Here is a 72,089-nt window from a genome sequence, read left to right as displayed (position 1 = left end):
TTAGGTATTCAGGGCAGCTTCACTTCCAATGACCCTTCTCATGACGATAAAAACATATAGACTCTTTGGGAATGGTACACGAGATTATCACAGACTTAGCCTTTCCCTTTGCCTTTTGGTCAACAGGGTCGACCAAGGCCGATCCCTTTCTATTGGGAAGAAAAGGCTTTTCTGGACTTCCAATGTTACCATTGTCCATGTCCATGGAAGTTTGAGAAATAGACCTTCCACCCATATTTGCTTGACCATTGCGCCACATCATTTCTGACTCAGCAGCAACAAGCAAATAAGATAGATCTATTAGGGTCATGTCGTGATTTATCACATAGTAGTTCTGAATGAACTCACTATATGACTCTGGAAGTGACTGAAGAACCCAGTCAATAGCCAACTTCCTTGGGACAACGACACCCAACATTCTCAACCTGTCAAAGTGTGACTTCATTCCTAAGACATGAGTGCACACAGGTCTTCCATCTTTATGTTTCATTGCTAGTAGGGCTTGAGTGACCTTGAATTTTTCAAGTCTTCGAGCTTGTGGGTCAGGGAGAATAAATGGAGGAGGTGGAGGTAGAGAAGTATGATTTCCATGAGATTTGGGAAGATCACAGTTGTCTAAACCAGACATCTACAATGGGAGATATTCAAGTTAGTTGATTTTAAGTCCTTAATATAACACCCAATATGAAATATTAAGGCTAGGACCCAACACAATATTTTATAACTTGGAAGAGGGATGTCGTAATCCAAGCTATAAAATATTTGAAGGTAGGTGAATGACGATTCACCAATTTCCACCATGAAAAACGAAATAAATTATTAAGTTTTAATTGGATTTGAAATTCCTAGATTCTTTTGAGATTCATTGAACTTTTCAATGGCATGTTTCAATCTCGATTGTGCCCTTCAAGTTTTGTGACTGGGATGCCGAGGATCACAAAACAAGGTGTGAATAACCATGCAAACTCACTTGGTACCGTTAATATTATCACCTAATCGATGTGCCGGTTAACCACACACGCTCCACCGATCTATGATAAACATTAAGTCACCCTTCGTGATCCTTACTAGTCCAAGTTAGTGTGTCGGTTAACCACACATGCGCCACCAACGACTTGGTAAGGTACAAAGTGTGAATTTCATGGGTTAGAACCATATTCACATTTTCCTAAAGTAACTAAGATTGGGAATTTATAAAAGGTTTAGTTACTTTATAATATTCATTATACTTTTAATGAGAATTTAAAGTCATTGTCCTACCCGTTCGGCTAACGACCCTCCACCGATCAAGGAAGCGGTGGGTGAGAATGGACACCCATTAAGTTGCCATTTTATAGGCAACAACCTTATACCCCCCTTATAGACCGGCTTCGTGAATGAGGCCTACTAACGGTAAAACGACTTGATCTTATACATATATATATAATAATTAACCATTAATGTTATAAATAGTATAAGGGTTGAATTTTAACTTTTAAAACTCTAAGGGTTGGAATTAAAGTATATTAAAGTGTGTGTAACTTTACAAATTCCAAAACTTGAGGGCAAGTTTTGAAACTTTTCAAAACTTTTCATTTCATAACTTATGAGTTAATGGTTCATAAAAATGAAGACTCTTCATTTTTATGTAACTTATGTGTTTAAATGTGTGTTTAAAAGAAAGTGGCCTTTGGATATCCATAACTTGAGGACAAATTATGGACTCCATTAAAACACATAAATGATCAAGAATTAATGATAAACAATTCAGCAAATAATTCCTATCATTTTTCTAAACTCATAAGAACATGAACATGATCATCAAGATTTCAAGAATTATATGAGCACATAAAATCATGGAATTTTGATATAAGCCATTTTAAATGGATTAGCATAAACATTACACCATCTAAAACAGGTTATAAAACACCAAAACAGTTTAGGGTAATGTTTGTAGTCCATTTCCAGCAACAAAAGTCGAAAATCTGTTGTCAGTTCATTCTACTCGTCGAGTGCACGAACCTACTCAACGAGTAGGATGAATTTTCACTTGGACTCGTCGAGTCCCCCCATGGACTCGGCGAGTCCACTGTTCAGACAGCAAACAATTTCGATTTTTAACACAATTTTGCATCAAGTATCAACAAACAAGCCTAGTCTCTGATACCACTATTGGGTTTTGAGCATTCTAACACTTCCTAAGTGTACATGCAACCCTAATAAACCTTGGATCTATGTTTGTCTAAAATACATGCAAAATTTATTTTCCAAGGTTTATAACTTATCTAGCATGGCATGGGGAACTTTTAAACATAAAAGAACTAGATGAATTACATACCTTTGATTGTGAATTGATTCCTTAGGAGTTTGAGAGCCAAGCACCAATAGTGTGAATGCCTCAAATGGAAATCACAAATCACCACAAACTTGGAAAACTTATGAGAGAGTATATCTATGCTCTAGAAATCGGCCACCTTTCTTCACACACACTAGGGTTCATTTCATGCATCACAAGCTTGTTTATATAGTGCACATGATTAGGTTAAACCCTAATAACCCATGTCTTTTCCTTTCCAAGGATCCATGGGTTAAGATCTCCATGGATCATCCATGGACTCCCATATAAGCTTAGCCCATTACCATAATGAGTGTTAGCCCACACTATATAAATATAATAGCCCATGTTTAATTAGTCACCATTTGATCACCAAATTAATTCATAATTAATTTAAGACGAATACTAATTAAATAATACAATTTCATATTAATATATTATAACTTATAATATATTAATAAGCCGCAAATATACTCTTCTCATAATGTTATCCATATAAATAGTTCGGGTGAAGTGCAACCCAAATGGACCATGCCGGGTCGGGTCAAGTACATCTCAAATATTGTTATGGACTTAGACACCTTATCCAACAGTCTCCCACTTGGATGAGTCTAATAACATATTTGCAGATATGACTTCAGGAACCAACCGACAATCGTAGCTCTCGAAAACTCTGTTAAACTATGAAGCGCCATTTTAGATAAGTGATCATATAATCCTCTGCTCTCATGATATCAGCCGGACAAATACATGGAACAATGTCTTACTTATTGTCCAGCAGTTTGTTTCCCGATTTCCGATTTGTTTGACAAAGAACTTAATCGAACACATCAATTTAGTTCTGACCGGGCCCGGTACATAGGTCAAAACAAAATCATCGAGGGGCCCAGATATCGCTTCTAATCCTCCAAGGACTAGAAGGAACAGATAAACTTCGACTCATATACTTGTTTCTACTTCTTGTTGAATTATACACAAAGGCACGTTTTATAACATCAAGTTACTGATGCGTTTTCGTGCAATCAATGTACAACCAACTCATAGGTAACAACTCATATCTCTAGGTTTGAAGACTTATATGATATTACCGTCTCACGATCACTCGAGATAAATTCCATGAAGTGATGCAAGTGAGCTTGGGTTGAATCCAATACTCATAACTTATGAGCACTCATGAGTGTTGTAGCCATGTCCAACATCTTAGACCTCTACAACCAACTCATGACAGTCTTGATTCATATCTACTTCCAACATATGACCGACTGTGGATGGTTTGAATAACTTAATCATTCGTAAAGAATAACCTAGTTATTATGGAAGTCAAAACATGCAAAGTGAAACACAAGAATAATTGAATCCAATATGGTCTCAGCACTTATGAATATAAATAAAACACCTTTTATTCATCACCATATTGATTCCACATTATTCTGTTTCGATTTATCAACTTAACACTTGAATTAAAACAATAGTTGTCCCATGCTCCAAGTATGTACACTATGTTTTCTAAACAATAGTCATGACATACACCAAGTATGCACACTATGTTTGTCTATGATCTTTTTACTTTGTGAAGTAGATCAATTGAACATGATTCCAATGATGCTCATTTCACAGTCCCAAATCCTTACCGTAAATGTAAGAATACCAAATTCTTGTCATTTACTGTAATCTGTTAGATTCCAAACTTATATGCATTGATCCTCTTGCAATGACTATGCACAAAAGTCACAAAACTTGTCAACAGTCATTACAGAGTATTCCAAAGGAGATCAATTCCATGGAAACAAAGTCTCATATTCAAAGTACATTGCTTTGAACATCCTTCTTGCATAAAAGTTTCTAACTTTCTCATAGATTCTTAATATCCAACTCCCAATATGGAAAATTTCCATATTCTCATTTTGATTATCATATCTGAACAAGAGCTACCTCCTTTCAGAATATATCTATATGGCCCTTCCAAAATTTAACACTATACTTCCAACTGTCCCTGAGCAACCAATCTTTGGTGAACCTTAGATTGTCCTCGACAATTGCTTAATCATTTTAGTCTTATCCAATTCTAGACTTTTTCCCTTCTTAATGCTCTAAGCATTTTGAAAAATTTAGAACGGATAAATATTATAGCACATGTGCCCGATCCTATACCCGAAGCATATGGGACACGATTCACAATGTCTCACATAAAGACCTGATACTAGATCAGTCTTTTGCTACAATATTTTTATTTGCCATGTTTTCAAAAATCGACTATGAAGAGGGATGCTGTAATCATAATCGAATTTGAGAACACAATATATATAGAATTTCCTTATGTTGAACCATTCCAACATAAAAACTCATATATATATATCCTTGACTAAAGATGATTGAAATCTCAATCTAAACTTTTAGGATTGAAATGAAGTATATCTTCTCTCCCTTAATTATAGCAAAACAACCTTTTCCAAGTGAAATTCTTGTTTTCTATAATTAACAATACTCATCATAATTGATTATGCTCCCACTAGCATAATAATTATTTAGCACAACAATTATGCTCCCACTAGCTTTGACATGTACTCAGAAATCGACTTCTATAAATCAATACTTTATTGACTTTCATCACAAAAGTTCAGACTTCTGATACGAGATGCTTCGACAAAACTTTATCTAAGCTTCTCAGACTCATACATCTTTCCTTAGATAGCTCACATGTATGTCTAAACAATTATGAAGAGGGATGCCGTAATCATAATGTTTAGACATGTTTGCCATTTCTCACAAGTCCATGTTAGTGTGCCGGTTAACCACACAAGCTCCACTAACGACTTTGAGAATGCAAACAACACAATTGCTATCTACTTAAAATCTACTTAGTGAAAGCGTTTCCTCACCATCATTTTCATGAATCGGAAAGAAACCTTATGACACTTAGATTTTATGATGTATGTGTTCCTATCCATGTGAATTTGTCAAAACCTTAATCACAAGACAAGGTTAGTGACAAACTCAAAATCATATGGATTGAACTTGTTCAATCTTGATTTCTTGCTTCTTGGTAGCCCAAGGGCCCACCATTGCTTCCAAGTTGTTATGTACACAATTGAGAACTCACAAAACTCACATACATAGTCAACTTTTACCTGAATAGGCACAGAAACAAGAATTATGTCAACACGATAGGTTACAAACCTCAAGTCGTGTGCTAGTGATAAACTATAGGTTTTATCCTTGATTAGCTCTTGAAACTTTGAAGACCTTTAAGACTCCCATTGTCCTCTTGACATATAAGTTTCTCTTTTTCAAGAACCATTCCTTGACAACCAAACAAATATTCAAGAGTCAGTGCGGATCCTTATCAAGATAAACACTTCACACAATTGGTGTCAATTGGTCTTTGTTTTATCCAAAACATCACAACTTACCAATTTCAAATGTGCAAGAGTAGAAAACATTTTACTCTTACATTTGACAAGTGTTATAAACCTTATTCAAGATGTGTCACTCAAGTTACAATCTTGGAGTATGACTCTAAGACTTGTTTTTTGAACAAAGTATGATTCATCTTCTTGATTTTAATCATTCCAGCAATTCATGAATCCTCTTCTTAGCCATAAAATTCACTAAGATGTCCTTAGAGGATGAATTGTGACATGGTTTCTTAATCATTAAGATGATCATAAAACAAGATACTAAAGTACTCTCCCATCTTTTCAGATTTGAGAAACTTTTATCTTTCTGCCCAATTTGATTCTTCCCATTCGTCCTGCCATACATTGAAACTTTTCCAATGTTTTAGAATTGTACTTCAACTTGTAGGTACAACCATATTTACTAAACTTTAGTAAATCATGACGAATAGTCTTATCGATCTTTGTGGTGGACTTTGACCTGCACACACCCAGTGTACCCGATCCTTTAGTCCTTCACCTGTCTCACATATACATGTGGTCAGGGAATTAGTCTTAACTTTCCAAAAATGAAAATTCTCATTCATTATGCAATACAACCTGCATGATTCCAAGTTTCATTCCAATTGAAACCTTGGGTGATGAGAATCTTTCCTTATTTGATAAATTTAGACACTACCACTAATGAAAGAATCAAATGCACATTTCCAATATTGCTAGAACCATACAAACATCAATTTTTCATAAAATGCCATTGCAAGGAGATATAATAAAATAAAACAAAATTTTATTTATTTATAAATGTGGAAAAACCTTTCCTTACAATGCAACTTTAAATGAAAACTATGCTATTACATATCTTCTAGAAATCTATCATAACTCTTATGTAACAGCTCAAGAATCCGATCTTCGAACCATCCATATTCGCTATCAGATTCAGCATACTCCTTTTATTAAGTGTCCTTTCCTTTGCTTGATTCTGCCAAACACCAAAATGCAACCAAGTCACATTTTGTATTAAGAATCATCAATAAGGAACTTAACAGAGTCAGATAGTGGACTTACCTGAAGCAGAGTCAAACCTTTTGTTTCTACTTGTTTTCAGATCTTTTAGGTATTCAGGGCAGCTTCACTTCCAATGACCCTTCTCATGACGATAAAAACATATAGACTCTTTGGGAATGGTACACGAGATTATCACAGACTTAGCCTTTCCCTTTGCCTTTTGGTCAACAGGGTCGACCAAGGCCGATCCCTTTCTATTGGGAAGAAAAGGCTTTTCTGGACTTCCAATGTTACCATTGTCCATGTCCATGGAAGTTTGAGAAATAGACCTTCCACCCATATTTGCTTGACCATTGCGCCACATCATTTCTGACTCAGCAGCAACAAGCAAATAAGATAGATCTATTAGGGTCATGTCGTGATTTATCACATAGTAGTTCTGAATGAACTCACTATATGACTCTGGAAGTGACTGAAGAACCCAGTCAATAGCCAACTTCCTTGGGACAACGACACCCAACATTCTCAACCTGTCAAAGTGTGACTTCATTCCTAAGACATGAGTGCACACAGGTCTTCCATCTTTATGTTTCATTGCTAGTAGGGCTTGAGTGACCTTGAATTTTTCAAGTCTTCGAGCTTGTGGGTCAGGGAGAATAAATGGAGGAGGTGGAGGTAGAGAAGTATGATTTCCATGAGATTTGGGAAGATCACAGTTGTCTAAACCAGACATCTACAATGGGAGATATTCAAGTTAGTTGATTTTAAGTCCTTAATATAACACCCAATATGAAATATTAAGGCTAGGACCCAACACAATATTTTATAACTTGGAAGAGGGATGTCGTAATCCAAGCTATAAAATATTTGAAGGTAGGTGAATGACGATTCACCAATTTCCACCATGAAAAACGAAATAAATTATTAAGTTTTAATTGGATTTGAAATTCCTAGATTCTTTTGAGATTCATTGAACTTTTCAATGGCATGTTTCAATCTCGATTGTGCCCTTCAAGTTTTGTGACTGGGATGCCGAGGATCACAAAACAAGGTGTGAATAACCATGCAAACTCACTTGGTACCGTTAATATTATCACCTAATCGATGTGCCGGTTAACCACACACGCTCCACCGATCTATGATAAACATTAAGTCACCCTTCGTGATCCTTACTAGTCCAAGTTAGTGTGTCGGTTAACCACACATGCGCCACCAACGACTTGGTAAGGTACAAAGTGTGAATTTCATGGGTTAGAACCATATTCACATTTTCCTAAAGTAACTAAGATTGGGAATTTATAAAAGGTTTAGTTACTTTATAATATTCATTATACTTTTAATGAGAATTTAAAGTCATTGTCCTACCCGTTCGGCTAACGACCCTCCACCGATCAAGGAAGCGGTGGGTGAGAATGGACACCCATTAAGTTGCCATTTTATAGGCAACAACCTTATACCCCCCTTATAGATCGGCTTCGTGAATGAGGCCTACTAACGGTAAAACGACTTGATCTTATACATATATATATAATAATTAACCATTAATGTTATAAATAGTATAAGGGTTGAATTTTAACTTTTAAAACTCTAAGGGTTGGAATTAAAGTATATTAAAGTGTGTGTAACTTTACAAATTCCAAAACTTGAGGGCAAGTTTTGAAACTTTTCAAAACTTTTCATTTCATAACTTATGAGTTAATGGTTCATAAAAATGAAGACTCTTCATTTTTATGTAACTTATGTGTTTAAATGTGTGTTTAAAAGAAAGTGGCCTTTGGATATCCATAACTTGAGGACAAATTATGGACTCCATTAAAACACATAAATGATCAAGAATTAATGATAAACAATTCAGCAAATAATTCCTATCATTTTTCTAAACTCATAAGAACATGAACATGATCATCAAGATTTCAAGAATTATATGAGCACATAAAATCATGGAATTTTGATATAAGCCATTTTAAATGGATTAGCATAAACATTACACCATCTAAAACAGGTTTTAAAACACCAAAACAGTTTAGGGTAATGTTTGTAGTCCATTTCCAGCAACAAAATTCGAAAATCTGTTGTCAGTTCATTCTACTCGTCGAGTGCACGAACCTACTCAACGAGTAGGATGAATTTTCACTTGGACTCGTCGAGTCCCCCCATGGACTCGGCGAGTCCACTGTTCAGACAGCAAACAATTTCGATTTTTAACACAATTTTGCATCAAGTATCAACAAACAAGCCTAGTCTCTGATACCACTATTGGGTTTTGAGCATTCTAACACTTCCTAAGTGTACATGCAACCCTAATAAACCTTGGATCTATGTTTGTCTAAAATACATGCAAAATTTATTTTCCAAGGTTTATAACTTATCTAGCATGGCATGGGGAACTTTTAAACATAAAAGAATTAGATGAATTACATACCTTTGATTGTGAATTGATTCCTTAGGAGTTTGAGAGCCAAGCACCAATAGTGTGAATGCCTCAAATGGAAATCACAAATCACCACAAACTTGGAAAACTTATGAGAGAGTATATCTATGCTCTAGAAATCGGCCACCTTTCTTCATACACACTAGGGTTCATTTCATGCATCACAAGCTTGTTTATATAGTGCACATGATTAGGGTAAACCCTAATAACCCATGTCTTTTCCTTTCCAAGGATCCATGGGTTAAGAGCTCCATGGATCATCCATGGACTCCCATATAAGCTTAGCCCATTACCATAATGAGTGTTAGCCCACACTATATAAATATAATAGCCCATGTTTAATTAGTCACCATTTGATCACTAAATTAATTCATAATTAATTTAAGACGAATACTAATTAAATAATACAATTTCATATTAATATATTATAACTTATAATATATTAATAAGCCGCAAATATACTCTTCTCATAATGTTATCCATATAAATAGTTCGGGTGAAGTGCAACCCAAATGGACCATGCCGGGTCGGGTCAAGTACATCTCAAATATTGTTATGGACTTAGACACCTTATCCAACATATACTTCCAATTGTCCCTGAGCAACCAATCTTTGGTAAACCATAGATTGACCTCGACAATTGCTTAATCAAATTAGTCATATCTAGTTCTTAGTAATTTTTCCCTCTTAATGCTCTAGGCATTTGGAAAAATTTAGAATAGATGAATATTATAGCACATGCAATCGATCCTATATCCGAAGCATATGGGACACGATTCATGATGTCTCACATAAAGACATGATACTAGACCAGTCTTTTGCTATAATATTTCTACTTCTATTTGCCATGTTCTCACAATTCAGATTATGAAAAGGGACGCCGTAATCATAATCGAATTTTAGAACGCAAATAATGTTCACATATATAGAATTTCCTTATGTTGAACCATTCCAACATAACATTCATATATATACTTGACTAAATTTGATTAAAATCTCATGATCTAAGCTTTTAGATTTGAAATGAAGTACAATTTCCTCTCCCTTAATTATAGCAAAACAACTTTTCCCAATTGAAACCTTTTGTTTTCTATAATTAACATTGCTAACTTGCAACACTTATTATAATTATCATGCTCCCACTAACATGAAAATTATTAGCATAACACTTATGCTCCCACTTGCTTTGACATGTACTCAGAAATCAGTTGGACTTCTAGAAACCAATACTTTATTGACTTTCTTACCAAAGTTCAAATTTCTGATACGAGGTGCTTTGATAAAACTTTATCAAAATCATACACCTTTCCTTAGATAGCACACATGTGTGTCTAAACAATTGCAGAACTATGAAAAGGGATGTCGTAATCATACTCTCAATTGTTTAGACCTTTGCCATTCCTCACATGTCCATGTTAGTGTGTCGGTTAACCACACACACTCCAATAATGACTTTGAGAATGCAAATATCACAATTGCTATCTACTTAAAACCTACTTAGTGAAAGTGGTTCCTCACCATCATTTTCATGAATCGGAGAGAAACCTTATGACACTTAGATTCTATGGTGTATGTGTTCCTATCCATGTGAATTTGTCAAAACCATAATCTGAAGACAAGGTTAGTGACAAATCTAAGCTCATATGGATTGAACTTGTGCAGTCTTAACTTCTTACCACCTGGCAGCACAAGGGCCTGCCATTGCTTCCAAGTTGTTATGCAACCAATTCAGAACTCTAAGAACTCATATGGAAAGCCAACTTTAACTGGAATGGGCACAGAAATAGGAATATGTCAACAAGATAGGTTATAAACCTCAAGTCGTGTGCTAGTGATAAACTACATGTTTTTACTCTTGATTAGATCTTGAAGCTTTTTCAAGATCTTTAAGACTCCCACTATCCTCTTGACATATAAGACTCACTTGCCAAATATTCAAGAGATAGTGCGGATTCTTTATCAAGACAAACACTTCACACAATTGGCCTTAGTTGGTCTTTGTTTTATCCAAAACATCACAACTTACCAATTTCAATTGTACAAGAGTAGGACACTTTTACTCTTACATTTGACAAGTGTTATAAACCTTTCTTTAAGATATGTCACTCAAGTTACAATCTTGGAGTATGACTCTAAGAATTGTTTTCGAACGAAGTATGACTCACCTTCTTGATTTAACCATTTCAGCAATTCTTGATTCCTCTTCTTAGCCATAGGAATGCACTAAGATGTCCTTAGAGAACCAATTGCGATATGGTTTCTTAATCTTTGAGATGATCACAAAACATGATACTAAAGTACTCTCCCATCTTTTCAGATTTGAGAAACTTTTATTCTTCTGCCTAATTTGATTCTTCTCATTTTTTCTGCCATACATCGAAACTTTTCCAATGTTTCAGAATTATATTTAAATTGGTAAGTATAACCATATTTACTAAACTTTTGTAAATCATGACGAATAGTCTTATCGATCTTTTGTGGTGGATTTGACCAGTGCACAAGAATGTGTACTCAATCCCTTAGTCCTTTACTTGACTCACATATAAATGTGAACAAGGAATTAGTCTTAATTTTCCAAAGATGAAAATTCTCATTCATCATACTATACAATTTGTATGATTCCAAGTTTTTATCCACCTAAAAACTTGGGTGATGAGAATCTTTCCTTATTTGGTAAATTTAGACACTACCACAAATGAAAGAATCAAATTCATATTTCCATTATTGCTAGAAATATACAAACATCAATTTTCCATAAGTGCCATGGCAAGGACATATAAAATAAAACAAAATTTTATTTATTTATCAAATGCGGAAAAAAAAAACTTTCCTTACAATGCAACTTTAAATGGAAACTATGCTATTACATATTTCCTAGCAATCTATCATAACTCTCTAAGTAGTAGCTCAAGAATCCGATATTCGAACCATGCGATTGAAATCCATCTTCGCGATCAGATTGAGCATACTCTTTCTCTAAGTTCCCTTCCCTTTGCTTGATCTTGCCATACATCAAAATGTATTAAGAATCTTTAAATAGGAACTTAAGAGAGTTAGATAGTGGACTTACCGGAAGCAGAGTCAAACTTTTGACTAGACCTTCTTTCAGATCTTTCATGTAGTTAGGGCAGCTTTGCAACCAATGCCCCTTCCTTTGGCAATAGACACATATGGACCCTTTGGGAACGGTACATGGGACTATCTCAGACTTAGCCATTCTCTTTACCATTTGGTCAACCGAGTTGACTATGGCCGATCCCTTACCATTGGGAAGAGAAAGCTTTTCTGGATATTCAATGCTACCATTGTCAATGTCCATGGAAGTCTGGGAAGTAGATATTCTTAATCAAATTTGCTCTACCAGTGCTCCAAATCATTGTTGATTTAGCAGCACCAATCAAATAGATAAGATCATTAAGGGTCATGTCATAGTCTTTTAGATATTAGTCCTTACAGAACTCATTATGTGACTTAGGAAGTGATTGAACATCAAACTTCCTCAAGACTTTGACACCCAACTCTCCCAGCTTGTCAATATGTGACTTCATCTCCAAGATGTGAGCACACATAGACCTTGCTTGCCAATAGGGCTTGAGTGACCTTGAACTTGTGGGTTAGGGAGAATAATTGGAGGAGGTGGAGGGAGTGAAGAATGATTTTCGGGATATCATCTTCATTAGGAAAGTTTGTTCCAATAGTTTTTGGGAAGATCATAGATGTCTGAACCAGACATCTTTTGGGAGATATTCAAGATAGTTGATTTAAAGTCCTTAATATAACACCCAATATGAAATATTAAGTCTAGGACCCAACACAATATTTTATAACTTGGAAGAGGGATGCCGTAATCCAAGCTATAGAATATTTGAAGGTAGGCGAATGACGATTCACCAATTTCCACCATGAAAAACAAAATAATTTATTAGGTTTTAATTGGATTTGAAACTCCTAGATATTTTGAGATTCATTGAACTTTTCAATGGCATGTTTCAATCTCTATTGTGCCCTCTCAAATTTTGTGACTGGGATGCCGAGGATCACAAAACAAGGTGTGAATAACCATGCAAATATAGTTGGTACCCTTAATATTTACCCCTCAATCGATGTGCCGGTTAACCACACGCGCTCCATCGATACTATGATAAACATTAAGTTACCCTTTGCCTACCTTGTTAAATCCAGGTTAGTGTGCCGGTTAACCACACGCGCTCCACTAACGACTTAAGCAAAGTGCAAAGTGTAATTTCATGGGTTAGCACCAAATTCACATTTTCCTAAGTAACTAAGATTGGGAATTTATAAAAGGTTTAGTTACTTAGTATTTATCATTAATACTTTTAATGAAGGGAGAATTATAGTCCTTGTCCTACCCGTTCGGCTAAGGACCCTCCACCAGTCAAGGAAGCGGTGGGCGAGAGTGGACACTCATTAAACTGCCATTTTGTAGGCAGTAACCTTATACCCCTCTTATAGACCGGCTTCGTGAATGAGGCCTACTAACGGTAAGACTGACTTGCTCTTATACATATATATATTATTAACTTATAATACTATAAAGTATAAGGGTTGAGTTTTAACTTTTAAAATTCTAAGGGTTAACTTGGAATTAAAGTATTCATGGGGAAACTTTACAAATTCCAAAACTTGAGGGAAAGTTTTGAACACTACAAAACTTTTCAATTCCATAACTTATGTGTTTAAAGTAGTTTTAATGAAAAAACTCTTCAAGTTCCATAACTTGAGGACAAGTTATGTAAGTCTTTAAAACAATTAAAAATGAGACTCTTCACTTTCATAACTTATGGAAATCTTATGAGTGTTTAAAAAAACATAAATGTGACTTTTCATATAACTTGAGGACAGTTACAAAAACACATATTATGAACAACTTTTAGATTAATTCGGATTGAAAACATATTATCACATAACTTTTCTATTAATCTAAATCAACTCATTAGAACAAGATAATTCAAATCAAACAATTTTCATGTAATTAGCCTAATCATTAAACTAATACAAAACATGAATCTATTGACAATTATCTATGAAATTGGATTAGCATGAACATTACGACATCAAAAACAGGTTTACAAGTTCAAAAACAGCTTAGGGTAATGTTCCTAGTCCAATTCCAGCCAAAAATCTCGAAAATATGCTGTCAGGGGCTCCTACTCGTCGAGTGCATGAACCTACTCGACGAGTAGGATGAATTTCTTCATGGACTCGGCAAGTCCATCAGTGAAGTCGGCGAGTCCAGTGCCCAGACATCCAAAAAATCGATTTTTTCATCTTTTTCAGCAATTTGCATCAAGTATAATTGAAAACAAGCCTTGGCTCTGATACCACTGAAGGGGTTTTGAGCATTCTAACACTCCTAAGGTGTACATGCAACCCTAAATACCTTGAATCTATGTTTTATCTATTATACATGCAAATATCAATTTTTCCAAGGTATTGTTCTAATTAGCATAATATGAAGAACATATAATATAAATTCTAGTAGAATTACATACCTCTTTGTTGTAGCTTGATTCCATGGAGCTTAAGAGCCTAGTGCCTCAAGTGTGACACCTTAAATGGTTCACACAACATCACCAACATCTTGGAATAACTTGAGAGAAAAGGTTCCTATGCTCAAATTGGCTAACCCTCATGTGTACACACACTAGTGCCAATTTCTTGAGCCATGGGGTCCTTATATATGGTGGCTACTAGGGTTACACCATGTAACTCATGTCTTTCCATATTCTTCATGCTCCATGGGTTAAAACCTCCATGGAGTATCCATGGGTTACTCCATGAGTTTAGCCCAACATGAAGAACTATGGATCATAAGCCCACATATATAAGAATGAATGATTTACACAATCAATCCCCATATATTTAATTAGTCTCCTTTTGATCACAAAATTAATTCCAAATTAATTCTTGATCAATACTAATTAAATAATATGATTTCATATTAATATATTAGAACTTATAATATATTAACAAATCATAACTATCCTTTTCTCACAAAAGTCTATCCAAATTGTTCCGATGCCATGCAACCCAAATGGACCATGCCAATCAGGTCAAGTACATACCAATTATAGTTATGGACTTAGACATTAATCCAACAGACCTGTGTTAAAGAAATGGCATGTAGGCCGTAAGTAGACATAGACCCATGTTGAGGAAATGGCATGAAGGCCGTAAGTACACGTAGACCCATGTTGAGGACAAAATGGTTGGGCCGCAAGTCTAAAATATACATATTATTTGCAGATCATGAACCATTGTTTGTATGCATGTATATGTATTGTGGTATATGGTATTTTTGGGAACTCGGTAAGATTTGTACTTACCCAGTTGATTATAAATTTTTTTCAGGTGCTTGATTGATTCGTGAGAAGGACAAGATTCAACTTTACACGCATGCATTCGCAACATGTTTCTGCATCATCTAACTATACTCTGATATATATTTGAATAAATAAAAATGAAAATTTTGAGTTTGAAAATTGGGACGTTACAAGTTGGTATCAGAGCCCTGGTTTGAGAGAACTGGATGAACACTCATGTGAGTCCAGACTCAAAATAAGGATCAGAATAATTAATAAATCTTTTTATAAAAAGAATAATACAAGGAATGTGATGCATACAGTCAGTCAGAGCTTAGAAAGGAAAGTGATTCCAAAAATATCCATAATTGTTATGATTAATGATATAAGAAATGTTAGAAATGCATGCTCGTATTTAGATTCGCTATCTTTTTTAGAATTTACAGTTAGGATTGTGTGATGCTTAAGATGTCCTGCCTCCTCGAGAATTACTTGTCATTTGTTGCTTAGAACCTATATGGAAATTAATTAGTTATTTGACAAATACATTAGGTTGCATGCTCCCAAAATTAAATAGCTTAGATTGATTGATTTGGCGCTATTGTGCAGCTCTCGTCCGAGTCTAACCATTGTAGTGTTGGATCTTTCAGTTAACATGTGGTTTGATTTTAAAGGCATGTAATCATATTTGTCAGATAAATAGTTAACGTTTGTAGAATTCTTCCTCGACAAATAGTACAATGAAGTGGAAGGAATGCTAAAAAGAGAGTCTAGGAAGTTTAGTATATGCATAAAAGGGCATATATTCGTGAGGTAGGGCATCGGTAGAGACGCAAGATCCTAATGAAGTCTAGGAAAGTAATAATTAGGTCCTTGTAACATTGTGTATGAAAGGAACTATCAATACCAGAGTGTAGTGACTGGGAAACCTTGGGGAAATTCTTGGATCTGGTATGGATAGGTGTGGAAGGTAGTATGGGCCCGTACTACTGGAAACACAAGATCCATACATGAATCAAGAAAGGACACAAAGTTGCTAAGGAACTTGAGAGGATTCGAATATCATTTTGGAGTTAGTTCGATTTGTATTAACATATTCCCATTACACCTTCAGCATGGTGATGATCACAAGAGAAAGCGAGACGAGTTCTAGATTTGAAGGTTCAAGACCAAGCGAGACTAATACGCGATTGGGTGGAGGCGGTGGTATCGGCGGCTGTAATAGAGACGATTCCATAAATGTTCGGAACTATTATGACTAAATTGATAGCCCAGTTTCATGAACGGTACATTGTCGTTGTTGCAACCCCGTTAGGAGAAAAGGAAATGCCTTATCGAGAGTTCAATAACACCAAACCTCCTGAGTTTGATGGTGTTAGGATCCAATTGTTGCCATGAGGTGGATCTTGTATGTGGAAGGATGCTTTTACACTTGTGCTTGTTCGGCAAACCTGAAGTTCTGATATGTGCAAAATCTTCTATGATTAGGAGCAAAGGACTGGTGCAACTTTGTCACTAAGATGTATTCACTTACTGAGAAGAGCGCGGTAACTTGTGAACAGTTTTTCAAAAATTTCAAGGCAGAGTATGTTTCACTGGTAGAGAGGGAGCGAATTGCACAAGAATATCTATCACTCAAACAAATCACTGAATTCAGTGACATAGATCACTAAGATGTTCACCGAGAGGGACCTATTTTGACCAGAATATGCCTCATCAGAGCAAGTGCAGATGTCTCGATACTTGAGTATGCTCATGACTGATATAATGGAGTTCATATCGAACAATTGATACAAAACCTTAGCAGAGATGCACGAGCATGCCAGAAGAAGAGAAATTGAGTTGGAGACTCAACAAAAGGAAAAAAGGCAGAGTCCAACTCCATCTCAACTAATATCCAAGAGATACAAGCACGACGAATCAAGGTCTGGAGGACAGAAGGGTCCTCGGTGTAACAAGTGTAGGAAGTCCTACGAAGGAGTTTGTTGTGATTTAATATGCTACAGGTGCGGAAAGGAGAGGCATTACAGCGGAAACTGTAAGCAGGGAATACAAGGAATGCGCATTTGTTTCCACTGCAACCAAATGGGTCGCATCAGGGCCGAATGTCCTCTTTTGAACCCAACAGGCGCACTACAAGCTCCAGTACCTACGACTTTGAGGATAACTGATGGACAACAAGGCAAAGCTGAAGCTCCAAGGTCCAAGGAGTGAGCCTTTTACCTCATGGAAGAGGAAGCCAAGGAGACACCGAATGTTGTCACAACTGGGAAATTTTAAACCCAACAAAGTCTAAACCCTAACCTAGTACAAGTGAAACCACATTGCAATCCTTGTTGCATTGTATCCTCTATTGCCTAAAGGGCATGCTTAAGCTAATAACTAAGTATAGTTTGAAACCTAAGTTGATTTATGTTAGTATAATTTAATTTGAGGCTAAAGTTTAAAGTTTAAACCATAAAATAACCCCCATATATGAGTTCTCGGTCCAAAGATCCAAGAGTCTCTTAGTTTTCGGTCCAAAAGACTAAAGCAAATGGGTTTACGGTTTGGGAATCTTACCAATGTAGAGTTTTCGGCCATTTGTTTCAAAGAGAAAAGGGTTTTCGGTCTTATGTGACCGAAAACACAACCAAAAGTCCATTAAGGGACAGAAAACCCAAAGCCATGGCCCATTATGAACCGTAAACACTTTCCTATATATATCTTCTCAACCACAAACATCCCTCATTTCTCATTTTGTGCACATAAATCCTCTCAAATTTGCTCTCAAAACTCATCTGTAAACAACATATATTCATAATATTCTTGCCCAAATCTTCTTATTTTCACCAAGAACACCAAGAACACCAAGACCGATCTTCAAATCTTCAAGCTTTCACCCAAGCACACCGAAAACGCCTAGAACTATTCCAAATAATTCCTAAGGCTTTTGTAAGTGTTTCTTACATAATTAAAGTGTTGTCTAACACTTTAATTATTATTTAAACCATTACTTAATTTATTATTTAAATTAATATCTTATTAATTTAAATACGACGTCGGGTATAATTATTTTTAGGATATGACTATTCGCACGAGTTCTAACCCGAGGATCATCACTGCCACTTCGTATCCAAACGAAAACGTGCATTCGAGGTGATTTCATTCCCCCATATTTTTCCAAGCCTTTTCAATGTTTTTAAGGGGGGGGGGGAATACAAGTAAAACACAAGAAATCTTGTGTTAAGATTTTTAATTATTTCAAACTGCTTCAAACTATTTCAAGCTATTTAAAATTATTTACGTTCTTGTTTATCTTAAAACTATATATATATATATATATATATATATATATATATATATATATATATATATATATATATATATATATATATATATATATATAAATTAAGATTCAACACGCTTAGGACTGGTGTTTCCGCCTTAACTCGTGTTCCTTGTCTGGTTGTGGGCTTAGGGAAGAATCACTTGTCTGACTGCCTTTTTAATCTAAATTATATATATATATATATATATATATATATATATATATATATATATATATATATATATATATATATATATATAAGTATAAAACTTATTTAAATAAAACTGTAGCCCTTTTGTAACTTGCCGAGCAAAAAGGGTATCTTTCTTATATATTTTATTGTTGTCATATAAACTATAATAGGTATAGTTTAGGGTACTTATATACTATTTTTACTAAGTCTGATAACAATACCAAAACAAAATATAAATTATAATAGGTATAATTTATGAGTCTTTTCACAATATTTGTCATCATAGACCTTTCTAAGGAAAAGTTGCATGTTATTTACTAAAAGGTTTTTCACTTTATTACTAGTAAACTCGATGAAGCAATTTGTAAGACGTCTTCACGTACGTACCTAAGTACCCATTAAAGTCCTGACTTATAACCAGAGTCTCTTGTAGGGAGAGCGAGATATTTGTGTATAGATCTATTTGGGACTGACAATCGCACACCTTAACTATTAGCTACAGTTAGGCCGGCAGGCCTGGGGTGACAAATGTCGTTAACATTCTGACGCCTGAAGAACATCGCGATCAGGACGACTGGGTCAGTATGGTTATAAGAACTCACATGGAGAAAACAACGACACATTTACGTAGTAATATACTTTTTAAACAGTCTCAAGGGGTATTAACTCTATGATTACTTAGTATATACATTAGGGTTATATATAAACAATATCTGATAGGCATCAGAATGTGTGATTTCCGCCTTACTTCCTGTTCCTTGTTTGGTTGTGGGCTTAGGGCAGGATCACCCATTCGATTGTCTGTTCGATATCGATTATATACAACTCGTATGTACTAAGTAATAATAGGAGGGTATTAACATCATATCTAGTTTACAAGGCAAACACATCTTCAGCTAGTTTTACTTATGAATAAAACTAGGTATCATCAAATCAAGTATGGCAATTATACTTGTACTTTTCAGTCTTGGAACGTTTAAGTCTATCATTCGGTTTTATGGAAAATATAGGATTTTCCAGGATAAACATCATTATTTTACAAGTAAACAGTTTACAAATCCACTATCCGGAAGCAAATACGATTACTTATATAAATTCAAAGTGTCGTATTTTATTCTTTAAGCATAAGAAACATATATATTTTGGTCTTAAGGCCTAAGACTACATTCCATTATACTAAGAAAATATAGGATTTTCTGGAGGAACACCCGAACAATTTCGAAGAACAAAGAATATACTTTCTATAACAAAAATGATTATGAACTCACCAACTTTAATGTTGACACTTTTAAAACCACTTGTATTCTCAGGAAACCAGTAGACAGGTACACCCGCAGGTTTTGTGAAGACGGAGCATAGTAGCTTCAAGTCTTTGTTTTTGCTATATACTTTTGATGTTATCTAGCTATGATTCGAATATAATGTAAACACTTTAATATTAATAAAATGGTTGTTGTTTCTTTGATTACTATTATTCAATTGTTGTGATACTGTACATGACGTCATCCACCCCCGAACGTTTCCAGTGTTCCGGTTTGGGGTGTGACAAATGTCGTAGCTAGTTGTTCTTCTGATCGAGGAAAAGCTCTATCAGGAATATGCTCGCATCGAAGGAAATTAATAGTGCTTTCAGACTATCACTAAAGTCCTCTGGTATATGTAATAAATGTGTGATGACAATAATATAATAAAAATGGAGTGTTGACCTTATGTTGTGACTAGTATCAAGAGAGTAATATCCCCATACCCAATTTAGTTATATGTATGTATTTGTACATTTTAATAAAACAATGTGTGCTTGTCACAACCTTATCCTGTTTTGGTCATACTATATAAGAGGATCACTCACAATGATACAGGTAGTAGTACTCAGATAGATTATTGAAGGTCATTGGATATGACAAACATGAGTTTATTCAAAGTAAAAATAAAATATTGAAAGCATAAACAAAGCCAGCTTAGGCTTTGATCAACGACAAGTAGCAACAGATAATAGGTCGAACCCAAGTGGGGGAGAACCGACCCATAAGACGAAAGTGCAAAGAGAAATTTGACTTTTGGTCTCTACGTTGAGGACCAGGAGGGTACAATGCAAGCAGATAAAAGTTGTTTGTTTAGGTTTGGTTGTTCAGGGTAAAAGAAGAAGGAATTCTTCTGCTAAGATTACCCATACGCTATGAGTTTCTTGCTTCTCAAGGAAAGGTTGGCCTTTCCTCCCAAACATCTAATAGGATTTAGAAATTGACCGGATTCGTGGGTGCGACTCAGATAGCCAAGAGAACCTGATAGGTTCGCACCCCCAAGGTTGTTAAAATATCCTTGCAACGTAGTTCGCAAATAGAAAGCGTCAAGCATGAAAAAATCAGCTTTGGAGACACTTTGTCAATTTAAAAGATTATATAGCCTCAAAAGTTTAAGTAGCAGAGATCTATTGCGATCAAGGAAGGATGGTGACAGGAGAGATCAAGCATAAAAACTTCAATAGTTGGCAGGTATTGCGACATGTCATGAGTAGGTATAGAAACAAATTACTCGAGCAATAGTCATACCTTGATACATGTAAAGTAGATAAAACCTTGTGAGAAGGCTATTGGTGGCCAAGTATTCATTATAATCTTGCAAGTTGAAAAAGGAGCAATCCTTATAATGAGTTCGTCACCAATATTAGAGTATTGGTTCTGGTGTTTTCAAGCCAGTAAACATGTTATAGTACTTTTGGTTAAAATTCAGGGTGTTGGAACACTTGAACTAGATTGGAATACTGTTTGTGATTTAAATTCATGTGTGTTTTAAGGGTCTTCCGTAAGACATTTTAGAGCAATGTTCCGGACAGTAGATTTTGTTAGGATGTCATAGATAAATTTCCCCAATTAATCGCTTTATAACGATTCGACAATGTTCCTGGTCAAAAGAACAAATCGGTATTTCACGTCTGAATGTGATCATTCTTCGTAAGGAATAAATTATGGAAGTGCAGACTGACGATTTCCCAGTTAATGAAGACTTCACGAGGAGTTTGGGAGTACGAATATGATACAAAATGAAATTCTACGGCGAATGTTAATGCAGAAACTTTATCTAGATCACAAGTTGACCTCGATAATCTCCAATAAGTCGACATCTAAGAGAATTAGGATCAAGATTTTGAGGATGAAATCTTTGTAAGTGGGGAGAGTTGTAACACCCCGCTTTCACATTCCAATATAATTTGATATAAACACTTGTTTATAAAATGTGAAATAGAAATATATATTACTTTTTAGCCAAAGTAATCATTATAAACACATAGAAAACGTCAATACGATTTCCATAGATATATAGAACACATGAATCTGACTTCGTATGAGGAAGTTATGAATTTTAGAAGTTTCAGCGCAATAATAGGCGACACAAAAATCAAAATAGAAATCGATTGATTGTTAGCCAAAACAATAGAAACGAGAGTTAAAGATCTCATGAATAGGAATATGTCGATATAAAGACAGTCCAGAATGGATGTCATATGAAAACGTTATGATTTTTATACGGACTTTAATAGTCTAAGCCTGTTAAAAATATAACTTTAAAAATATAGTGAAAATTATCCGACAGAGTCTAAATGCAAGTTGTAGATATCAGCGATAGCTACGCGTGGATATAAAGAACGTCAAAAACGTAGGTTGTATGAAGAAGATATGGTTTTTTGAAAAATTAGAAATTTGCAAGCATGTGCGCGTGGCACAGTGCGCTTGCCTTTCTAGAAAATGAGATACAGCCGACCCTTGTGCTGACATGTGGCTCCAGCTAACAGCGAACACCAAGCACGTGGCGTGCCTCTGTGGTGTACGTGACGTGCCTTCCAACTATAAATAAGGATCTTGGGGTTCACTTATTCCTCACTCAAATTTCTCACATATCTCTCTCTAGGTTTGATTTACCTTGGTATTCTCGGGGTTCTAAAGAATTCTGATTTAACAAAGCTCTGGAATAGCAGATAGCTAGGAAGAAAGAAGTGCTATGTATCGGGGTCCTGTTCGTGACTTTTTCCAGTTTCCATTAGAAATCCCAGTAAGTTAATCTGCACTTACTACACTTTAAGCGTAGCTTATATTTATATTCAAAGTCATTGTTATGAATGTATAAATAAGATTTATCAGTAATTCCAGTTATAATAATGATTGATCTACTTCCGGTAGATGTGTCTAGAGTGGTCACATTGGCTTGGTTGTTGCATTTCAGAAAGGCTATATGTCGAAATGGTCCTGCATCCCAACTGTCCTGCCTGGCTGTGTAACGACCCAAAAATCAAGGGTAAAAATTTCATTTTTAATATAGCTAAAACATTGATACCATTTATTTCAAACATTTCAAATCATCGTTGAGTAAAACATTTATCAGAGTTCATCCCAAAATCCTTCATTATGGAAATCATAGGTGTGTGCACTGCGATCAATCCGAGCTCTTCTTTTCCAATTCGATGATACCTGCAACCAAAATTGTAAACCGTAAGCACAAAGCTTAGTGAGGCCCCCAGAGCATACCCCACACACAATCCACATAACACATATCATATTAACTGTAAAAGCTATCTCTACCACATAAGCCCTGCATATAATCATATAAGGAAGCCATGGAAACCCCCCAGGGTCTTACACCTAGTGCCACAGCAACCCCCACGTGGTCTTATCTGGCATGGGAACCCCCACATGGTCTTCCTGCCTTGGGAACCCCCACAAGGTCTTCCTGCCAAACAAGACATAATGCAAACTATACATACAAACATATGAGCTAAACATATGAACATATAAGGATGCCTTGGAAACCCTCCAAGGTCTTACACTGGGTGCCACTGGAACCCCCATGTGGTCTTAGCCCTCTGCCCTGGGAACCCTCGCATGGTCTTCACATAAATACATGATGAATCAATAGCACATTCGCAACAATCATCACAACTAAATAAATGGGCCGACCTTGGTGCCTTAGACCCATTGGTATGGTGAGAAGACTCACCTCGCACTGCAGAAGCCTCCTGCAAGAACTCCTTAGCTGCTGCCCTACCGACCTCCCAAGCTATCAATACCAAAATATCACCCAATTAGCAATTGGGTTTTATACCATGATCCATAATCCATAATCCATACTTGGGTAACATGACCATTTCACCCCTGGCCCACGAGATACTTAAGAAAGGCCTAAGTCCAAAACCAATGGAGTCCAAAACCCTAAACTCCATAGAAGCCCATTAGTGGCCTAATTTTCCAAATTGGGCCCAAACCCTTATTGGACCCTACCTAAATTCCAAACACCTTCTTAGCCCAAGACCTTTCACAACGGCCCAAAAGTCTCTCCTTACTAACGGGCCTAAAGTCTATGTCCAAAACTATTTAAATGGGCCATATGGCCCAATAAGACCCAACCATAGCAATCATGGCCCAAAACAGATAAATTGATCCACCAATCCAAAACAAATCCAGGCCCAAAACTGGTCAAGGACCAGAAAGGCCTACAGCCCACCCGAAGCCCAAAATCCTACTAATGTGTACGCTCAGCGTACCCCTTCAGTACACTTAGCGTACTAGGGTTTGATCAGTACGCGTTGCGTACATGTTGCTACACGCAGCGTACAAGTCAGTCATGCACAAATGGCCATTAAGCACTTAATACTTGGGATTTCAACATCTAACTCAAGATCTCAGTCCATTAAGACGTATTAAGGCATAAAGTTGCCAACTTTATGCCTTTACATGCTCCATATGTTCCCGACAACCCATTAAGACCTTTCCAAGGGTCTTGATCCATGCATGAGGTTAAAGTACCTATCAAGACTACACTTTTATGAGGTAGATGGACCAAAGGACCTCAGATCTACTCTTCCTAAGCTCTGGAGTTGCTCAAACTCCTAAAAGATAATCCATATAATCATAAGAAGCACCAAACAAGCCCTAATCCAGATCTTAAGCTATAAGATAGCAAGATAGAAACTTTACACCTTCTGAGACTTGCAAATGAGCTGGGGAACCTGGATCCAAAAGCTCTTCCTTGATCAATGATTCTCCAAGATGATCACTCTTCTTTAACAACACTAAAATACACTCAAAGATGGCCTTCCAAGCTCACATACCCACAATTAGGGTTAGGGTTTCGAAAGGAGGCTTAAGGTGCAGTGGGGGCTGAAAGAATGAAGAGTCTTGAGTCTTAAGTTGCTTAAATAGTGCACATTTAGGGTTTGAAGATCCTGGGCACTACGTTGGGCGTAATTCCAGTATGCTGGGCGTACTGCCTGAACCTCCCATTTTTCACTTATCCAAACTACGTTGGGGGTACCCTTGCTTACGCTGGGCGTACCCACCTAGTTGCCACCTTGCATGCATGGGCTGAAATGCAAGCTTTTCCATTCAGGGACCAATTCTGCCAACAACTTCAAAGTACTATAACTTCTTCGTTCTAAGTCTGTTTCCGATGAACTTTATATCCACGAAAAAGTGACGAGAAGCCCTACACTTCTATCAACTCATACCTCTCTTAAGACCTTCCGAACAAAAGTCCATTTTCCACAAAAGCCCAAACTGCCACTTTACCGAAATACCCCTAGGCCTCAAAACACGAACCGAACACTCGGATCACTTCTAATACTTCACCCACACCCAAATAGGCCTAGATCTTACCTTCTCAAAAGCCCTAATCCTGATGATGACCGATCTTCGGCCCACAGCCTCAGACTAGGAATCGATTTGGAACAGAGCGTTACAGGCTGATCCTTATTTGATCAAACTCTCAACATTCAGTGGGATTAATGAAAGATCTAACTTTCATTACCTGGTCATCATAGAGAATAATAAGTTATAGTATTATTGGTTAATACTTGTTAGGCGCGTTACCCGCCAGTTGGATCGCCACTAGGATCACCCATATAGCTGCCAATCTTCTGAATAACTGTCAAGGTGAGTTATCTCACTATACTATGTATTAAAATATATATCCATGTATATTAGGATAGAGAGCTAGTAGAATAAGAGCTGATAGTATAGTTTCTATGTGCTTAAAACCTGAAGAGTAGAAAGTATAAATGTGTATGTACTAGTAAAGTCTAAAGTGAAGTGTTTATGTGCGTAATTGTTGTGATATTAGATAGGGGATTATGGTGGAACTACAAAAAAGGTCGGGAGCCTATAGGCCCACGTGTTGACGAAATGGAATGTAGGCCTTAAGTACACATAGACATGTGTTGACGAAATGACATGAAGGCAGTAAGTACACATATTATTGGTAGATCGGTGAACCATTGTTTGTATGCATGTATATATATATATATATATATATATATATATATATATATATATATATATATATATATGTATTGTACTATATGGTATTTTGGGGAACTCACTATGCTTCATGCTTACCTAGTTGATTATACATGTTTTCCAGTTACTTCATTGATTCGAGAGAAGGGCAAGGTTCGAATGTACACACGCGCATTCACAACATTTTTCCGCGTAATGTAACTATACTTTGATATATTTAAATAAATAAAAATGAAAATTTTGAGTTGAAAACTGGGACATTACATTAAGATTGTCATTGAGTATTGGTAGTTTGTCTATGGGGATGGGCATAACATAGAGATTGTGTCAAATACTCGTGAGTAGTTTAAATGGGGATTTTAGGTTTTGGAGTAATCCACTCTTAGATATTACTTCATGGATTTCATCATAAGTAATTCTAAGACAATAATATCTCATATTCTTCAAATGGAGATGTATGAGATTTTATCCTACAATTTGTTGTATCTTGGTTTTTCCCCAATATTTTTCATAAATGAAACCATACTGGGATTGACCAAATATGATATGAGGAATAGGCAAAGTATATGTGGTTAAAGTTTATTTGGCCCTTCTATCTTAACAAGGGAAGTCGATATATTTGTTGGAATATGTGTCTAAGCCCATAACTATAATTGGTATATACTTGAATTGATAGTAGCACGGTCCTTTTGGGTTGCCTTCATACTAGCAACTGGACAGGATAACTTTTGGAGAAAGAGGTTGAATTTATTATTTGAAAAATAAATTGTGATAAATAATCTATTAATGTATTATGAAAATAATATATTAATTAGAAATCGTATTGTTTAATTAATTTAATCAAAAATTAATTTGGAATTAATTTTGGGATTAAAGGTTGATTAAAAGTACAGGGATTGTTTAGCAATTTATTGAAAGGACATAAGAGTTACGGTTATTACCTACAGTGAAAAGATAATGTATGGAGTCATTATACAAGCCTTTTTTTGTTGATGATTCCGGGACGTAATCATCCTAAGGGGGAGATAATTGTAACGCCCGCAGATTCGGGCTAGTCAATATAGAGACAATAAGCGTAAAAAAAGCTTTTTGATAGAAGATTATTTAGAAGGAATAATCTTAACTAAGTTATAGTATATGTCACAAGGGTTTCGTACATATAAAGAACGTCGAAATCCAAGTTATATCGAAGAAGTTATGACATGTCGAAGTTTTACGGCTAAACCATCATGGCACCGCGTAACGTAAAAAGTGAATTTTTGATAAATTACTTTTTAGCCTTAGTGATCTAAACAAAATTCATAGTATACGTTAAACCGAGAATGTTCATATAAAGAACGTTCAAGTCTGACTTCGTATAAAGAATTTATGATTTTTCTAAGATTTAGTATAGTAGTGCACAACCCGGAATTCAAATTTTAGATCGGTCGACTTTTAGCCGACACAACCTAAATGATAATTGAAGATCTCCTTAATAGGAGCTCAACGATAAAAAGACAGTGAAAAACGGAGTCCGTATGTAGAAGTTATGAATTTTACACGGTCGTTAAACAATGTAATCTTCTCATACTATTAAATTTAAAATCGGTCGAGAATTAGCTGATGGAGTCAAAAGGAGAGTTGTAGATCTTATCAATACCTACGCGTGGATATAAAGAACGTCAAAAATGGAGCTTGTATGCGAAAGTTGCGGAATTTAGAAGTCGGGATGGGCTGATGTGAAGTGGGTGACGTGGCGCGATCTGAGCCATTGCTTCCTCCCCACGCCTTGCCACCAGATGGTGGCACCTAGTGTTGGATTAATGTCTAAGTCCATAACTATATTTGGTATGTACTTAACCCGACCCAGCATGGTCCATTTGGGTTGCACTTCACCGGCACAATTTATATGGATAGTCTTTTGATAATAGTATATTTATGATTTATATTAATATATTATAAGTTCTAATATATTAATATGGAATCATATTATTTAATTAGTATTGATCAAGAATTAATTTAGAATCAATTAAGTGATCAAAAAGAACTAATTAAATATGGACTCTTATATATATGGAATGGGCCAAGTTCATTTAGGTTGGGCTAAGCTTTCATGGATGGTCCATGGAGCTTTTAACCCGTGGATCCTATGTAAATGAAAGGTCATGGGTATTAGGGTTTACATGGATGTAACCCTAATCCTCCATAATATATAAAGGGGTCCTTGGCTCACAAAATTGGAACAAGTGTGTGAAAATAAGAGTGGGCCGATTTTAGTGTGCAAGGTGTTTTGGTGATTTGGTGATTTGTGATTCCATTTGAGGCTTCCACACTATTGGGGCTAAGCTCTTAAAGCTTGAAGACATCAAGCTACATCAAAAGGTATGTCATCTAACTAGAACTTTGTAGTATAGGTGCTTCATAATATGCTAGTTAGCATGAAACCTTGGAATAGTTAATATTTGCCTGTATAATAGAGAAAACATAGATCCAAGGTTTATAGGGTTGCATGTACACCATAGGAGTGTTAGAATGCTCAAAACCCAACAGTGGTATCAGAGCCATGGGTTGTTTTCTGTTATATTGATGCAAATGTTTTATTTTCAAGTTGGAAAAAAAAAGAAAAAAAAACATGACGTTTGTCAAATTTTAAGATAATTACTTGTTTTGTGAAAAACGAATTATTTGTAAATTTTGAATCATTTGTTATATGAGTTAAATTAGGTCAAATTTAGTAAAAGATAAAATGATATGATTATTTTATTAGTTTTAAAAGTTTGATCTAAATGTTTTAAGGAGTTACATATTTTGTCATAAACTTTTGGAGCTCAAAAGTTTTTTTTTTTAAAGTTGTGATCTTAAGGGTTTTTGAAACTTCCATAAGTTATGGATATGAAAGTTTTTTTTAAAAAAAAAAATTTGATTCAAAGTTTTTATGGAGTTACAAAATTTGGTGTTAATGTTTTAAAGAATTTCATAACTTGTTCTTAAGTTATGAAACATGGAAAGTTTCATCATAAAACACCATTAATTCCATAAGTTATGGAATCCAAAGGTTTTCAAGAATTACAAAACTTGCCTTCAAGTTTTGGAATTTGAGAAAAGTTTTTTATGAAAAAAAGAATTGAATTCTAAAACTTTTGGGTTCATAACTTAAACAATTAATTAAATGGTTTTAATTTTGAGTTTAATAATTGGAATTATGATGTTTTATTGAATAGTTCAAATTAACTCTTATGGACTTTATTAATAGTTAATTAAAGCGTTTAATTAAAAGAGTATTATTAATCCATAAATATATGGTTTGAGTTTAATTAAATTAAAAGTCTAGTTTAATTAATAGATTAAACCACCAAGTATTTTAAATGTCTAAAATACACCCTTATACTATTATAATATTAAAAGTTTAATATATTATATGTATAAGAGCAAGTCGTCTTACCATTAGTAGGCCTCATTCACGAAGCCGGTCTATAAGGGGGGTATAAGGTTACTGCCTATAAAATGGCAGTTTAATGGGTGTCCACTCTCACTCACCGCTTCCTTTACCGGTGGAGGGTCGTTAGCCGAACAGGTAGCACAAGGACTATAATTCTTCCTTCATTATAAGTATAATGATAAATACTAAGTAACTAAACACTTATAAATTTCCAATCTTAGTTACTTAGGAAAATGTGAATAAGGTGCTAATCCATGAAATTACACTTTGCACTTTGTTTAAGCTGTTAGTGGAGCGTGTGTGGTTAACCGGCACACTAACCTGGACTTAACAAGGTAGGCAAAGGGTAACTTAATGTTTATCATAGTATCGTTGGAGCGTGTGTGGTTAACCGGCACATCGATTGAGGGGTAAATATTAAGGGTACCAAGTATATTTGCATGGTTACTTCACACCTTGTTTTGTGATCCTCGGCATCCCAGTCACAAAACCTGAAGGGCACACTCGAGATTGAAACATGCCATTGAAAAGTTCAATGAATCTCAAAAGAATCTAGGAGTTTCAAAACCAATTAAAACCTAATAATACATTTCGTTTATCTTGGTGGAAATTGGTGAATCGTCATTCACCTACCTTCAAATATTTTATAGCTTGGATTACAGCATCCCTCTTCCAAGTTATAAAATAGTTTGTTGGGTCCTAGCCTTAATATATCATATTGGGTGTTATATTAAAGACTTAAATCAACTTTACGTGAATTTCTCCCATTGTTGATGTCTGGTTTAGACAACAATGATCTTCCCAAACCAAGCTTTCCTAATGAATATGACTTCCCGAGTTTGGCTCATGGAAGTCATACTTCTCTTCCTCCACCTCCTCCAATTATTCTCCCTAACCCACAAGTTCAAGGTCACTCAAGCCCTAATGGCAAGCAAGGTCTATGTGTGATCACATCTTAGAGATGAAGTCACATATTGACAAGCCGGGAGAGTTGGGTGTCAAAGTCTTGAGAAAGTTGGATGTTCAATCACTTTCTAAGTCACATAGTGAGTTCCTTTGGGACTACTATGAAACAGACTATGACATGAACCTTAATGATCATATCTATTTGCTTGGTGCTGCTGAATCAGCAATGATTTGGAACGATAGTAAAGCAAATTTGATTAGAAGATCAACTTCCCAAAAACTTTATGGACAGTGACAATGGTGACACTGGAAATCCAGAAAAAGCATTCTCTTCCCAATGGAAAGGGATTGGCCATAGTCAACCCGGTTGACCAAATGGTAAAGAGAAAGGCTAAGTCTGAGATAGTCTCATTACCAAAGGGTCCATATGTTTATTTTGCCAAAGGAAGGGGCGTTGATTGCAAAGCTGCCAAATTTACCTAAGGATGTTAAAGTCAATAAGTTTGACTCTACATCAGGTAGAGCCCATTATCTAACTCTGTTAAGTTCTATTCTGAGATCCTCATTACATGATGTGACTGGGTCACATGTTGATGTTTTAAGAATCAAAGAATAGAGAGAAATCTTAAAGGAAGTATATGCTGATTCTGATCGCGAAGGTGGATTTCGATCGCATCAGAATTTTGAGCAGTTGCTTAAGAAGTTATGATATATTGCTAAGGAATAGATAACAACAATTTTCCATGTGGATTGTAAGGATAAGTTTTTCCGCAAAATTTTAAAATAAAAGAAAATTGTTTAATTTTATTTATTTTCCACAATGGCATTTGTGGAAAATTGTTGCTTATATGATTCCACTGACAGCAATATTGGAAAATGGATTTGATTCTTTCATTTGTGGTAGTGTCTAAATTTACCAAATCAGGAAAGTTCCTCATCACCCAAGTTTCAATTGGACCGAAACTTGGAATCATGCAAGTTGAATAGTATGATGAATGAGAACTTTCAAGCATTGGAAAATCAAGACTAATTACTTGTTCACATGGATGTGTGAGTCAAGTGAAGTACTAAAGGGATCGAGTACACATTCTTGTGCACTGGTCATGTCCACCACAAAGCTCGTTAAGACTATTTGATTTACTAAAGTTTAGTAAATATGGTTATACTTACAAGTTTAAGTATAATTCTGAAACATTGGAAAAGTCTCAATGTATGGCAGAACGAATGGGAAGAATCAAATTAGGCAGAAAGATAAAAGTTTCTCAAATCTGAAAAGATGGGAGAGTACTTTAGTATCATGTTTGTGATCATCTTAATGATTTAGAAATCATATCACAATTAGTCCTCTAAAGGTCATCTTAGTGCATTCTTATGACTAAGAAGAGGAGTCATGAATTGTTGAAATGGTTAGATCAGGAAGATGAGTCATACTTCGTTCCAAAACAATTCTTAGAGTCATACTCCAAGATTGTAACTTGAGCGATATATCTTAAAGAAAGGTTTAAAACACTTGTCAAATGTAAGAGTAAAAGTGTCATACTCTTGTACATTTGAAATTGGTAAGTTGTGATGTTTTGGATAAAACAAAGACCAACTAAGGCCAATTGTGTGAAGTGTTTGTCTTGATAAATTATCCACACTATCTCTTGAATATTTGGCAAGATAGTCTTATATGTCAAGAGGATAGTGGGAGTCTTAAAGATCCTAAAAAGAATTTCAAGAACTAATCAAGAATAAAACCTGAGGTTCTTCACTAGCAACCGACTTGAGGTTTATAACCTATCGTGTTGACATATTCTGTGCCCATTCCAGTTAAAGTTGGTTTTGCATAGGAGTTCTGAAAGTTCTCAATTGGTTGCATAACAACTTGGAAGCAATGGCATGCCCTGTACTGCCAGGTGGCAAGAAGTTAAGATTGCATAAGTTCAGTCCATTTGAGTTTGGATTTGTCATTATCCTTGTCTTATGACTATGGTTTTGACGATTCACATGGATAAGAACACATACACCATAAAATCTAAGGGTCATAAGGTTTCTCTCCGATTCATGAAAATGATGGTGAGGAAACACTTCCACCAAGTAGATTTGAAGCAGATGGCAAAAGGTCTAAACAATTGAGACTATGATTACGGTATCCCTTTTCATAGTTCTGAAATTGTTTAGACACACATGCATGCTATCTAAGGAAAAGTGTATGATTTTGATAAAGTTTTATCAAAGCATCTCGTATCAGAAATCTGAACTTTGGTAAGAAAGTCAATAAAGTATTGATTTCTAGAAGTCCCGATGATTTCTGAGTACATGTCAAAGCTAGTGGGAGCATAAGTGTTATGCTAATAATCATCATGTAAGTGGGAGCATGATAATTATTGTTAGTGTTGCAAGTTAGCAATGTTAATTATAGAAAACAAAAGTTTCAATTCGTGAGGTTGCAGGGATTGACAAAGTTGTTTTGCTATAATTAAGGGAGAGGATATACTTCATTTCAGTTCTAAAGGCTTAGATTGAGACCTTAATCATCTTTAGTCAAGAATATATATATATGAATTTCATGTTGGATTGGTTCAACTTAAGGAAATTCTATATATTGCGTTCTCAAAATTCGATTATGATTACGGCAGCCCTCTTCATAGTCAAATTTTGAAAACATGGCAAATAAAAATATTGTAGCAAAAGACTGGTCTAGAATCATGTCTTTATGTGAGACATCATGAATCGTGTACCATTTGCTTTGGGTACAGGATCGATTGCATGTCCTATAATATTTGTCATTTCTAAATTTTTCCAAATGCCCAGAGGCATTAAGAAGGGAAAAGGTCTAGAATTGGACATGAATAAAATGATTAAGCAATTGTCGAGGACAATCTGAGGTTTACCAAAGATTGGTTGCTCAGTGACAGTTGGAAGTATAGTGCTAATTTTGGAAGGACCATATTGACATATTCTAAAAAGAGGCATCTCTTATTCAGAAGTGATAGTCAAAATGAGAATATGGAGTTGTCTCCATAGGTGGAAGTTATCTGTGTAAGATTAGAAAACTTAATGCAAGAAGCATGTCCAAAGCAATGTACTCTGAATATGAGACTTAGTTTCCATGGAGTTGATCTCCATTGGAATACCTTATAATGAATGTTGACAAGTCTTTGTGACTTTATACATATTCATTACAGGAGGGTCAGTGCATATAAGTTTAAAATCTAAACAGATTTCGATAAATGATAGGAATTTGAAATTCTCACATTTTTCGATAAGGATTTGGGAGTGTGAAATTAGAATCATTGAAATTATGTTCAATTGGTTTATTTCACAAAGTAAGGATCATAGACAAACATAGAGTGCATACTTGGTGTATGGCAAAGCTATTGTTTAAGAAAAACATAGTGTACATGCTTGGAGCATGGGACAACTAGTGTTTTTAATTCAAGTATAAAGTTGATAAAACCGAAACAATGAATAATGAGTAATCAGTATGGTGATAAATAAAAGTGTTTATTTATATTCATAGGGTTTGATACCATATTTGATTCATTTATTCTTGTGTTTCACTTTGCATGTTTTGACTTCCAGAATAACTAAGTCGCTCTTCCTGAATGATTAAGTTATTCAAACCATCCACAGTCGGTCATATGTTGGAAGTAGATATGAATCAAGACTGTCATGGGTTGGTTTGTAGAGGTCCAAGTTGGTGGACAAAGTGGTGCTACAACACTCATGAGTGCTCATAAGTTCTGAGTATTGGATTCAACAAGTAGTAGAACAAGCCATATTAGTCAAAGTTTATCCATTCCTTTTACCTTCGGGATAAAAGCGATATCTGTGGGCCCCTCGATGATTTAGCGATGACACATGTGAGTGCTTGGCCAAGCGAGGACTGATTTGATTTGTTCAATCAATCAGTCATCATAAATCGAAAATCGGGAAACAACAAATGGACAGAGAGAATGATTATAATCCATGTCTCAGTCTATATGATATCTAGAATGGAGGAATATATGATCCCTTATCTAATGGACAAGTCATTGACAAGGTCAGAGTTCGACAGCGGCTTTAAGAGCTACGATTGCCAGTTAGGTTTTGAAGTCATACTCAATAATAGTTTTAGACTTATCCAAGTGGGAGACTGTTGGATTAATGTCTAAGTCCATAACTATATTTGGTATGTACTTGACCCGACCCGGCATGGTCCATTTGGGTTGCACTTCACCGGCACAATTTATATGGATAGTCTTTTGAGAATAGTATATTTATGATTTATATTAATATATTATAAGTTCTAATATATTAATATGGAATCATATTATTTAATTAGTATTGATCAAGAATTAATTTAGAATTAATTAAGTGATCAAAAAGAACTAATTAAATATGGACTCTTATATATATGGAATGGGCCAAGTTCATTTAGGTTGGGCTAAGCTTTCATGGATGGTCCATGGTGCTTTTAACCCATGGATCCTATGTAAATGAAAGTTCATGGGTATTAGGGTTTACATGGATGTAACCCTAATCCTCCATAATATATAAAGGGGTCCTTGGCTCACAAAATTGGAACAAGTGTGTGAAAATAAGAGTGGGCCGATTTTAGTGTGCATACATATTCTCTCAAGTTCTTCCAAGGTGTTTTGGTGATTTGTGATTCCATTTGAGGCTTCCACACTATTGGGGCTAAGCTCTTAAAGCTTGAAGACATCAAGCTACATCAATAGGTATGTCATCTAACTAGAACTTTGTAGTATAGGTACTTCATAATATGCTAGTTATGATGAAACCTTGGAATAGTTAATATTTGCATGTATAATAGAGAAAACATAGATCCAAGGTTTATAGGGTTGCATGTACACCATAGGAGTGTTAGAATGCTCAAAACCCAAAACCTAGCACCCAACTTGACAAGTTGGAGGCTCAGAACTTGCCGATTTGAGCCATTTTTTATCCTATAAATACCATGCGAGGCTCACTCATTTTCCTCACACCTTAACCATTCTCTCTCTCTCTCTCTCTCTCTCTCTCTCTCTCTCTAACTTCTCTCTAAACCCCTCCCAACCCTTAGTACTTCCCAAGTGCTAAGAGACGAGTCCCGAAGGGCCAAAAGGCTTCGAGAAGAATAGCTTTTGGCTAGGAAGTTCTGCCCCCACAGAACTCGGTTCCTAGCCAAACCTCCCGGTAAGTGAGTTATGCTTACCCTACTTTAAGTATAGCTTATGTTTAAGTTCAATATCGTTATTATGAACTTATAAAAAAATATATATTATAAAATATAATATACAAAGTGTTATTATAATATCTTTTAACTACTCGCGGTACGGGGAATCTGGTTTGAAGGGTCGTATAGGGTTGTTGGATTTCAGAAGTGTTATACTGCCAAAATGGTCCTGCCCTCCGGGGTTTCATGTTTGGCCCTTGTCTGTACATAGTGGTTGAAAAGTATTGTTTAACACTTATAAAACAATATCGCTAGTAAATAGTCGCAATAAAAATTAGACTAAAATATAGTGGTAATAATACTAGATTTCGTCAAAGGAAAATAGAATCGTTAGAAGCGAAGCGCTGCCCGAGTTCGGAATCATCACTTTAACAAGTCAGTGCATAGTTACTTTCATCTTACACATAGATATGAAGTATTTGATATAAATTAGGTGCTATGTGTGCATATTATTTGTGTTCCTAATATCTATGCTGGATGAACGATTTATACATGTTTTAAATGATTTAAACTGTACATGTATTTTATATCTACGAATATGTTGGGTAGAACATGGGTAGACGAATGATGAAGGATGAAAGATGATACAGATGAATATTGGCAGTTGTGCCACAACCTGTAGATTTTTTTGAGCTACGATATACTCTAAACATCCTAGCAGCTGCGCCTTAAGGATAATATCGGCAGCTGCGCCTAATAGAGAACATCATAATCCTGGCAGTTGCGCCTAATAGAGAACGCCATAATCCTGGTAGCTGCGCCTAAATGATAATATTGGCAGTTGTGCCTAATAGATAACATTGGCAGCTGTGCCATAGGCAACTATGGACTTCGTGCCTATTCCTTAGGACAATCCTTAGGAATGAATGAGTGAATGATAGATGGTTGTTAGGGTAGATCCTTAAGAATAAAGAAGATAATGGGGATGGGTAATTTGGTTAATTGTAATTGTTTGATGATGAAACATAATAACTTTATTATTGTGGGTTGAAAACCCTATGTACTCACCAGGTTTCCCAACCTGACCCACTCAGTTTATTTGTATCACAGGTGTCGATACGAAGCTACATTACACTGAGAGATTAAAGGAGATGTAAATCACTAGTGTAAATGAATGTAAGGTCTATTTATGCTTATGTTTATGTATTGACGATGACATCCCCAAGTTTTAATATAAACAAAATACATTTCTTCGGAAATGCTTTGATAATATATTTATCATGTTTTGTGGGAACAAATTCCGCAATATTATCCTTTAAAAATGAATACTCTGATTTTTAAATAAGCATAAATAAAATTTTTAAAATGACCGTGAATTTGGGGATGTTACAGTTGGTATCAAAGCATTAGTTTAAGCGAACTAGGAATTTCTAGGAAATTTCTAGACTTACACTTAGAATGCTAAGCGATGATCGTGAGGAGTGTGTCTAATATATTTTAGGAAGTACACATGAATAGACACAAACAGTAGTTTATTTAGGGAAGATGCCTAAAATGCTTTTATGTGCTAAATGATTTGTAATGCTTTATGATGCTATCGTTTGATCGGATCTATGGTCTGTTGCTAACCGGATATGGAAACTTTATGTGTTCAGATTTCTAAACGTTTAATTACGGTATTAGAACTGGCATATAACTTTTCGGAGTAATAAGGAGGAATACATGTCTAAACCTTCCTCTATCTATATTCTCGTCTCGATACACCGAACGTTTGCTTTGGTGTACAGAATGTCATGATAAGGACTCGCACCAGATTGAGAAAATATAGGAAATAAGAAAGTTGATGATAGTGAATGATACCTATCAGAAGATACCGTAAGAGAAGTATCTTGCATTTAGAATGCGTCTAATAAATAATATGTCTAGTACGGGAGAAGTACACTTTCGATTAGCAGAAAGAAAGAACTTTTGGTATAATCCATGAAGTTATCCCATCGTCTGACATTTCCACCATTAACCGAGTTGAAGCAGGTGATTGAAGATACGCATAGAAGAAGTCCTGGTAGAGTCTAAGGAAATTTTTATGATTATTTGGACACATTCGTATGTGTTAAATCGTTTTGTGATTTTAGGAAATAAGAACTTGGAAAAACTGCGAGACAATACTTTGGGACGACTAAGAGTAGGTGTGAAAGGTAGTAGAGGCCTATACTACCAGAAGCACAGGACTCGCACTTGGATCAGGGAAAGTCAAAAGGTTACCAAGAAACTAGTAATTGATTCTTTTTTATTCATGTCTGTCGTTACCATTGTTTCGTTAATGACTAAGAAGATGATTATTCCGACCCTAGTGGTCATATGAAATCGAGTCTAACTAAGACGAGTATGTTACGTGGTTCAGAGGACCAAGATCGATGTTGCATCTGGCTTAAGCCAGGAGATTGAAATAAAAGATAATTGAAGCGATCACTAGAAGTATCGCGATCGTTGTTAAAATAAGAACTTGTAGCTAGAAGTGCTACATACTATAGTGTGATTATATCACATTAGAACATGAAGAAAGGTATATTCCATTCTGGAATTTGACTCTAAAAGACCTGAGTCTAAGCGTTGCATCATACGACATGAGGTCATTAGAACATGACCCATCGGTCTGTCATGATAATCGAAGTAAAGAACTTCTCTTAAGTTAAGTTTGTTTAAGAAGAAGTAGGAGTCTCCAATAAGGATCGATTTTGTAACTCGAAGGTTACGATTGAAAGTCCAACATATGATAAAGAGCGGGTGCAAGATTGAGCACCGCTAGCAGTCAAGTAAGTCCAAGAGTTAGATACTAATTTGAAAGGACATAAGAGTTACGGTTATTACCTAGGATGAAAATATAACGTATGGAGTCATTATACAAGCCCTGTTTTGTTGATGATTCCGGGACGTAATCATCCTAAGGGGGAGATAATTGTAACGCCCGCAGATTCGGGCTAGTCAATATAGAGACAATAAGTGTAAAAAAATAACTTTTTGATATAAGATTATTTAGAAGGAATAATCTTAACTAAGTTATATTATATGTAAAAGGGTTCCATACATATAAAGAACGCCGAAATCCGAGTTATATCGAAAAGGTTATGATCTATCGAAGTTTTACTGCTAAACGAGCACGGCACCGCGTAACGTAAAAAGTGATTTTTTGATAAATTACTTTTTAGCGTTAGATATCTAAACAAAATTCGTAGTATATGTTAAACCGAGAACGTGCATATAAAGAACGTCCAAGTCTGACTTTGTCTAAAGAAATTATGATTTTTCTAAGATTTAGCATAGCAGTGCACAACCCGGAATTTGAATTTTAATCGATCGACTTTTAGACGACACAACCTAAATGAGAATTGAAGATCTCATTAATAGGAGCTCAACGATAAAAAGACAGTCGAAAACGGAGTCTGTATGTAGAAGTTATGAATTTTACACGGTCGTTAAACAGTGTAATCTTCTCATACTGTTAAATTTAAAATCGGTCGAGAATTAGTTGATGGAGTCAAAAGGAGAGTTGTATATCTTGTCAATACCTACGCGAGGTATAAAGAACATCCAAAAATGAGCTCGTATGCAAAAGTTACGGATTTTAGAAGTCGGGATGGGCTAATACGAAGTGGGTGACGTGGCGCGATCTGAGCCACAGCTTCCTCCCCACGCCTTGCCACTAGATGGTGACACCTAGCAACCAAATCGATGAGTTGGAGGCTCAGAACTCACCAATTTGAGCCATTTTTAGCCTATAAATACCATGTGAGGCTCACTCATTTTCCTCACACCTTAACCCTTCTCTCTCTCTCTCTCTCTCTCTCTCTCTCTCTCTCTCTCTCTCTCTAACTTCTCTGTAAACCCCTCCCAAACCTTAGTACATCCCAAGTGATAAGAGGTGAGCCCTGGAGAGCCAAAAGGCTCCGAGAAGAAGATCTTTCGGCTCAAAAGTTATACCCCCGCAGAGCCCGGTTCCTAGCCAAACCTCCCGGTAAGTGAGTTATGCTTACCCTACTTTAAGTGTAGCTTATGTTTAAGTTCAATATCGTTATTATGAACTTATAAAATATATATATATTATAAAATATAATATACAAAGTGTTATTATAATATCTTTAACTACTCACGGTATGGGGAATCTGGTTTGAAGGGTCGTATAGGGTTGTTGGATTTTAGAAGTGCTATAATGCCAAAATGGTCCTGTCCTCCAGTGTTTCATGTTTGGCCCCTGTCTGTACATAGTGGTTGAAAATTATTGTCTAAGACTTATAAAACAATATCGATGGTAAATAGTCGCAATAAATATTAGACTAAAATCTAGTGGTAATAATACTAGGTTTCGTCGAAGGAAGATAGAATCGTTAGAAGCGAAGCACTGCCCGAGTTTGGAATCGTCACTTTAACAAGTGAGTGCGTAGTTAATTTCATCTTACACATAGATATGAAGTGTTTGATATAAATTACGTGCTATGTGTGCATATTATTTGTCTTCCTGATATCTATGTTGGATGAACGATTTATACATGTTTTAAATGATTTAAATTGTATATGTATTTTATATCTACGAATATGTTGGGTAGAACATGGGTAGATGAATGATGAGGGATGAAAGATGATATAGATGAATATTGGCAGTTGCGCCACAACCTGTAGATGTTTTTAAACTACGATATACTCTAAAAATCCTAGCACCTGCGCCTAAAGGATAATATCGGCAGCTGCGCCAAATAGACAACATCATAATCCTTGCAGTTGCGCCTAAATGATAATATTGGCAGCTACGCCTAATAGAGAACGTCATAATCCTGGCAGCTGTGCCTAAATGATAATATTGGCAGTTGTGCCTAATAGATAACATTGGCAGTTGTGCCATAGGCAATGATGGACTTCGTGCCTATTCCTTAGGACAATCCTTAGGAATGAATGAGTGAATGATAGATGATTCTTAGGGATTCTTAAGAATAAAGAAGACATTGGGGATGGGTAATTGGGTTAATTGTTTGATGATGAAACATAATAAATTTATTATTGTGGGTTGAAAACACTATGTACTCACCAGGTTTCCCAACCTGATCCATTCAGTTTATTTGTATCACAGGTGTCGATACGAAGCTACATTACACTGAGAGATTAAAGGAGATGTAGATCACTAGTGTAGATGAATGTAAGGTTTGTTTATGCTTATGTTTCTGTATTGACGATGACATCCCAAAGTTTTAATATAAACAAAATACATTTCTTCGGAAATGCGTTGATAATATATTTATCATGTTTTCTGGGAACAAATTCCGCAATATTATTCTTTAAAAATGAATACTCTGATTTTCAAATAAGCATAACTAAATTTTTAAATTGACCGTGAATTTGGGGATGTCACAACTAGTGTTATTAGGGTTTTCCTTTTGATGTTCATTATTTGTATGCGTGTTAAGGAAGGCCATGTCATAAAGGAAGACGACACGCATTTGTGTGTCGTAACTTTATGACGCGAATTTACGACACGCAATGCGTATCATTAAAGCTCCTGTCAAGAAAGGTCATGTCATAAATGAAGATGACACACATTTTTGCGTATCGTAAATTTAAATGTTTAAAAAAAATATTTATAGATTTACTAATTTTCAAATTAAATTTGCATTTAATGTCTCATAATAGAAAATAAAATACCATATACAAAAAATACAATCCATTGCAAAAAAATTATTGTCATACAAATAGTCATTCCAATAGTAGACAAATGTAATACATCAAATGTAAAAGAGATGAAAGTCATCAACAAATACTAGTCGAACTACAAGAACTTGTTACCCACCTTCACAACATCCGAGCTACTTTACTTGACACTATGCACATCAACAAGACCTGCAAATTTAAATAATGCAACCATTAGATTCACATAAACCAACAAATCCCAATAAATTTATTGGGATATTGTAAAGAGCAACTAAAACCAACTTTTAACCTTAAACTAAAACAATGTAAAAGATGAGGGATGGGAATACTTACTTGTATAGAAGAAATGGAGGAGTGATCATAGGTTCGTGGAAGAACACATGCGGCTACTTTTGACCAGAAATATACATGTTTTGATATTGCATCTTTCAGTTTTAAGAAGCAACCCGAAAATAACAGAGCAAAAAAAATAAGTTTAAAGAACTTTAATACATTGCAATGCCTTGGCAATATATAACCAAACCCATAATTATAATCATAATTTTAGTAATATAATGTAATATGATATGAATATTATTGAAGACTAAAAAAATTAACCTGGTGCATTGCTTCCAACACTTCACTCTCTGCACATAATCTGTTGGAGTTCTTGATCATGGAAAGAATCTGATCACACAATTCCATTTGGATGTAGATTTTCTTATTTTCAGCACCACATTTCTTTCTGTTGCATTTCGTTCTAAATGGGTAGTTTATGTTGTTACATTTACCACACTTCCAGCTTCCATAAGGCATATCTCCTTTTGAAAATAAAAAAAAATGTAAAATCATATATAATCTATCAGGCATATCTCCTTCTGAAAACATCAGGTTTTACTGAACTACCCACAAGAGATACTCCATTAGGCACTTGATAAGGCTTAGATAGAACAGTATGGTCTATGAAGCAACATTTTCTGCTTTCAAAGCCATATCAGCCCTATTTATCATTGTGTAACACCCTGTTTATTTATTAGATAAATAAATTAATTAATGAGCAAATGGTAGCCCTAAAATAAATAAGTATATATATCAAAGGATGGTCTCGAGGAGCTAATTGTCATAATTTTAGAAGTCGGGGGTTAAAAGTGTAAGTTTTGGATGGGTTCCGTAAAGAATTATGAGGGAAGGGGTTATATAGTAAATTTTAGACTTCATTTGAAAAGAAACGTAGAGAGGGGGGCTAATTGGTAAAAGTTGGACTTAATTTGAAAGGGATTTTCGAGGTCATGGTTTAAATGGTAATTATGGGGGTTTATTTCGAAATAATTTATGGAGGGAGGGGTTGAACTTGTTGTTATGGAAACAAGTTTGGGGGATCGGGGTTTATAAACCCTTCACCCCCGGTTCTAAACCCTAACCCTAGCGGGTGAAGACAGCCGCCACTTTTCTCTCCATCTCTAGCTGCCACTCCCACTTGCTTGACCTCCGGCGCCGCACCACCACCTCCGTTGAGGTTGTCATCCACCGGACACCGCTACAACGCTGCTGCCTGACGTCTTGGGCCTCTGAGACCAAAACTTAAAGTTGTTAACGGAGCCTTACACCGCCGCTTCTCTGCCATCAGTGAGTTCTTTCGTTCTCAGACCACCAGCCACCGCGTAGGAGCCATAAAACCTTCGTGAGGCTATCGTTGTCGTCTCACTGCCGACGAAGGATGCTGTGCTCATCGTGGTTGCTGCTTGCCCGTTGATACGCTGTCACTCGCCATCACCACCTGATGACGTTGATGTTGTTGTTTCCGTTGAAGTCGGTTCGTTCCCGGTCGTGGGATGAATGCTCGTGTGTGTTGCAGTTGCTGCTTGACGGGAAACTATGAGAAACCACCGCCACCACCATGAGGTGGTGGCTGTCATCGCCAAACCTTCGCTGCCGGCCGCCTTATGCCACCAAGAAGATGGCTGGGTCCTTTTGCAACCAGAGCATGTATGTGTGTTGTGTATGGTTGTGTTTGATCGGAAAATCGAGGAAGGTCGACACCACCACCGTGAGGTGGTGGCTGCCACCACTTACCACTGTCGGCCACCATTAGGTGGTTGCGTGTGTGTGCTTACTTTGCTTAGTGTAGTGTGTGTGCGTTTATTTTTAGTATTTTTCTTTGTAAATTGTAAAATGGAATAATGAAAGGAAATTCCACCACCTTAGGGTGGTGGCTGCCGCCACCGGCCGCTGTGTCGGGTGGCGGTGTGCTTTGATGGTGTTTCATCTCGTTTGGATGTTTGGACAAGGGACTAAGAAACCCTAATGGGCCCAATAAGGCTTAATGGGCCTAATAAACCCTCATGGGCATGATGAAGATTAATGGACCTAAAAGCCCAAACAGATGACTAATGGGCCTAGTGAAACCTTAATGAGTCTAGTGGACCTTAATTGATTAAAAGACATATCAGTTGGGCCTAATGGGCTAAGATGGGGTTGGAAACCCTAATTAGGGTTTAGAAAACCCTAATATTGGATTCATGGGCTTGGATTTATTGGGACCCACTTTTGGGCCATTGGAATAATGGAATTGTGTGATTAAGCCCAATCACACCATATGACTTATTTAGAAGAATGATGGACTTAATGGATTAAGTCCTTAATGGATTAAGTCCTTAATGGATTAAGTGAGAAACACTTAACCCTAATCGTTATTTTATGTGAAACCCCAATTTCACATGGGTGTATTGTTGGGCCTTCTATTGGGCCTTGTTGATTGCGTTATTAATGGGCCTAGGGTAAGGCCCATGTAAGGGGTTTGGGCCCAATTTGGAAAATTGGGCCATAGATGCGCCTTAGTTTGGGCCTTAATGATTATATGATGTTGGGCCTTAGAATGAGACCATGTATAGGCCTAGGCCCAATTTAGAAAATTAGGCCATGTGTTGGGCCTTGATTCCTAATTGACTTTGGGCCATGGATTGGGCCTTGGGCTTGAATAAGCCAAGCTAGGGGTAATGTGGTAATTACCCAAAGAATGTACTCATGGTTATGCAGTGGAACCCAATTATTAATTGGGTGTTATTTTGGTATTGACAGTTCGGGAATCTGTCATCCAGCAGTTGGGGTTGAGTCTGCGGGACTTCAGCAGCGAGGGATTGAGTCTTCGGGACTTCAGCAGTGCGAGGTGAGTTACCTTCCAGTAGGGATGGGTCTAAGGCCACAATGCCGGCCCACCAACAGGGGTAGTTGGTAGATAATTGTCTTTGTGATAATTATCTTGGTATGATATGCTTGTGAGATATGCTTATGTGATATGCTTATGTGATATGCTATGTGTGTTAATGGTAGTAGCAGGGAATAGTTTTTCCCTGACTCGGTCGTTAGGACCGAAGGGTAGGTCAGTACCCTAGATATGCCTAACTGTATGGTTATATCCTGTTATTGTATGATAGTGGTAGGGGTGAAATAGTCCCTGGTTACCGGTTGAAAGATACCGATAGCAGATACCGGTTGAAAGATACCGATGGCAGATACCGGTTGAAAGATACCGATGACAGTTACCGGTTGGAAGATACCGAAGGGGTATACATAACCCATGCAATGCTTATCTGTCTGTTTATGATACGTTAGTATGTGATCAGTATATTATGATGTTAGTATGTGATCAGTATGTTTATGATGTTAGTATGTGATTTGTATGGTTATGATACATTGTTATGTGATAGTGGTAGGGGTGAAATAGTCCCCGGTTACCGGTTGAAAGATACCGATGGTATTATGTGGTATGTGGTATGATGGGGGAACTCACTAAGCTTTGTGCTTACGGTTTACAGTATTGGTTTCAGGTACTCGTTTTCAAAGGAAAGGAGTCGGCTTGATCGCAGCGCATCACACTATGTTTTCCGCACATGAGATCTTTGGGATTACACTCTGATATTATTTTATGATAATATGTTTTGATTACTGACACTTTGGTTTGACACGAGATATTATTATGAATGTATTTATACTGATGGATTTTATGTAATAACTTATTTAAAAATGAAATTTTTGGCCTTGAATTTTGGGATGTTACACTTTGCCTTCTCAAGCTTGGGCAACATTGCAGAAGCTCCAGATTTGCATTTTTCTATGAATTTATGTTGTTTCAAGTGAATTTTCTATATTACATATAGAAGGGTATATTTGTCATTAATATAATGTAGAACATAAGCTACAATAGCATACCTTTAACAGCTCAATAGAATAAATATACAAACACCTGTTGCAGGTATTAAGTAGACACCCCAAGGTTACAAATGCAATAATAATGGAACGTATGATATGTTATAATAATGCGAAAAGAATGGATACCCCAAACCCTCAGCACAACTTTTTGATATTATAGTTGATTGTGCTCCACTATCAACAAACGCCTGAAATTTAATAACCAATACCTAAATTACTACTCATTTAACAGCTTTGGTGTGGAAGTCTATACATATGTTCCAAAAAGTTAAAGAACACGAGAATCAAATTAAAAAAAAAATCATATAGCTGTTGCTTGGTATTTGGTGTCAACATAATATTTGATAATCATTACCTTCATTGGAATTCCATTAACTTCCATGTCAACATATAACATAACCTAAAAAAGTAATTCAAATAATTGGAAACTTACTATGAACAAGATTTAATTGTATAAAATACATAGCATACCACTTTTGCAAAAGCTTCAGGGTTGTATTCTAGTGCATCAACCCAGTTCGCATCAATACATTTCTATAAAATATGTCAGAGTGAGTTTATAAGATAACAGTACATACATTCAAATTGATGAAATTCAATATCCATTCTCAAGTTACATGAAATCATTAAATTACTCATAGATAGATAGAGAAAACGATCCTATTCTGTTGTAAGAGAGTAATTAATATATTGAACCACATTCATGTACAAAACTCAAGGATTTGAGTTAAGTTCATATTAACTGATGAACCACGTGAACTCAATACGAAGAATAGCAGTAGAAGAGAAGCAAAAATATAAATCGGATACTGAAAGTCAGTGCTCGGTGGTAAATTGCTAACAGTGGAAAACGAGAATCGTGTAATTAAAGAAGATGAAGTATAAGGGGAGAGGGGTCTGAAATAATATGCTAATCATACCTCGTATCGATGAATCAAAACCAGAGTCGAAGCGGTTTTTTGATGAATCGGTGCTTTTTGGAATCGTCGACGGAATTCCTGCCAATCGCTAAATCAGCGATCCAATTGCCAAATAAATCATCAATTCGCTGAACCCAATCGTGAATCGGAGCTATCAAAGTCGATACAAACACATTCCCGTCATCATACCGACTGATTGATTGGATCGTGACGGCGCCGTAACAGAGAGCGTTTCGGTCGGGTTAATCCATGAAATTGCACATTGCACCTTATTGGTCGTTAGTGGAGCGTATGTGGTTAACCGGCACACTAATATGGACTGGCAATGGGTGTCTCATAAATTATCATTGATTAATGGAGCGCATGTGGTTAACTGGCACATTAAAATCAGATGATAAATGACATCAAGAGTACCAAGCAAATTTGCATGGTTATTCACATCTCGTTTGTGATCCGCGGCATCCCAGTCACAAAGTGAGAGCATAATCGAGATTAAACATGCCATTGAATAGTTCAATGAATCTCAAAGATCTAGGAGTTTCATGAGACTGGAATTGGTAAATGCTTTACCTACCTAAAACAGATTCGAATTTGATTACGACATCCCTCTTCAAAGTTCGAATCGAAAATATGGATCCTAGCCTTAATTTAAATTATGGGTTAATAATTAAGGATTAAAATCAACTAACTTGAATTCTATTTTCTCCTATTATAGATGTCAATTTCATACAACAGTAGTCTTCCTCGTTCTTCTGGAAATGTTTTTCCTCTATCGGAAGATGATCTTCCACATGTTGATCAAGGTGAAAGAATGTTCCCTTTTTCAAGTAATGGTGGAACTCAAGATCTTGCTTCTTCAACTCTTCCTCCTCCTCCTCTAGTGACTCTCCCTAAGTCATGTTTCCTTCAAGCTGAAAAATACGAGGTTACTGAAGCCCTGTTGGCATGTAAACATCAAGATGGAAAGTCTATGTGCGCACATGTTCTGAAAATGAAATCGTACATTCACAAATTGGCGATGTTGGGTGTCGTTTTCCCAAGGGAGCTAACCACTGACTTGGTTCTACTTTCGCTTACTGAGTCATATAGTCAGTTCATTACATACTACTATATGAGGGATCACGACGTGACCCTAATTGATCTGACACATATGTTGATTGTTGCTAAAGCAGAAATGCTTTAGAGTACAAGTCAAGCAAAAGTGTTTGAAGGATCTGTCTCCCAAATTTCGATGGACATTGACGATGGCAATGGTAGTCCAGAACAAATTTCTCTTCCCAATGGAAAGCGATCGGCCAAGGTCAAACTGTTTGACCGTGTGGTAAAGAGAAATGCTAGTTCTGAGATAGCTCCATGTGCTAATCATAAAAGGTCCATATGTTTCTATTGCCAGATGAAGGGACATTGGTTGCAAAGCTACCCTGATTACCTAAAAGATCTCAGAGATGGTAAAGTCAAGTCATATGACTCTACTTCAGGTACATCCATTATCTAACTCCATTGTTTTATTAAGTTCCTATTCATAGATTCTTAATACATTATGTGATGATTACATTTTGATGTTTTTCAAGATCTAAGAGAAAGAAGTAAGCTTAAGAAGAGTGAGTTGAATATGATCATGAGAGATGGATTTTGGTCGCATGGTTCGATGATCAGATTTTGGAAACTACTCTTAGGAGTTATGATGACTTAATAGATTGCTTAGGAAATGTCTATAAACATTGTTTTCATATTTTGCATTGTAAGGAAAAAAAATTTCCGCTTATTATCAATAAAAGTAAATTGTTGATTTATCAAGTTTACTTTGTATTTCCTTGCAATGGCATTTATGAAAGTGTTGGTAACATTTATATTATTAGCAATATTAATTGTGGATTTTATTCTTAATTATGTCGTTTGTGGAAATGTCATAATCAACCAAGTGAAAAGGAATTCTCATCGCCCAAATTTTAATTGGATAGAAACTTGGAGTCATGCAATTTGAATTGCGTGATGTATGAGAATCTTGATCATTGAAAGATTATGACTGATTCATTGACCACGTGTTTATGTGAGTCAAGTGAAGGACTAATGGATCTAGTACACATTGTTGTGGACTATTCAGATCCGCCATAAAGGATGATAACCTTATTCGTCATGATTTACTGATGTTTTCAGTAAATATGGTTGTGTTTATAAGATTAAGCATAATTCTGACACTTTGAAAAGGTTCAAAGAGTAGCAAAACGAATAAGAGAATCTGTTAGGAAGAAGGATAAAGGTTTCTCTAATCTGAAAGGAAAGGAGAGTACTTTATTATCATGTTTTTATGATCATCCTAATGATTGTGGAACTATATTACAATTGATCCTCGAAGAGCATCTTAGTACAATTGTTTGACTAAGAAGAGGAATCGGATATTGTTGAAATGGTTCAATCGAGAGATGAGTCATACTTCATATCCAGTTAAAATTTTAGAGCCATGCTCTAGTAATTATAAATCGCATCTTGAAGCTTGTTTCGTACTATTTAGGTTTATAACACCTCATGAAATGTGGAGTAATAATGTTTTCTTACTCTAGCACATTAGAATTGGAAGTTGTGATGTTTTGGTTAAAACAAAGGATAAACTTAGACCAGTTTCATGAAGTGTTTTCTTGTCGGGAATCCACACTAACTTTTGAATATTTTTTTTAGTTCATCAAGGAATGTTCCTTGAAGAAAGAAACTTATATGTCAAGAAGTCAGTGGGAGTCTTATTGATCTTGAAGAGTTTCAGGAGTCAATCAAGAATAAACCTTTTTAGTTATCACTAGCACACGACCTGAGGTTGATAACCTATCGTGTTAAATTGACACATTCTTATTTTTGTGCCCATTCTAGTTGAGTTGGCAATTCTTATGAGTTCTATGCTTCCCATTTGACTGCAAACGACAGAGCATATTGGTCAGTGAAAGTACATTGATCCATATGGGTGAGCTACTTAAACAACATGGAAGCGCTGGTAGGCCATTATGCTACCAGAAGGTAAGAAATTAAGAACAAGTAAAGTTCGGTCCATAAAAGCTAAATTAGAAAAGCCTTGTCTTATGATTGTAGGTTGGAAATGATAGATTCGCATGGATGGGAACACATACACCATAAAATCTAGGTGGCAAAAGGTTTCGCTTATTTCATGAAAATGATTATGAGGAAACATTTTCGCTAGTAGATTTTAAATCTGATTAATATCATTATGGTCAGCAGTTGTGATAATTGTGTTCTCGAATTCGCAATATGATTACGACATCCCTTTTTATAGTTTGAATTGTGAGAAATGGCAAGGTACAGTTTGAACATTCAGGACTTATACATGTAAGTTCTGAAAGGGTTTAAACACACACATATGCTATCTAATGAAGGTGTATAAGCTTGAGAAGTCTAGATGGAGACTTATCAAAGCATCATGTATCAGAATTCTGTACTTTAGTAAGAAAGTCAAGAGTATTGATTTCTATAAGTCCAGTTGATTTCTGGGTACATGTCAAAGCTAGCGGGAGCATAATTGTTATGCAATGGAAGCATAATTGTTATGCTAGTGGGAGCATAATTGTTATGATAGTGTTGCAAGTTAGCAATACTAATCATAGGAAACAAAGATTTCAAATTGCAGAGTGGAGGAATTTTTTCGCTATAAAAGGATTTAAGGGAGAGGGCACTCATACTTCGTTTCAAATATAAAAGTTTAGATTAAAGGATTTTATTGGAACTTAGTCTTGGACATATATGAATATCTTATTGAAATGATTCAACATAGCAAATTCAATATATGGAAATATTATAGCAAGAGACTAATTGGACATCACGTCTTTATGTAAGACATTGTGTGGCAAGTCCCATATGCTTCAGATATAGGATTGATTACATATGCTATAATATTCATTTGTTCTGATTTTTCCAAATGCCTTGGGTATTGAGAAGGAAAAAGGACTAGAACTTTGTGTGACTAAAGTTGTTAAATAACTGTGAAGAACAGTCTGAGGTTTACTGAAAGGTTGAACTCTAACACATCCTAGTAGTGATAAAAATTTGGAATTGTGAAATGAGCATCATTGGAATAGTGTCTAGTCGATCTATTCACAAAGGAATGACCATAGAGAAACATAGTATAGATGTTTATAACATGGCATGACTGATGTTTAATTCAAGTGTTTAGTTGATTACTCGAAACATTATACAATGAATAAAGTCTAATTAATATGGTGATTAAATAATAAGAGTTTTAGTTATATTTGTAACATCCCAAAATTCAGGACCAAAAATTTCATTTTCAATTTAATAATTATAAAACCATTTGTCTGAAAACATTATAGAAACAACTCATATCCAAAACCAATGTATCAATAATCAAATCATGTCATGATAAAACAATATCAGAGTACAACTCCCAAGAATCTCATGTGCGGAAAATGTAGTGTGATGTGTTGCGATCATGCCGACTCCTTTCCCTTCGAAGAGGAAGTACCTGAAACCAAAACTGAAAACCGTAAGCATGAAGCTTAGTGAGTTCCCCCATCATACCACATACCATACAATACACATACTGCCTAGCATATCCGGGTGCTGGCCTCCCCCTTCGGTCTCTTTCAACCGGTAACCGCCTAGCATATCAGGGTGCTGGCCTACCCCTTTGGTATCTTTCAACCGATAACTGCCTAGCGTATCAGGGTGCTGGCCTCCCCCTTTGGTCTTTTCGACCGGTATCGGGGTCTATTTCACCCCCTACTACTACCATATATCATTCTAATACATAAACACATAAATCACATACTGCCTAGCATATCAGGGTGTTGGCCTACCCCTTCGGTCCTTTCGACCGGTAACGGGGTCTGTCCTACCCCTCCTACCACTATCACATAATATCATAGCATACTAGCACATAAAGCATAACAGATAGTGTCATACCAGACAATTATCACAAATACAATCATCTCTACTATATCTCCTACTAGTGGGCAGGCATTGGTGCCTTAGACCCACTTCTACTGGATGGTAACTCACCTCAAATGTCGTGAAGTAGCTGAACTGTCCTCGGCTCTGAAATCAATCCCACTCAAACTCCTACAGACAATAAATTCCCTTTAATTACCCTTTCATATTCATAACCCCTTAAGGTTAAACCTTGGTCAAAATCCAAGTCAAAGTCAATATTCTGGTCAAAGTCAACGTTCTGGTCAAAGCCAACATTCTGGGTTGACTCGACTCGCCGAGTTGGTCCATCAACTCGCCGAGTTCCATAAATCATAAACTCTGAAATTACGATCCAACTCGTCGAGTTTTCCTCCAACTCGTCGAGTTCCTCTTTCTTAACCGAAATGGGACTTCCTAACATAACTCGTCGAGTTCCCTTGTGGACTCACCGAGTTCCATGGACATATTCGGGAACGTTCGACCAAACTCGTCGAGTTCATATATAAACTCGTTGAGTCCCTTGCATTTATAGTCTATTCAGTCCTTTTCTCAGATCTAAGGTTCCATAATACAGATCCATATTGTTTCCATAATCCATTTTTGTAAAGTTGACAACTTGATGGCTTTGCATGCCTCAAATAGACCCAAACTCGAGATATAGCAACCTACTTTCATGGACATGGCCTTTTCTTGGACAAGGACGGGTTTAAGACCCTTTTTATGATTCTAAGGGCCAAATAACACTGGAAATGGGAATCCTTAGCATAAGATCTATGAAAGGTATCATGACTCCCACAATGGGGTTCAAAAGACCCATAAAGTAAAACTAAAAAAGATCTAAGCTATAAATCATCAAGGTGAGGACTTTTTACCTCAAAATGATGCCAAGGATGGACGAAATCCCAAATCTAATTCTCCTCTTCAAGCTTGATGACTTCTAGTTCTTCCAACTCCTTCACCAAGCACAAAACACACGCAAATCCACTCAAAACTTCAAGTTTCTCACCAAAGAGCTCACAATGCGATTTAGGGTTTCATGGAGGATGATGGAAGGCTGAGGGAAAGGATTAAGTCCTTTAAATAGGGTGCAAAACCCTGAAAATTAGGGTTTCACTCTGGCAGTCCTACTCGTCGAGTTGAGGCTCTCAACTCGTCGAGTAGGCTTCGCATCCCGCGTCCAAATTCCGTTCCTACTCGACAAGTTTGAGGCCTCCAACTCGTCGAGTTTCTATACAAAAGAGGATAAATTTTAATTAACATACGTACCAGGAACCGGGCGTTACAATATTCAATAGTTTTGAGACCATAGTTAATTAGGTTATTATTGTGTTTCATTTCGCATGTTTTACTTCCCAAATAATTGGATTATTCAAACATCCACAGTCGCTCATACTTTTGGAAGTAAGTAGCGAATTAAGACTATCGTGAACTGGATTGTAGATTGTCAGAAGAGTTTTAGACATAGCAATGGTTTTGCTGCAATGTTCATGAGTACTTGGAAATAGGGATTTTAAGTATTGGATAAACCCACGCTCAGAGAATTACTTCATGGGTTTTATCACGAGTAATTTTGAGACGATAATATCTTATATTCTTGAAACCGAGATATATGAGTTGTTGTTTACAAGTCAGTTGTGCATTGATAATAAGTAAACGCATCAGTAACTTGATGTTATAAAACATATTGTTATGTGTGATTTCATGAGTGAATAGTGCAAGCATATAAGTCGAAGTTTATCCGTTCCTTTTGCCCTAACGGGAAAAGCGATATCTGTAGGCCCCCTTGATGATTTGATGATGACATCTAAAGTGCTTGGCCAAGCCTGGACTGAATTGATGTGTTCAATTAGTAATCTGATTTCAGTCATCATAAATCAGAAATCGGGAAACAAATCTTGGACAGAGAGATTGATTATAATCCATGTCTCATGTCCATACGATATCTTGTAGAACGGAGGAATATTTGATCACTTATCTTAGGACTCATATCTGACTAGGTCAGAGTTTGAAAACGCCTTTGAGAGCTACAATTTGCTAATCAATTTTTGAAGGATATACTGGCAACTATATTTATTAGACTTATCCAAGTGGGGGACTATTGGATTAGGTGTCTAAGCCCATAACTATAATTGGTATATACTTGAATTGATAGTAACACAGTCTTTTTGGGTTGCCCTCATACTAGCAACTGGACATGATAACTTTTGGAGAAAGAGGTTGAATTTATTATTTGAATAATAAATTAAGATAAATGATTTATTAATGTATTATGAAAATAGTATATTAATTAGAAATCATATTGTTTAATTAATATTTAATTAGAAATTAATGTGGAATTAATTTTGGAATTAAAGGAATTGATTAAAAGTGCAGGGGCTGTTTAGCAATTTATTAATAGTTGAGAAACTGGGCTCTTGGACCACCCTAGAAGGGTTGGACGAAAACTTCTAAGGAGACCCTAGAATTTTCGTCCAAGGCCTTGGATGGGGAGTGTGTGGACTGCTTAGGCCTTAAACTAAGGAATTAGGGTTTCCTCGAGCAAACCCTAGCTTTGGCTCTAAGCTACCTCAGCTATATATAGGGCTTCACCCCTTCATGATTTCGGCCACTCTGACCCTAAGAAGGATAGCCAAAAATCTCAAGCCTCCTCCCCTCTCTTCTCTCTCATCCTCTTGCTTAGTTTGGGTGTGAACCATTAGAGGCGTGACACTTGTGACGCTTGCTCTCAAGGTTGAAGAAGACTTGGATTTTCATTGTTATTACAACATAACAATCAAAGGTAAGTTTACTAACCCTAGTTACAAATTTTGAAATTATACTAGTGTTATTAGGGTTTACCTTTTGATGTTCATACTTGTATGTTCAATTAGAGAAAACATAGATCCAAGAAAATTAGGGTTGCATGCACACATAGGGATTGTTTGTTATGCTCAAAACCCATCAATATTTGGACCCCTCGATGATTTGGTGTTGATAATCAAATTCTTGGCCAAGTGGGAGACTATTGGAAATAGTGCCTAGGTTTATACAGATATCTTGAAGAGTAAATGAATATTTAAAGAGAAAATGAATATTTGATCACTTATTGTGAACATTAAAATTGACATGTTATACATGACTCAAGATAACATGTCAATCTCAGTGTTTGCAAATATCTTGAAGAGCAAATGAATATTTGATACTTATTTAAGGGCTATTTCATAGATACTTCGTATGATTACATCATTTGTATTAGGTAACAAAGTCTTTGTTCATTATTAGTGAATCTTGGACCACATAATGTTGAATGGCTTATACAAGTGGGAGATTATTGGAAATAGTGTCCACAATCACAACAGTTGGTAATATTATTATTAATGTCATAATCATTTTGGGTTACATGTAAGGACATATATAAGAAATATTGGCTTAAGAAGAATTACAGAAATTTAGTTTGTTAATTAATTAAGTATTGAATTATTAGATGAAACTTATTGAAAGGTACCAAACCCTAATACTTGTATATGAATCTACAAGAAACGCGGAATAATGACACAAGTATTGATATTATAGGTTCGTTGATCGGATACAAACAAGTAAGAACAAGTCAGAACAATAGAATTATCACACATATATCTTTCACAAAGAAAGGTTCTCACAAAGAGAACAGATGCACAAAGCAGGTCATAAAGACAATGAGTACAATCTAAGAACTCACCAAGAACTCTAAGATCTATCTCTACAGAAACTCTAACTCTCAGAATACAATATAAATCATCGAATTTCAACTAATGAGAGAGGCTAATATAAATACTAGTTTAAACCTGGGAGATACGATTTCTGCAGATTCTGCAAATCTTCTGTTTTATCAAATTCCTTATTTAATGGGATTAAATCTTCAATGATAAATACAGATATGATATTTTAAGGAATGGATAAGATCAGATCTTCAAAATACTTCTTCATCAAGTAATATTAATCTGCTCCATGATTCTGACATCAACACCAACATGTCATACACTGAACAGGGGCATCAGCGTCAGGGAGTTACACTGATCAACTTCAACTTCAGCAGATAGTATATAACCATCAGTGTACATCAGTCATCAATGTATCAGTGTATCATATGATCAATGTGTTATCGGTGTAGATCAAGTACTTCAGCATATGGATACACTGATCAGGTCTTCAGTGAATGATCTTCATCCTGATAATACTTTAAGTGCCTTTGCTGTTGATAGTGTCTTTAGGACCTTTTTCTCATCAAGGAATGATTTTCAATCTTTGACACATGAACTTCTATCAACATATCTTCAGATTTAACCAACAAAACAAATTTTGACAGATCGGCTTGTCTAAGTGTATTATTTACACTTGCTTAGACAATACTAACTGTCTAGAATGAGCAAATAAATTATAACTATAATGTAGATATTTTGCATCATCAAATCAATACAAATATGTATCCCAACACTTATAGACTTAAATGGGTGTAAGTGTAAGAATTTGAAAGTAAGATAATTACCAAACTTAAGGATAACTACTTAATGACCAAGTAATTATCTCTTAAGGGTTTCAAAGATTCCCCTATAAATAAAAGGCTTCATAAGTGGATTCAAGAGCTGATCCCAAATGGAAAAACCTAGGAAATTTAGTAGCCTCTAACCCTTCTAAGAAATCTGGATCATCCCTATTGATGTTTCGCGTGTAACATCCAAAAATTTTACGCCAAATTTAAACTTTTTCAATCATAAATAAAACCAAATAGTAATTGTTTACAAAAATGTTTTCAATCATTATTCATCAGAGTGTCCCAATAACTAGATCATAAGGATGAGGAGCGGTACAGTCACGCCTTCGCCTTGCCATTACCTCCTCAAGTACCTGAAACAATAAACTGAAAATTGTAAGCCCGAGGGCTTAGTGAGTTACCCCAAAATACCAACAGCACACTGATAATACCATAACCGTAATAATCAATCAATCATCATGCATACTGGGCCATCGGCCTAACTGGACCGCCCTACAGGGCCTTCAGTCCAACTGAATCTATACCGAGCCTTCGGCATGACTGGACCGCCACGTGGGCCTACAGTATTCCCGGACCGCTCATAGGGTGTGTTGGCCTTCAGCACAAAGCAGGACCGCCTCAACCCAAGCAACAAGCAAATAACCATGTGCGCATAACTAACATTTACTAGCATATACAAACAACGAACATATCTATCTCACTGATTACCAAACATATCAATCTCTCATAACTAGAGCACTGACCTAACAGGTCACTAACATATCAATCCCTACGGATCATAAAAGCATAACATACTGTCTATCATGATTCTGATCTAACAGATCATATCCACATGTAGCATACCATAACGATAACAACTAAAAAGGGCCGGCCTTGGTGCCTTAGACCCTATCGATATAGTGAGGATAACTTGTTGGGATTTTGAGCATTCTAACACTTCCTAAGTGTACATGCAACCCTATTAAACCTTGGATCTATGTTTGTCTAAGATACATGCAAAATATTATTTTCCAAGGTTTATAACCTATCTAGCATGGCATGGGGTACTTTTAACCATAAAAGAACTAGATGAATTACATAACTTTTGTTGATTGTTGATTCCTTGGAGTTTGAGAGCCAAGCACCAATAATATGAATGCCTCAAATGGAAATCACAAATCACCACAAACTTGGAAAATGTATGAGAGAGTATACTAACTCTTGATTTTGGCCACCACACTTACACACACATTAGTGTCTTTTTCATGCAACATAAGCTTGTTTATATAGTGTACATGGTTAGGATGAAACCCTAATAACCCATGTATTTTCCTCTTCCAAGGATCCATGGGTAAAAGCTCCATGGATCATCCATGGACTTCCATATAAGCTTAGCCCATTCCAAATGAGTGTTAGCCCACACCATATAAATATAATAGCCCATGATTTAATTAGTCTTCCTTTTAATCACTAAATTAATTCATAATTAATTCAAGATTAAAACTAATTAAGTAACATGACTTTATATTAATATATTATAACTTATAATATATTAATAAATCGTAAGTATACAACTCTCATAAAATTATCCATAACTAGTTTGGGTGAAGTGCAACCCAAATGGACCATGCCGGGTCGGGTCAAGTATATACCAAATAAGTTATGGACTTAGACACCTTATCCAACAGACTCCCACTTGGATAAGTCTAATAACTGTATTTGCCTATATTACTTCAGGAACCAACCGGCAATCGTAGCTCTCGAAAACTCTTGTGAACTATGAAGCGTCATTTTAGATAACTGATCATATAATCCTCTGCTCTCATGATATCAGCCGGACAAATACATGGAACAATGTCTTACTTATTGTCTAGCAGTTGTTTCTCGATTTCCGATTTGTTTGACAAAGAACTTAACTGAACACATCAATTTAGTTCTGACCGGGCCCGGTACATGGGTCAACACAAAATCATCGAGGGGCCCAGATATCGCTTCTATTTCTAGAAGGAACAGATAAACTTCGACTCACATGCTTGTTCTACTACTTATTGAATTGCACACAAAGGCACGTTTTATAACATCAAGTTACTGATGCGTTTACGTGCAATCAATGCACAACCAACTCATAGGTAACAACTCATATCTCTAGGTTTGAAGACTTATATGATATTACCGTCTCACGATCACTCGAGATAAATTCCATGAAGTGATACAAGTGAGCGTGGGTTTATTCCAATACTCATAACTTATGAGTACTCATGAATGTTGTAGCAACCATTGTTATGGCTAAACACCTTTAGTCATCTACAATCCCAATTCATGACAGTCTTGATTCATACCTACTTCCGACATATGACTGACTGTGGAGAGTTTGAATAAATTAATTATTCTGGAAGTCAAAACATGCAAAACTGAAACAATAGTATATAATTGACAATGATAGCAACACTTTACTCATAAATAAATCACAAATTTTATTCATCATCAAACGTCGATTACATTTTACAAGTTTCAGAAAAGGCTATCTAATCTGTAAAACTAATATCGTCCCTCAGCCCGATGCGCCTCGCATGCTGCAAATGCTTCACCCTCGTCAGTCCCTTCGTAAGGGGATCCGCAGGGTTCTCATCTGACGATACCCTCTTTGCCACGAGGAGTCCCTCTTCTATCTTGTGTCTTATGAAGTGATATTTTCTGTCAATGTGTCGAGATCTGCCATGATCTCTTGGTTCCTTGGCTAAGCCAACCGCACTATTGTTGTCACAGAAAATCTCCATAGGCTCCTTAATAGCTGGTACAACTCCAAGGTCTCCGATGAAGTTCCTCAGCCATATCGCCTCCTTTGCCGCTTCACTCGCTGCTATGTACTCTGATTCACAAGTCGAATCAGCTACAGTCTCCTGTTTGGAACTCTTCCAAGTGATTGCCCCTCCATTTAAGGTAAAGACCCAGCCCGACTGAGAGCGGAAGTTATCCCTATCAGTCTGAAAGCTAGCATCACTATACCCTACTACTCTCAAGTCATCACTCCCACCAAGGGTAAGGATCCAATCCTTAGTCCTCCGCAGGTACTTGAGAATATTCTTTACCGCAGTCCAATGAGCCTTGCCAGGGTTCCCCTGATATCTGCTGACCATGCTCAAAGCGAAGGCCACATCAGGACGGGTACAAGTCATAGCATACATGATCGAACCAACAGCGTAAGCATAAGGTAATCGACTCATCTCAGCTATCTCATCTTCTGTACTCGGGCTCTGAGCCTTGCTCAGTTTGGCATTGCTTTGGATCGGTAATTCTCCTTTCTTGGAATTCTGCATGTTAAACCTTTTCAACACCTTATCCAAGTAGATACTCTGACTAAGTCCAATTAGTCTTTTACTCCTTTCTCTTAATATCCTTATCCCTAGGATATAGGTAGCTTCTCCAAGGTCCTTCATAGCAAAGCACTTCCCAAGCCAGGACTTAACCTCCTGCAAGGTTGGGATGTCATTTCCTATGAGTAGTATGTCATCCACATACAGTACCAAAAAGCTAACTATACTCCCACTAGCTCTGACATACACGCAGGACTCATCTTCACTTCTTGAGAAACCAAACTCTTTGACCTTCTCATCGAAACAAAGATTCCAACTTCGAGATGCTTGTTTCAATCCATAAATGGATTTCTCAAGCTTGCACACTCTATTGGGGTACTCTGCACTGACAAAACTTTCTGGCTGATTCATGTAAACATCCTCAGCCAACTTTCCGTTAAGGAAAGCGGTTTTGACATCCATTTGCCATATTTCATAATCATGAAATGCAGCAATGGCTAGCATAACCCTAATAGACTTAATCTTTGCTACTGGTGAAAAGGTTTCATCATAATCAATACCCTGAGTCTGAGTAAACCCCTTCGCAACCAGTCGAGCCTTATAAGTGTGCACCTTCCCATCCATGTCGGTCTTCTTCTTGAAGATCCATTTGCACCCGACTGTCTTACGGCCTGGTACATTGTCAACCAAGTTCCAAACTTGATTGTCATACATGGACTGTATCTCGCTGTCCATAGACTCCTTCCATTTAGCAGACTCTGGGCCTGCCATGGCTTCCTTAACACTGTTAGGTTCATCCAGATTTACCAGTGTACTATCACTGATAAATGTATCACCTTCCATAGTAATATGAAATCCATAATAAAACTCAGGTGTGTTCCTAACCCTTGTGGAACGCCTCGAAAGTATAGATTCGTCAGCTGGATCAACAGGAATTTCCTCCTCAAGTTGATTGCTAGTGTCTGAGGTTCCTTCACCAATTGAGTCTTGAATTTCTTCAAGGTCAATTTGCCTCCCACTGTCTCCTTGGTTTATAAATTCTCTCTCTAGGAAGACCCCTCTCCTAGCCACAAAGACCACATTCTCACTGGGTCTGTAGAAGAGATAACCAAAGGGTTTTTGTGGGTAGCCGATGAAAATACACCTTTCACTTCGACGTTCGAGCTTGTCATGAGTTTCGCGCCTCACGAAAGCCTCGCAACCCCAAATCTTGATATGGTCCAAATTGGGAACTTTCCCAGTCCACATTTCATGAGGTGTTTTGGCAACCTTCTTTGTAGGGACTAGATTAAGGATGTGGGCGGCAGTCTCTAAGGCATACCCCCAAAAAGAGATTGGTAGCGAAGCTCGACTCATCATAGAGCGAACCATGTCCAACAAAGTTCGATTGCGCCTCTCAGCTACACCATTCAGCTGTGGTGTCCTGGGAGGTGTCAATTGTGAGACAATCCCACACTCCTTAATATAGTCGAGGAACTCAGTACTAAGATACTCACCACCTCGATCGGATCGAAGCATCTTAATGTTCCTGCCCAATTGATTTTCTACTTCCTGTTTAAACTCTTTAAACCTTTCAAAAGTTTCTGACTTATGTTTGATTAAGTAGACATAACCATATCTACTAAAATCATCAATAAAAGTCACATAATAGCGATTAGCATCCCTTGTGGCGGTTTTGAATGGTCCACATACATCAGTATGTATAAGGTCCAACAAACCTTCACCCCTTGCACAAGTACCAGTGAAGGGTGATTTTGTCATTTTTCCAAGTAGACAAGACTCACAACTATCATCCGACTTGAGGTCGAACGACTCCAAGACTCCATCCTTTTGGAGCTGGCCTATGCGTTTCTTGCTTACATGTCCAAGACGACAATGCCACAAAGATGCTTTATCCAAGCTAGTAGAAGAATCAATACACAATACATTATTTCCTAAATTATCTACAACCGATACAGCTTCATACACACCATCACAAGGTAATGCTTTAAAATAAACAACATTATTAAAGAAAGCATTAATACTACCAACTTCATTATCAAAAGAAAAGGTAAAACCTTGTTTGTACAAAGCATGAAAGGAAATAATATTCCTCGCCATTTCAGACGAGTACACACATTTATTCAAATCTAACTTTAACCCACTATCTAGCAACAAAGTATAAACTCCAATCTTGGTAACAGGTGCAACCTTCTTGTTCCCCATGATTAAGTTTATCTTTCCATGCTCCACATCCTCACTTCTTCTTAGGCCCTGCAAGTCACAACAGATGTGAATACCACAACCTGTATCAAGAACCCAAGAATTAGAATATGGTGAGTTATTAGACAATATAGTGTAAATACCTGCATGGGATGGTTTCACTTTCCCATCCTTGACATCCTGCAAGTACTTTGGGCAGTTTCGCTTCCAGTGCCCCTTATTTTGACAGTAGAAGCATTCAGCATCCTTAGGGATGGCAGAAGGAGTGATAGAACCACCTTTGGTTCCAGATGAGGAGCCTTCAAGGGACTTTCCCTTGGTACCCTTCGAAGGGTGCTTCCTCTTCTTCCCTTTGCCTTGCCCGATAGCCAAAACAGGGGTAGTAGTAGGAGTAGGAGTAGCAACCGACTTACTCTTAAGAGCACTTTCGGCAGTCTTCAGAAGTCCTTGAAGCTTACTGAGTGTGACTTCCTCCTTGTTCATGTGGTATGTCATACGAAATTGATCATAACACGATGGCAAGGAGTGTAAAATGATATCAATTGCCAACTCCTCAGGGAAGTTCACATTCAGTTTCATTAGACGGTCCACATACCTTTGCATTTTCTGCATGTGGCTCATGATTGGTTCGCTATCCTTCATACGGGTAGTGATCATGGAGGAGATTATTTCATACCGCTCTTGACGAGCACTCTGATGGTACCTTTCCATCAGATCCTGATGCATCTCAAAAGGGTAATAGTCCTCATAGGACTTTTGGAGTTCAGCTGTCATGGTGGTCATCATGATGCATGCCACCTTGGTGGCATCTCTTTCATGTGCCTGATACTCAGCGACCTCCTCAGGAGTAGCAGTGGACTCATCAAGCTCCTTTAGCTCCTTATCGAGGACATATTCCTTGTCCTCGTAACGAGTAACCATCCTGATGTTTCGGATCCAATCCATGAAGTTGGAACCATCAAAGATGACCCTCCCACAAAGGTTCATGAGGGAAAAGGAGCCAGTAGGGTTAGAGCCCGAAGCTTTGTTGTTGGAAGACATCTGAAAAGAAGAAAACAAGTTTAGATTAGATATATCGAATCCTTAATAATACACCCAAATGTAATATTAAGGCTAGGATCCAACACAATATATTATAACTTAGAAGAGGGATGCCGTAATCTAAGCTATAATATATTTGAAGGTAGGTGAATGACGATTCACCAAATTCCACCATGAAAACGAAATGAATTATTAGGTTTAATTGGTTTTTGAAATTCCTAGATTCTTTTGAGATTCATTGAACTTTTCAATGGCATGTTTCAATCTCGATTGTGCCCTTCAAGTTTTGTGACTGGGATGCCGAGGATCACAAAACAAGGTGTGAATAACCATGCAAATTCACTTGGTACCCTTAATATTATCACCTAATCAATGTGTCGGTTAACCACACACGCTCCACCGATCTATGATAAACATTAAGTCACCCTTCGTGATCCTTACTAGTCCAAGTTAGTGTGCCGGTTAACCACACACGCTCCACCAACGACTTGGTAAGGTACAAAGTGTGAATTTCATGGGTTAGCACCATATTCACATTTTCCTAAAGTAACTAAGATTGGGAATTTATAAAAGGTTTAGTTACTTTGTAATATTCATCATACTTTTAATGAGAATTTATAAGTCCTTGTCCTACCCGTTCGGCTAACGACCCTCCACCAGTCAAGCAAGCGGTGGGTGAGAGTGGACACCCATTAAGTTGCCATTTTATAGGCAACAACCTTATACCCACCTTATAGACTGGCTTCGTGAATGAGGCGTACTAGCGGTAAGACGACTTTGATCTTATACATATATATAATAATTAACCATTAATGTTATAAATAGTATAAGGGTTGAATTTTAACTTTTAAAACTCTAAGGGTTTGGAATTAAAGTATATTAAAGTGTGTGTAACTTTACAAATTCCAAAACTTGAGGACAAGTTTTGAAACTATTCAAAACTTTTCATTTCATAACTTATGAATTAAAGGTTCATAAAAATGAAGACTCTTCATTTCCATGTAACTTATGTGTTTTAAGTGTGTGTTTAAAAGAAGTGACCTTTGGATATCCATAACTTGAGGACAAATTATGGACTCCATTAAAACACATAAATGATCAAGAATTAATCCTAAACAATTCAGCAAATAATTCCTACCATCTTCTAAATTCATAAGAACATGAACATGATCATCAAAGTTTCAAGAATTATATGAACACATACAAAGCATGAAATTTTGATATAAGCTATTGTAAATGGATTAGAACAACCATTACACCAACTAAAACAAGTTTTAAAACACCAAAACAGTTTAAGGTAATGTTTCTAGTCCATCTCCAGCAGCAAAAGTCAAAAATCTGCATTCCGAGGCTCCTACTCGCCGAGTGCACGAACCTACTCGCCGAGTAGGATGAGTTTACTCATGAACTCGGCGAGTCCCCCCATGGACTCGGCGAGTTCATCAGGCAGACAGAAATTTGACTTTTTTCACTATTTTGCATCAAGTATCAAACAAACAAGCCTAGGCTCTGATACCACTGTTGGGATTTTGAGCATTCTAACACTTCCTAAGTGTACATGCAACCCTATTAAACCTTGGATCTATGTTTGTCTAAGATACATGCAAAATATTATTTTCCAAGGTTTATAACTTATCTAGCATGGCATGGGGTACTTTTAACCATAAAAGAACTAGATGAATTACATACCTTTTGTTGATTGTTGATTCCTTGGAGTTTGAGAGCCAAGCACCAATAATGTGAATGCCTCAAATGGAAATCACAAATCACCACAAACTTGGAAAATGTATGAGAGAGTATACTAACTCTTGATTTTGGCCACCACACTTACACACACATTAGTGTCTTTTTCATGCAACATAAGCTTGTTTATATAGTGTACATGGTTAGGATGAAACCCTAATAACCCATGTCTTTTCCTCTTCCAAGGATCCATGGGTAAAAGCTCCATGGATCATCCATGGACTTCCATATAAGCTTAGCCCATTCCAAATGAGTGTTAGCCCACACCATATAAATATAATAGCCCATGATTTAATTAGTCTTCCTTTTAATCACTAAATTAATTCATAATTAATTCAAGATTAAAACTAATTAAGTAACATGACTTTATATTAGTATATTATAACTTATAATATATTAATAAATCGTAAGTATACAACTCTCATAAAATTATCCATAACTAGTTTGGGTGAAGTGCAACCCAAATGGACCATGCCGGGTCGGGTCAAGTATATACCAAATAAGTTATGGACTTAGACACCTTATCCAACATAACTCACCTTGCAGATGTCGACTCGGTAGATAAACTTCAACCCTCGGATCACTGCTACAAACTCCACCACCTATTACCATAGTATAATCATACCCATAAGCCAACTAATCAATCCTGGTCAAAGCCAAAGTCATCAGTCAAGGTCAACAGTCCATGTTGACCTCGACTCGCCGAGTACCCCCGGCTACTCGCCGAGTTCCTCGAAGTACTAACCCACTCGCCGAGTCACCTGAGTGACTCGTCGAGTTCCTTTGGTTTACGATCGAGACCCTAAGGCCACTCGTCGAGCTTCCTTCCTGCAACTCGACAGTTACCCGCGTATACATAAGTTGGGGCAACCTCATCCGACTCGCCGAGTTGTTCATCCACTCGTCGAGTCTACGACAATCTTCATTGGACTCGCCGAGTTGTTCTTCCAACTCGCCGAGTTCATGCCTATCTTCATATGACTCGCCGAGTCGACCATGCGACTCGCCGAGTCCCTTCAGCCCTTTTTGCCATACAGACTCATTTGAGCCATGCAGCGGCTCCAAACTACAAATCCAAGCTTCTAAGGCATGCTTTTCACGTAAAGTTGCAAACTTTACGTGCATGCATAGCTACAAAGGCTCTTAATGTCAAATCCAAGCTTACAATGGGGGTTTCATACTCAAAGAGGTTTCATACATGACCAAAATCGGAGCTTTATGACTCTAGAACACAAGAAGGTTACAGATCTGAAGTTACAACTTCAGATCTAGCTCATATCCCACATTACCATCTTAACCAAACCATAAAAACCCTAGATCTCAACCAAAAGAGGTCTAGAAAGGAAAAGGAGAAAAGGTGACGACTTGATACCTCCAAATGATGCTATGTGAGGTAGATTTCTGATTTCCCACACTTCCTTGCTCCTAGCCTTTTGTTCCCCAAGCTCCTCTTCTCAAAAGATCTCCTCTCCAAAGCTTTACACACACAAGAATGACACACCACACGAATTAGGGTTTTCTGAGTTCTCAAAGGACTACAAAGAGGCCAAAGGAGGCTTATGCTTCCTTAAATAGGGTGCAAAACCCCGGGATTTAGGGTTTCCTCTACCAGCTTCTACTCGTCGAGTCCCTTCATGGACTCGGCGAGTAGGTCACTAAACACGCGTACCAAACCCGTTGCTACTCGACGAGTAGGGCAACCAACTCGTCGAGTAGGCCTTGAAACCAATTAAATTCTTATTTAAACAATACCTGAGAATCGGGGCGTTACAATTCTCCCCCACTTGAACTAGACTTCGCCCTCGAAGTCTGTTGGAATAAAAAATGTCGGGTAATGCTCCCGCATTTCCGCCTCCGGCTCCCACGTCCACTCGGATCCTCTCCGACGCTCCCACTGCACTTTTACCAAAGGTATCTCTTTATTCTGCAAAATCTTCTTCTTCCTTTCCAAGATGGCTACAGGACTCTCCACGTAATTCAGGCGCTCATCGACCTGAATATCATTCATCGATACTACTGCCTCCTGATCCATAATACACTTCCGCAATTGCGAAACATGGAACTGTTGGATTAGATGTCTAAGCCCATAACTATTATTGGTATGTACTTGACCCGAGAGTAGCATGGTCCATTTGGGTTGCATATCATCAGGACAATTTGTTAGTATGAACTTTTGAGAGAAGGTTATTTATGGTTTATTAATATATTATAAGTTATAATATATTAATATGAAATCATATGTTTTAATTAGTATCGATCAAGAATTAATTTGGAATTAATTTAGTGATCAAAAGAGACTAATTAAATCTATGGGGACTAATTATGATAATTAGTTATATTTATATGTGTTGGGCTTATGATCCATGTTGGACCAAGTTTATGTATGGATACATAAAGAGTTGGGCCACATGAACCATGGATCATAAAACCCATGGATATGGATTATGGGTTATACCCATGACCCTTGGAATCCTACATATAAATAGGTTACTCCATAGCCAAAATCACCACTTCTTTTCTTAGAGAAATATGGAGGTGTTTTGGTGCATGAAATTCTCTCTCAAGAGCCACCTTTGTCCTAGGTGTGTTGTGATTCCATTTGAGGCATTTCATACTATTGGTGCTAAGCTCTTAAGGCCAAATACATCAAGACTTCAAGCCACACAAAAGGTATGTTTCCCTAACTAGTATATTATATGGTTTATGTCAAACGCATGCTAGTTATAGGTTTAATGCCTTGGAAACCATTTGCATGTATAATAGAGAAAACATAGATCCAAGGTATTTAGGGTTGTATGTGCACCATAGGATGTTGTAGTATACTAAACCCCGACAGTGGTATCAGAGCCAGGTTGTTTTCTATTATATTTGATGCAAATGTATTTTTTTTTTCAAGTTGAAGGAAAAAAAAAGAAAAAAAAAACATGAAGTTTGTCAAATTTTATGATAATTACTTGATTTTATGAAAAACTAATTATTTATAAAATTTGAGTCACTTTACTACAAGAGTTGAATTAGGTCAATTTATTAAAAGATAGAATGATATGATTATTTTATTTGTTTTAAAAGTTTGATCCAAATGGTTTTAAGGAGTTACAAATTTTGTCATAAAATTTTGGAACTCAAAAGTTTTTTTTAAAGTTATGATCTTAAGAGTTTTGAAACTTCCATAAGTTATGGATGTGAAATGTCTCATTTATTAACTCTTTAGGTTATGAATTCCAAGAGTCTTCAAAGGATAATTGTCAAAGTTTCAAGATTTGTATTAGTTTATATGATTATCTAATTTCTTGAAAATTGTTGATGTGAATTATCTTTACTTATGAGTTTAATCTAGATCATAAAAAAATTATTTGATTATTGTGTTAATTGGAATATTTGATCTTAATGGTTTTTATGAACTCCATAACTTGTCCTCAAGTTATGGAAAGTGAAGAGTTTTTCTTTTTAAAGTGTCATTAAGTCTCATAGGTTATGAAAATAGAAGAGTCACTATTTTTAATGTCATCATTAAATGATTTAATGTCTTCCATAACTTGTCCTCAAGTTATGGAACTTGAATTTTTTTTTCATTAAACCTTAATTAAACTCATAAGTTATGAAAAATCCAAGAGTTTTGAAAGGTTTCAAAACTTGTCCTCAAGTTTTGGAATTTGTAAAGTTACCCCCCATGTATACTTTAATTCCAAACTAGACCTTAGAATTTTAAAAGTTTAAAATTCAACCCTTATACTATTATTATAATTTTAATTATATAGATATGTATAAGATAAAGTAGTCTTACCATTAGTAGGCCTCATTCACGAAGCCGGTCTATAAGGGGGGTATAAGGTTACTGCCTATAAAATGGCAGTTTAATGGGTGTCCACTCTCACTCACCGCTTCCTTGATCGGTGGAGGGTCGTTAGCCGAACAGGTAGGACAAGGACTATAATTATCCCTTCATTATAAGTATAATGATAAATACTAAGTAACTAAACACTTATAAATTCCCAATCTTAGTTACTTAGGAAAATGTGAATAAGGTGCTAATCCATGAAATTACACTTTGCACTTTGTTTAAGCTGTTAGTGGAGCGTGTGTGGTTAACCGGCACACTAACCTGGACTTAACAAGGTAGGCAAAGGGTAACTTAATGTTTATCATAGTATCGTTGGAGCGTGTGTGGTTAACCGGCACATCGATTGAGGGGTAAATATTAAGGGTACCAAGTATATTTGCATGGTTACTTCACACCTTGTTTTGTGATCCTCGGCATCCCAGTCACAAAACCTGAATGGCACACTCGAGATTGAAACATGCCATTGAAAAGTTCAATGAATCTCAAAAGAATCTAGGAGTTTCAAAACCAATTAAAACCTAATAATACATTTCGTTTATCTTGGTGGAAATTGGTGAATCGTCATTCACCTACCTTCAAATATTTTATAGCTTGGATTACGACATCCCTCTTCCAAGTTATAAAATAGTTTGTTGGGTCCTAGCCTTAATATATCATATTGGGTGTTATATTAAGGGCTTAAATCAACTTTACGTGAATTTCTCCCATTGTTGATGTCTGGTTTAGACAACAATGATCTTCCCAAACCAAGCTTTCCTAATGAATATGACTTCCCGAGTTTGGCTCATGGAAGTCATACTTCTCTTCCTCCACCTCCTCCAATTATTCTCCCTAACCCACAAGTTCAAGGTCACTCAAGCCCTAATGGCAAGCAAGGTCTATGTGTGATCACATCTTAGAGATGAAGTCACATATTGACAAGCCGGGAGAGTTGGGTGTCAAAGTCTTGAGAAAGTTGGATGTTCAATCACTTTCTAAGTCACATAGTGAGTTCCTTTGGGACTACTATGAAACAGACTATGACATGAACCTTAATGATCATATCTATTTGCTTGGTGCTGCTGAATCAGCAATGATTTGGAACGATAGTAAAGCAAATTTGATTAGAAGATCAACTTCCAAAAAAAATTATGGACAGTGACAATGGTGACACTGGAAATCCAGAAAAAGCATTCTCTTCCCAATGGAAAGGGATTGGCCATAGTCAACCCGGTTGACCAATGGTAAAGAGAAAGGCTAAGTCTGAGATAGTCCCATTACCAAAGGGTCCATATGTTTATTTTGCCAAAGGAAGGGGCGTTGATTGCAAAGCTGCCAAATTTAGCTAAGGATGTTAAAGTCAATAAGTTTGACTCTACATCAGGTAGAGCCCATTATCTAACTCTGTTAAGTTCTATTCTGAGATCCTCATTACATGATGTGACTGGGTCACATGTTGATGTTTTAAGAATCAAAGAATAGAGAGAAATCTTAAAGGAAGTATATGCTGATTCTGATCGCGAAGGTGGATTTCGATCGCATCAGAATTTTGAGCAGTTGCTTAAGAAGTTATGATATATTGCTAAGGAATAGATAACAACAATTTTCCATGTGGATTGTAAGGATAAGTTTTTCCACAAAGTTTTAAAATAAAAGAAAATTGTTTAATTTTATTTATTTGAAGTATCCTTACAATGGCATTTGTGGAAAATTGTTGCTTATATGATTCCACTGACAGCAATATTGGAAAATGGATTTGATTCTTTCATTTGTGGTAGTGTCTAAATTTACCAAATCAGGAAAGTTCCTCATCACCCAAGTTTCAATTGCACCGAAATTTGGAATCATGCAAGTTGAATAGTATGATGAATGAGAACTTTCAAGCATTGCAAAATCAAGACTAATTACTTGTTCACATGGATGTGTGAGTCAAGTGAAGGACTAAAGGGATCGAGTACACATTCTTGTGCACTGGTCATGTCCACCACAAAGCTCGTTAAGACTATTTGATTTACTAAAGTTTAGTAAATATGGTTATACTTACAAGTTTAAGTATAATTCTGAAACATTGGAAAAGTCTCAATGTATGGCAGAACGAATGGGAAGAATCAAATTAGGCAGAAAGATAAAAGTTTCTCAAATCTGAAAAGATGGGAGAGTACTTTAGTATCATGTTTGTGATCATCTTAATGATTTAGAAATCATATCACAATTAGTCCTCCAAAGGTCATCTTAGTGCATTCTTATGACTAAGAAGAGGAGTCATGAATTGTTGAAATGGTTAGATCAGGAAGATGAGTCATACGTCGTTCCAAAACAATTCTTAGAGTCATACTCCAAGATTGTAACTTGAGTGACATATCTTAAAGAAAGGTTTAAAACACTTGTCAAATGTAAGAGTAAAACTGTCCTACTCTTGTACATTTGAAATTGGTAAGTTGTGATGTTTTGGATAAAACAAAGACCAACTAAGGCCAATTGTGTGAAGTGTTTGTCTTGATAAAGAATCTGCACTATCTCTTGAATATTTGGCAAGATAGTCTTATATGCCAAGAGGATAGTGGGAGTCTTAAAGATCCTAAAAAGAATTTCAAGAACTGATCAAGAATAAAACCTGAGGTTCTTCACTAGCACACGACTTGAGGTTTATAACCTATCGTGTTGACATATTCTGTGCCCATTCCAGTTAAAGTTGGCTTTGCATAGGAGTTCTGAAAGTTCTCAATTGGTTGCATAACAACTTGGAAGCAATGGCAGGCCATGTACTGCCAGGTGGCAAGAAGTTAAGATTGCATAAGTTCAGTCCATATGAGTTTGGATTTGTCATTATCCTTGTCTTGTGACTATGGTTTTGACGATTCACATGGATAAGAACACATACACCATAAAATCTAAGGGTCATAAGGTTTCTCTCTGATTCATGAAAATGATGGTGAGGAAACACTTCCACCAAGTAGATTTGAAGCAGATGGCAAAAGGTCTAAACAATTGAGACTATGATTACGACATCCCTTTTCATAGTTCTGAAATTGTTTAGACACACATGCATGCTATCTAAGGAAAGGTGTATGATTTTGATAAAGTTTTATCAAAGCATCTTGTATCAGAAATCTGAACTTTGGTAAGAAAGTCAATAAAGTATTGATTTCTAGAAGTCCAGCTGATTTCTGAGTATATGTCAAAGCTAGTGGGAGCATAAGTGTTATGCTAATAATCATCATGTTAGTGGGAGCATGATAATTATTGTTAGTGTTGCAAGTTAGCAATGTTAATTATAGAAAACAAAAGTTTCAAGTCGTAAGGCTGCAGGGATTGAAAAAGTTGTTTTGCTATAATTAAGGGAGAGGATATACTTCATTTCAGTTCTAAAGGCTTAGATTGAGACCTTAATCATCTTTAGTCAAGAATATATATATGAATTTCATGTTGGATTGGTTCAACTTAAGGAAATTCTATATATTGCGTTCTCAAAATTCGATTATGATTACGGCATCCCTCTTCATAGTCAAATTTTGAAAACATGGAAAATAAAAATATTGTAGCAAAAGACTGGTCTAGAATCATGTCTTTATGTGAGACATGATGAATCGTGTACCATTTGCTTTGGGTACAGGATCGATTGCATGTGCTATAATATTTGTCATTTCTAAATTTTTCCAAATGCCCAGAGGCATTAAGAAGGGAAAAGGTCTAGAATTGGATATGACTAAAATGATTAAGCAATTGTCGAGGACAATATGAGGTTTACCAAAGATTGGTTGCTCAGGGACAAATGGAAGTATAGTGCTAATTTTGGAAGGACCATATTGACATATTCTGAAAAGAGGCATCTCTTATTCAGAAGTGATAGTCAAAATGAGAATATGGAGTTGTCTCCATAGGTGGAAGTTATTTGTGTAAGATTAGAAAACTTAATGCAAGAAGCATGTCCAAAGCAATGTACTTTGAATATGAGACTTAGTTTCCATGGAGTTGATCTCCATTGGAATACCTTATAATGACTGTTGACAAGTCTTTGTGACTTTGTA

Source organism: Lactuca virosa, chromosome 4 (assembly GCF_052849685.1).
Source record: "Lactuca virosa cultivar CGN04683 chromosome 4, Lactuca_virosa_CGN04683_v6, whole genome shotgun sequence".
NCBI classification, from domain to species: Eukaryota; Viridiplantae; Streptophyta; class Magnoliopsida; order Asterales; family Asteraceae; genus Lactuca; species Lactuca virosa.
The sequence above is the reverse complement of the archived record's forward strand: the minus strand, read 5'-3'. Positions refer to the sequence as shown.